Raw genomic sequence first — 55,478 nt, forward strand, 5'->3', positions numbered from 1 at the left:
CTAACGCTGATGATGGTACTTACCCTGCCTGACATTTGGCATTAAAGGGATAAAACAAGGCAGTGTTAGAAATTGGCACTAGTCCTATAGTCCTTACCAAACTTCCCAAAAGTAAAGGTATCCTAAGGACTAGTAGAAATTGCCCCATTTTAAGGGTTTTGCTATATGTTATCATTATAAGGACTAGTGGACAAAAACTGTTAGTTTCTAACCCTGCAAGGAATGGTCGCCTGGAAGTCTGAGTGGGGTATCCATGTCAACTGTTGTGGCATGGGTCTCAGTGGGCTAACACTATCAAACTGGCATAAATCTGGACTGGTACAAGCAGCTACACACTCAACCACTTCACACTTGTCTTTCTAAGATGACACCAAAGATACAGTACAACAAACCAGTGGCATCCTGTACACATATAATATTTATTTTAACATGAAATATCAGAAAAAAATTGGAAATCCTTGAATGCAAATTGAATAACATTGACATCATCTAGTAAGCATCTGTTCAGGCTTTTCTTGTGATATACTGATGATATCCAAGAATCTCATAAGATTTGTTTGTTTGTTGTTAAACGCTAGACTCAGCAATATTTTAAAGCTAGACTCGGCAATATTCCAGCTACATGATAGCGGTCTTCAAATATTTAGTCTGGACCAGACAATCCAATGACTGACATCATGAGCATTGGTCTACGCAATTAGGATACAATGACATGCATCAACTAAGTCAGCAAGTCTGACCACCCATCTTGATAGTCACCTCTTATGACAAGAATTGGTTGTAAAGACCACCCTCATAAAAGTGATTGCAAGTATGTGGAATGTAAGAATTAATCCACCTATATCACAATGACCAGTAAATGATCAAGTCTGGACCAAACAAACCAGTGACTGAAAGCATGAGCACACATCCACACCATACAAACTGTCATGTTTTCAGATCCTTCTTAGTCAACTTGAATGAGTTTGGTTTAAAGCTGCTTTGAACACTAATTCAGTTAAATCAGGGCAAGTCAGATTGATGTGGGAGGAAATCATAGTGAACAGGTATGGTGCTGACAAACATGAGGCAAAGACATAAGACAGGCAAACCAGGATTTGAACCCATGATCACAGGTTTTTGGCACACTGCGGATATCTACAGCGCAAAACTGTTCTAAGCAAATAACCTGACTACAAATGTCATGGATCTCAGTATTTCCATGGAATTCTGCAGACCTGACTTACCAACAGGCCTCAGTATTTCCATGGAATTCTGCAGACCTGACTTACTAACAGGTCTCAGTATTTCCACGAATCCTGCAGACCTCACATACAAACAGGTCTCAGTATTTCCATGGACTTCTCCAGAGACCACACATGAAAACAGGCCACAATGCTTCTACAGAATTCTGCAGACCTCACATACAAACAGGTCTCAGTATTTCCATAAATCCTGCAGACCTCACATACAAACAGGTCTCAGTATTTCTATGAATCCTGCAGACCTCACATACAAACAGGTCTCAGTATTTCTATGAATCCTGCAGACCTCACATACAAACAGGTCTCAGTATTTCTATGAATCCTGCAGACCTCACATACAAACAGGTCTCAGTATTTCTATGCAATTCTGCAAACCTCACATACAAATATAAACAGGCCTAAAAAATGTCCATGGAATTCTAAAGACATGACATACGAAGATGCCTTGATAGTTCTTATCTGTTTGTTGATGTTTTATTTGTCAGACCTTGAATTGTGTAACACTACTTCCTGATACTTGAAATGTTTTAATTGGGACTCCAGTCATTCCTGTTGATGATGACTCACACTCTTCAACATGTCTGGCATGACGTTTCCATATACTGGGTACAGCAGAAGACTCCAAATATTCCTTTGGTCATCTGAAGACTTGTAGTTTATGTAACAAAACTGGATTCTTGCAGGCGAACATTCAAGAGCCGGCATCTAATCGGATGAGAAGTCGACAAGATGCATAGTTACAGCCCCAGGATTATCGACTGCCCGTGCTCATCACATGAAGACATGCACACGACCGCCTGAGTTACCCCCGGCAACAATGTTCCTGGACGGGTGGATGGCGTTCAGGGAACACACGGAACAAAGATAGTCGGGGTTGGTGAGAACCTGCACCTCTACACCATCATCGTTGAACAACTGAATCTGCAATAATAAATTGTATCCATTGCATACTTTTCTACCAAAACATATTATAATGATTTCATAAAGTAATGAGATTAAGAACGAAAAAACATTTTAGTATTAGGAAACAGGTGATAAAAGAAGAAGTGAAAGTTGTTTTATCCATCAACATTTCAGCTAATGGCAGACTATGAACATAAATGGATGTGTAGCAGACAAACCAGTGGTTGATATAATGAGCACTCTCAAGTTCAAAGAATCATACTGATGCAAATACTTCTGGATGAAGACCACGCCTCACACGGTAAATTAAGTGTAGAGTGCCACCTAGCCTGCAATCACTACTGGGTAAATCAAGTGTAGAGTGCCACCTAGCCTGCAATCACTACAAGGTAAATCAAGTGTAGAGTGCCACCTAGCCTGGAATCACTACAGGGTAAATCAAGTTTAGAGTGCCACCAAGTCTGCAATCACTACTGTGTTATTCAAGTGTAGAGTGCCACCTAGCCTGCAATCTCTACAGGGTAAATCAAGTGTAGAGTGCCACCTAGCTCGCAATCACTACAGGGTAAATCAAGTGTAGAGTGCCACCTAGCCCGCAATCACTACAGGGTAAATCAAGTGTAGAGTGCCACCTTGCCCGCAATCACTACAGGGTAAATCAAGTGTAGAGTGCCACCTAGCCTGCAATCACTACAGGGTAAATCAGGTATAGAGTTCCACCAGTCGTACCTGGTTTGGTTTCTTCCTGCTGGCCACAACAAACAGATCTTCTCGAGCCGGGTGCCAGGTCGCGCGGAAATTGGTCAGGCCTTTTCCCAAGTGCTGTTCATATCTGTCAACAACAGCTGGACATTAATGCATTCACTGTTTACCTTACGACATGTGACCTTGCTGTCATGTGACCTTGATGACAAGTCACCTAACTTACATCACTGCTTGTCACACATTGTTGAAAAACAATCTTTTGAGGTTTCTGAAGCGAAAGTGGGGAGACAAGTCTGCAAGATAGTAATGCAGGATAAGTACACAAATGTAAAAAATATTTAGATTTTCCTAAATGTTTTACATATCCTGCATTACTCCTTAATGTATCTGTATCGGAAGGTTTGGGGGTGGGTAAACCCTTAGATGTCCAAAACCTCAATAACTCACACTCAAGAAGAGTTCATTATTTGTGTTGAGTTGGCTACCTGCTGGGCTACTACCAGAGGGCCAAAAATGTGCACACCTCCGAAGTCTTCGAGAGCCACATCATGAAGACAATGACTAACAAAAACTGTCGGACCTCCAAACACAAAGTCTTTTTACACCAAAATCACCCACATATTAACACACAAAATAGTGAAGGTAATAAGAAAAGAATACATCACCCATCGCAGACATAATTTAGAGTAGGTAATAGACAAAGCTAAAGGTAAAAAAAAGATATTGAAGAGCTCAGGTGAGAGATGTCCTTGCTGTTATTCCACAGGCAGTGATGTGAGGAAGGTGACTTGTCATCAATGTCACATGACAGCAGCGATGGTCCATGCAAAAAGCAGGAGTTGAAAATGGAAACACCTTTTTTCACCCAAGACCATCGCTAAGCGCTATAAGCAGTGAATGCATTAAGGAGTAATAAAAAAATTCAATGCTATAACAAAAAATAATATTAATGCAATGATTGAAAGAAATGGTATCTGAAATAGTTTTACCAGATGTTTTGACAAGGTATCTCCGGTGTTATGTGCTCACAGTAATGATTTTGCATTTGAAAATAATCAAAAGTGTGCACAAGAAAATAATGTATAACATTTTACGAAGCATATGCTTTTATTCACATAACATATGGAACCATCTTAATTTCAGCCAAATTTTCACAATGTTGTTGACATAATTTCATGAAGTGTATGTTTGTTTGATGTTTAATGCCACTCTCCTCAGATTTGGTATCAAGATTTGATTTGTTTTCGGTTACAGCTACCAAAACAGATATTTTTCTATTTCAATCTCGTTAAAATCAGATCTCTTAGTTCTCGCTACCACTAAACAAAGATCTGAGGACATCCCATTGTGGGTCATGTCAGAACGACCTTTAATCCAACAAATCAGAGCATCGCTTACCAGATCATGAAAGCGACAGTCGGATTGGGTTTTCTGATCATGCAACCTCGAAATATTTAACAGTGGGTATTCCGAACGACAGTTACGGGTTTAATGATTATATCCATACAATCTAGGAAATCTATAAGCAATTCCAGAATGTTCTTTTGATCAGTTTTAAATTTTTTAATCAAGAATACGTCAAAATATGTTTCGAAGTGTAGTCGCTAGATTGAAACTACTAAGCTCAAGAAAGCTAGCTTCTGATTGACTAATGTCACTTTCTTGTCTGTCATTTCATTGGTCGGTCAAAGTTCGCGGAAGGTCATTCTGACGTGACCCGTAATAGGATGTCCTCAGATCTTTGCTTCGCGGTAGCGAAAACTACGATCTGATTTTAATGAGCCTAATTTTTTTAATAAAAGATCACCTTGCAGCAATGTCATTTTTGTGGCAGGCAATTCCTTTCTTTTTTCAACAGTCTGAAGCATAATAATTTTTGTGAAGAAATTTGGGGACATTTTTTTTTATATAAAATCCCTACCGATCCATTTAATCGCCTTCTATGACAAGCAAAGGTTACTTGGGTCCTATTCTAACTGGAAATCACTTTAATCACTACACTTCACTATCAGCTTTTATCACTGTATTACCTTATATTGCATTAGGTTCCTGACAACCTCGGGTAACCAATTCATCTTCCAAATCCAGGTTTTGAAGCAGTCCTCTTCCAAACCCGGGTTTCGAAATGGGTCACTCCTAAACCTGCTATGAGGTTTTACATTTCATTTGTAATACCTACTTTTTACAGTTAACATTTTATAAAGTTGCCTCTTGATGTGAACACAGTTGTGATTGATGATTGGTTAAAAGTCAAAAGAAAATTCCATGACATGAATCGAACCTTCAACCTCACATGTTGAGTTAAGTTTTGCATCTTCCCGAGGCAAGAGAGTTAACTGACTTTAGAAGTCCAGTTTACACCATTGCCGAACTAGGCTGGAATTCCTGGGCTCAATCGTAGCGCCACCAGTGGCTATTACGAGTTATGTCCCTTCTATGCCTCTCCTATGGGCCAATCAGATTCCACCTCTCATATCACATGCATTTGCTTCCACCAAATGGTGGCGCCCAGTCAAGATGATCTGATCGATAATCAAGATCTATATTTTGTCTTACATCGCGAAGTGCATCAAATCATGTGAGCATCTTGATTAAAAACATGAAAAGATTTTGAAAATATCTGTTGACAACGAGTTGGCGGTGAACATGCTTTGCAAATCCTGCCATCGACCGAAATCTGCATGACAGTTTACAAACCAGATTTCAATTTCGGAGCACGATTTTGATTGGACTATGCATAGACTCATTAGTCCAGCCAAAATGTAACTCCATAATACCAGCCTAGTTCAGCAAGGGTGGAAACTGGACTTTTATAGTCAGTTAACTCTCTTAACTCGGGAAGATGTAAGTTTTGTAACCCAGTTTTCCCATTGAGCTACCGGGGCAGGTGGTGAGAAGTTGTTCAGATTATCATGTCATGACTCCAACTTGTCCATGCTGCACATGTTTTTTTCTCTTGCACACTTTTGAGCGAATTCCTTTTATAACGTGATGCAGTGTGTTGTTTCACTGTACAGTATGTCAATGTGTTCTTATTTTTTTTAGGGGTATTTCTTGCATTTAGATAAAACACATCTCCTCAGTTTGGGTTTAATATGTAAAAATCTTGAGCTCAGAAAAAACCCTCAGGCTTTTCCCTCGGTTGCGATTTTACATTTTCCACCAAAACCTCAGAGACGTGTTTTATCCTACACATCACAAGCAAGATTGTCGTGATCAGTAGATGGATCTGATCACCATAATAAGAAGCAGTATTATAAATCAAGGGTATTTTGGCTACAGTTCTTAGCCCAAACATTTTTCTTGTCATCAATTTTCTGTTAGCCATGTTAGCAGAGCTGAAGATTTTACTTATCCCAGGAATCAGACTTATGGCCCTAGGCGAACATATTGTTCAATTTTTAACTTAAATCTCAAACACAAATGCTTATTAGTGACAACATGACACGCCATGAATTATACTTACACTACACGTTTCTTTAATGGTAGGCGACCAGTCATCTCAGAACTGTCCAATATTCTGAAAATAGAGATTTTTAAAAAGTACTGTAAATCTGGAAACATTATGCAAAAACTGCACGTGATACACAATCACAATAGTTCCATGATGCATTAGTTTTTGCAAATTCTTCATATATATTGTATGTTGAAACTTTGAGTGTAGGAGAAACCATGTCTTCGAGGGATTACTAGAGATTGTAAACCCCCGAGGGGGCCTGTTTCTCCAACTTATAAACCGACTCATCGCATAGACAACGTTTTTAATTAAATAACTGTAACAAAAACTCTCAAATGTATAACCTGTATCGGAGATGAAATATCGCCTGCAGTCGTGAACTCGGTTCAATGAAACTGGTGACTTCAGCACTAGGTTTCACAACGGTGTGAAATCTGCACGTGCTTCTCACAATGGCGAGAAAACTTACAATGATTGTAAGCCCTCCTGCGAGGTGTTACCACAATTTCAAAAACTCCATATCAAGTTACAGAAACAGCCAGTAGGTTTATAAGATTTAAAAAAAAACTTACTAGACAGGTTGGATAGAGGGGTTAGAAGACTACTGGCCATGGGATAGCCGACAGGCAGCTATTTCAAATGCTGATTGAAAGTACTACTTTTTGATACTTATACTATCTCACACTGCATTTCTCTGTTCCTCGATTTAACACCAAAGCCCGGTGATATGAATACAACAGAACAATACAACAGAACAATACAACAGTACAATACAACAGTACAATACAACCATGTGCCCTTGATATTTTAATCCCTTATTTTCTACTTTGACTACAGCAACTTCCGTTAATACTAGTGGAATGTCTTATTAGAAAGATGCATCAATTTAAATACACATTATGCCAAGCAATAAACAAGACGTGTTTGTGTAAGACTAAATAATTACCATCTCCTTGCTGGTGTATATGAAAATTTAGTCCTTGTGATATTTCATAGATTGGCATATTCGTATGAATTGATGGAAAAAAAATAACGTTTTCGTATTCATGTTGCAAATGCGTAATGAAACATTTGAGACCATTGGCAGTCATGTGCAATGGTCTTTGGGAGTGTCCGAATCAACCCAGGCTCCACCTACTTGAGAATGTTATTCGCGGATGTTGAGAGAATGTATTTCCCTGTGATAGGAGAGAAGTAAGCACTGTTGACGCGCTTGCTGTATTGTCTCTCAGCAATAGCTCTCTTCTTTGGCATCTTCCGCAAGTCCCACAGACGTACTGTCCTGAAGTGAAACAGAGTGAGATGCCAGTAGCATAAACTAGGGCTGAAACGATATCCCGGGACACTGATGCATCGCGATTCACTCAAAACGATACGGTGCACAATTTGTAAGGTGTTGTATCTCGATTTTTCAATATACATTTTTTTAAATAAACTTTTATTACAGATACGTTTTCAATGTTGGTTGGTTGGTTGTTTAACGCCACTCTAAGCAATATTCCAGCTAAATGACGGCGGTCTGTAAATAATTGAGTCTGGATCAGACAATCCAGTGATTAATATCATGAGCATCGATCCACGCAATTGGGATCAATGACATGCATCAACCAAGTCAGCGAGCCTGACCACACAATCCCATTAGTCATAGTCACCTATTACAGCAAGCATGGGTTGCTGAAGACCTATTCTACCCCGGAATCATCACGGAGCACGTTTTCAAAGTGTTTTAAATGAATTTCATATTCGAACCGAGTCGAAAAACGTAAGGACAATATGATTTTCGCTACACCCATGTACGTCTTCGAAAATATAGCGGGTATGCTAGCTTTGTATATATCAGAAATAGTTCAAGCTTTCTAATTGGCTGAGCGGTCTCTAACTCAAGCATATTGGAAGATGCAGACGCTCGTCCTTTGCTATAGAAACCAACGGGGACTTACCGTGAAAATGGCAAGTTACTTGTACTTATCTAGTCCATGTGGGACTGTTACTTTCACGTGTCGACTGATGCCTAGGCCAGCAAGACTTACATGTCAACTGATGCCTAGACCAGTGGGACTTACGTGTCAACTGATGCTTAGACCAGCTAGATTAACGTGTCATCTGACACCTAGACCAGCAAGACTTACATGTCAACTGACGCCAAGACCAGCAAGACTTATGTGTCAACTGATGCCTAGACCAGCAAGACTTACGTGTCAACTGACACCTAGACCAGCAAGACTTACGTGTCAACTGAAGCCAAGACCAGCTAGATTTACGTCCCAATTGAAGCCTGGACCAGCAAGTCTTATGTGACAACTGATGCATAGACCAGCAAGATTTACGTGTCAATTGATGCCTAGACCAACAAGACGTACATGTCAACTGATGCCTTGACTTGCAAGACTTTCGCGTCAACTGATACCTAGACCAGCAAGACTTACGTGTCAAATGATGCACAGACCAGCAATACTTACGTGTCAATTGATGCCTAGACCAGCAAGACTTACATGTCAGTTGATGCCTAGACTAGCAAGACTTACGTGTCAATTGATGCCTAGACCAGCAAGACCTACATGCTGATTGATGCCTAGACCAGAAAGACTTACATGTTGACTGATGCCTAGACCAGCAAGATTTACGTGTCAACTGATGCCTAGACCAACAAGACTTACGAGTCAACTAATGCCTAGACCAGCAAGACTTACATGTCAGTTGATGCCTAGACTTGCAAGACTTACGCGTCAACTGATACCTAGACCAGCAAAACTTACGTGTCAACTGATGCCTAGACCAGTAAGACTTACGTGCCAATTGATGCCTAGACCAGCAAGACTTACGAGTCAACTAATGCCTAGACCAGCAAGACTTACGTGTCAGTTGATGCCTAGACCAGTAAGACTTACGTGCCAATTGATGCCTAAACCAGCAAGACTTACGAGTCAACTAATGCCTAGACCAGCAAGACTTACATGTCAGTTGATGCCTAGACTTGCAAGACTTACGCGTCAACTGATACCTAGACCAGCAAAACTTACGTGTCAACTGATACCTAGACCAGTAAGACTTACGTGCCAATTGATGCCTAGACCAGCAAGACTTACGAGTCAACTAATGCCTAGACCAGCAAGACTTACATGTCAGTTGATGCCTAGACCAGCAAGACTTACGCGTCAACTGATGCCTAGACCAGCAAGACTTATGCGTCATCTGATGCCTTGACCAGCAAGACTTACATGTCAAATGATGCCTAGACTTGCAAGACTTACAAGTCAACTGATGCCTAGACCAGCAAGACTTACGCATCAAATGATGCATAGACCAGCAAGACTTACGCGTCAACTGATGCCTAGACCAGCAAGACTTACACATCAACTGATGCCAAAACCAGCAAGACTTACGTGCCAACTGATGCATAGACCAGCAAGACTTACGTGTCAAATGATGCCTAGACCAGCAAGACTTACGCGTCATCTGATGCCTTGACCAGCAAGACTTACATGTCAAATGATGCCTAGACCAGCAAGACTTACGCATCAAATGATGCATAGACCAGCAAGACTTAAATGTCAGTTGATTCCTGGACCAGCAAGACTTATGCGTCAACTGAAGCCTAGACCACCAAGACTTACGCGTCAACTGATGCCTAGACCCGCAAGACTTACACGTCAACTGATGCCTAAACCAGCAAGACTTACGTGCCAACTGATGCATGGACCAGCAAGACTTCCGTGTCAACTGATGCCCAGGCCAGCAAGACTTACGCGTCAAATGATGCCTAAACCAGCAAGACTTACATGTCAACTGATGCCTAGACCAGCAAGACTTACGCATCAAATGATGCACAGACCAGCAATACTTACGCGTCAAATGATGCCTATACCAGCAAGACTTAGATGTCAACTGATGCCTAGACCAGCAAGACTTACGCATCAAATGATGCATAGACCAGCAAGACTTACATGTCAGTTGATGCCTAGACCAGCAAGACTTACGCATCAAATGATGCCTAGACCAGCAAGACTTACATGTCAGTTGATGCCTAGAACAGCAAGACTTACGTGTCAATTGATGCCTAGACTAGCAAGACTTACGCATCAAATGATGCCTAGACCAGCAAGACTTACGCATCAAATGATGCATAGACCAGCAAGACTTACATGTCAGTTGATGCCTAGACCAGCAAGACTTACGCATCAAATGATGCCTAGACCAGCAAGACTTACATGTCAGTTGATGCCTAGAACAGCAAGACTTACGTGTCAATTGATGCCTAGACTAGCAAGACTTACGCATCAAATGATGCCTAGACCAGCAAGACTTACGCGTCAACTGATGCCTAGACCAGCAAGACTTACGCGTCAACTGATGCCTAGACCAGCAAGACTTACGTGTCAATTGATGCCTAGACTAGCAAGACTTACGCATCAAATGATGCCTAGACCAGCAAGACTTACGCGTCAAATGATGCCTAGACCAGCAAGATTTACATGTCAACTGATGCCTAGACCAGCAAGACTTATGCGTCAAATGATGCCTAGACCAGCAAGACTTAGATGTCAACTGATGCATAGACCAGGAAGACTTACGCATCAAATGATGCATTGACCAGCAAGACTTACGCGTCAACTGATGCCTAGACCAGCAAGACTTACGCGTCAACTGATGCCTAGACCAGCAAGACTTACGTGTCAATTGATGCCTAGACCAGCAAGACTTACGTGTCAATTGATGCCTAGACTAGCAAGACTTAGGCATCAAATGATGCCTAGACCAGCAATACTTACGCGTCAAATGATGCCTAGACCAGCAAGATTTACATGTCAACTGATGCCTAGACCAGCAAGACTTATGCGTCAAATGATGCCTAGACCAGCAAGACTTAGATGTCAACTGATGCATAGACCAGCAAGACTTACGCATCAAATGATGCATTGACCAGCAAGACTTACGCATCAAATGATGCCTAGACCAGCAAGACTTACGCGTCAAATGATGCCTAGACCAGCAAGATTTACATGTCAACTGATGCCTAGACCAGCAAGACTTATGCGTCAAATGATGCCTAGACCAGCAAGACTTAAATGTCAACTGATGCATAGACCAGCAAGACTTACGCAACAAATGATGCATTGACCAGCAAGACTTACGCGTCAAATGATGCCTAGACCAGCAAGACTTACGTGTCAAATGCCGTAACAAAGTAGTGTTTCTGCACTGGATGAATGCTCACAGTCCGCAGGGACTTCTCGTGACATGGGTACAGGTGCTCCGCACTTGTCCTGCACACACACAGATATTTCCAGTATAAATTAATAAATGACAGGAACTCCAAACCTAACAAATTTCAAGCTATATGACAGGGATCTGTATAAAGTAATCAAGTCTGAAACAGACAATCCAGTGATTGACATTATGAGCACAGACGAATGCAATCCACTGGGGTACAATATCACGCAATAATTTAAACACAGATTTTGACAATCTGATAACCCTGAATGACCGCCTCTATGGTCTAGTGGTAGAGCATTCACCCAAAGAGCAGAAGGTCGGGGGTTCAATCCCTGGCTGTGTCATAGCAAAAGACATAAAAACGATGGTACTTGTTGTTACCCTGCCTGGCGCACCTCACATCTAACCCTGACTTGTTGTTACCCTGCCTGGCGCACCTCACCTCACCTCACATCTAACCCTGACCTGTTGTTACCCTGCCTGGTGCACCTCACCTCACCGCACATCTAACCCTGACTTGTTGTTACCCTGCCTGGCACACCTCACCTCACCTCACATCTAACCCTGACTTGTTGTTACCCTGCCTGGCGCACCTCACCTCACCTCACCTCACCTCACATCTAACCCTGACTTGTTGTTACCCTGCCTTGTGCACCTCACCTCACCTCACATCTAACCCTGAACTCCTACGGCCTGACTACCTACTGACGTGTCCTGACATCCACCACGGCCACGCAGCCATCACTTTGGGACACGAGCATTACATGCTCAGAGTTGAAGTCAAAGTTCATCAGACATGTGTCTCCTTTGTCTGGACAAGCGTACACCTACAACAGGAACAGTACAAGAGTACAACAAAGAATGTGAGTGAGCACGAAAGGACGTTGACAATAAAGAAAGCCAGATGGCGGCGCAAATTTGTTAAACTTTGTATTTTTTAACCGAATGGCCGCCCATACATGACACTGTACTTTTTGTTTTCCAGCCTTTGGTTATTCTTCAATGACCACCTTTACTTTAATGACAAAGTTTGTCCACACACACACTCACCATGCACATACAAGTTTTTTACCAATTAAATTCTAACTACGTACCTCATCAAAGACCCCCTTCTCAAAGTCCCCACACCTGAGACTGCCGTCGTAGCTGCAGGAGTAGGTCTTGAGGGGGGCCCAGGGGGGGAGGTGGAGGCAGTTGACAGGGCGGGCATGGGGGCAGTATGCCACGACACCATCATGCTTATCTGAACTCATCTGGAAGAAAACAGTCATCGAGTCATCTGGAAGAAAACAGTCGTGGAGTCATCTGGAAGGAAACAGAGTCATGGAGTCATCTGGAAGGAAACAGTCATGGAGTCATCTGGAAGAAAACAATCATGGAGTCATCTGGAAGGAAACAGAGTCATGGAGTCATCTGGAAGGAAACAGTCATGGAGTCATCTGGAAGAAAACAATCATGGAGTCATCTGGAAGGAAACAGGGTCATGGAGTCATCTGGAAGAAAACAATCATGACTCATGGAGTCATCTTGAAGGAACCAGAATCATGGAGTCATCTGGAAGGAAACAGTCATGGAGTCATCTGGAAGGAAACAGGGTCATGGAGTCATCTGGAAGGAAATAGAATCATGGAGTCATCTGGAAGGAAACAGAATCATGGAGTCATCTGGAAGGAAACAGAGTCATGGAGTCATCTGGAAGGAAACAGAGTCATGGAGTCATCTGGAAGAAAACAGAGTCATGGAGTCATCTGGAAGGAAATGTCATGGAGTCATCTGGAAGGAAACAGAGTCATGGAGTCATCTGGAAGAAAACAGAGTCATGGAGTCATCTGGAAGGAAATGTCATGGAGTCATCTGGAAGGAAACAAAGATGGGGTCATCTGGAAGAAAACAGAGTCATGGAGTCATCTGGAAGGAAATGTCATGGAGTCATCTGGAAGGAAACAAAGATGGGGTCATCTGGAAGGAAACAAAGTCATGGAGTCATCTGGAAAGAAACAGTCATAGAGTCATAGTGAAGGAAACAAAGTGTTGAGCCTCTTGACACAAATTAGTGACGACGCTGAAATGCCGTCCACCGACTGTTCTGGCCTGCATGAACTTGTTCAGCTATTTTTCCTTTGTCAAAAGGTGTAGGATGGTGAAACATTTCCTGGACCATCCAGCCTCTCCCAATGATGATCAAAACAGGTTTGGTTTCCATGGCAAACATATGCAAAAAACTACTTTTCACCATTGCTCCCAATATTTTTTTTAACAAACTCAAAAGTCGTTGCAATACTCACCACGTCCCAGAAGCCAACCCTCCCCCCGTTGCTACCTGCTGCAACCAGCACCTTATTCTCGGTTGGGTGTATCGCAATCGAGTAGAGAAGGTCCTTCACAACCTTTGCAACTCTGTCCTTAGTCAGACGAATCTTGGAGAAATCTTTCAGGAAACTAAAACGATAAATATGAGTATGTTTTATAAAACATTTGGTATCAGACATCCTACAGCCCTTGTCACCCCCTCTCTTATACCAGTGAATGTAAATGAAAAATAATCTCAATAGGTCAATGACTACAATGTTGTTGTTTTTGTTTGTTTGTTGCTTAAAGTCGCACTCAGCAATATTCCGGCTATATAACTGTGGTCTCTAAATAACTGAGTCTGGACCAGACAATCCAGTTATTGTTATCATGAGCATCGATCCATACAATTGGGATCTATGACATGCATCAACCATGTCTGCAAGCCGACATGATACATATCTCGATACTATGGGTGAGATTCAATTCATATCCTAATACAGCACTGTTGATATTCTTTCTTTTAGCAGGTGAATCACAACCCTGAATCATGAGTTTTCAAATTTCAGAGACCAAGATGGGATATTGTAGGGCAGGAGCATACAGGTTAGAGGGCACTGTGAATGTTATGCTGTTTATAGCCAAATGGGAAATACCAGAGAATCTGCATAAGGTGGCTGTTGAACAGTTTCTGTTCGTATTTATGTGTTTTAACTGTTGTGTAATATAACTTGTAATGTATCATATGCGATACAGGGTTTGTAGTGTGTCAGAGTGCGTCTCTTAAAGTGTGATCAACCAATCAGAGTGCGTCTCTTAAAGTGTGATCAACACTCTTTCAAAGCAATATTTAGTACTTGTTACGATTTTTTTAATGCAAATTGGCTAAAGGTCTGCTGAAGATTTGCTAAATTTTAATGTGGTCCGAAGATAACTGTAGCTGATTTTTTTGTCACCCAACAAGTCCGGAAAGTCGGGCATTGAATTTCCACAAACTAGTTTTGCCAAGGAATCCCCAGGTGGTTTCTTAGTAAACTTATTGTCCTTACATTAACACAGCATGAATTTATGAATTTGGTGGAAAATGTCCAACAAGGCTTCGAACAGTTTTGTTGCAGTTGACCAACAAACATACCAAATGTTTAAAATCAGTGAGTGAGTGAGTTGGCTTTAACGTCACTCTTAACAGTATTCCAGTTATATCATGGCGTGTCAGCTTTATGTGGGAGGAAAGCCCGAAGTGATGTAGGTTTAAAATGAAAGTGCCCTTGATCCAGTATGTTTCCTACTGTAGTGCTTCAATCAAGAGTTCAAATAAACCTTCCATGTTTAACATTAGCCTCAAAACATGGACCCCTTGACTTTTTTCTAAAATTTAAACAGTGTTTAAGGGACCGATCATTTTCAGCTACATGTGCAAAACCAGATATTTTTATTTATTGAAATCATGAGCCAAAGTATTTTTTAAAAAACACCATGCAGCATTTGCAACAACACATTTCTTGTGGCAGACAATCTAATTTTTTTCTAACAGCCTGAAGCATAATTACTGTTTATCAGGCAATTTCTTGCCTTCATATTAAATGGTCGGTCCATAATGAATAAATACTGTTATAATGTGGTAATAATACATATTATTACAGTTTAGCTCGGACCGCATCCTCAACCGTGCACTTCCTACTGCACACCAGCCTGCATGTGCAACACACTATGTGTCAAATTTAACACGAGTTTGCCACTAACGTGGCTATATCCCCCACCCCTGTTGCAGAATTTATGACATAATTAAATCTAAACAAACTCTAATCTTTTTTAACCGAGGTGGAACTTGTCATGGATATTGTCAAAAAAAAAAGAGTTTGGAACCTAAGTCCATCTTGTTGGCATGGAAACGTAAAAAATAAAAATTTCTAAAATTTCTAAACAGCAAAAGGCACAGGTCAGCATGTACCTGACAGACCTGCAAAGTTTGATGAAAAAATATTGAACGGTTTATGAGTTATGCTCGGAAACGAACCCTACCCTCAGAGAACCTAAGTCCATCTTGTTGCCATGGAAACGTAAAAAAAAAAAAGATTCTAAAATTTCGAGATAGCAAAAGGCACCTGACAGACCTGCAAAGTTTCATGAAAAAATATTAAACGGTTTCTGAGTTATTCTCCGGAAACAAACGTGACGGATGGACGGACGGAGCCCGTTTCTATATCCCCCGCCAGCTTTGTAGGGTGGGGGATAATAAATTGACAATGTACCCTTAACACCTGTTTGGTCGTATTGTGTTATAGGATTTAATTCTCAAACATACCCTTTCAGATCTCTAGAGAGAGGCTTAATGGCCGTGGTCTTGCTGCAAGATGTCATTACAGATGCAGAGAAGTCCTTGTGAGCTTCCTCCTCCAGTTGTTCATACAGGCTCTCCACCATCCCTAGGGGCCCAGGAGGGGGGCGGGGCTGGACATGGGGGAGAATCTCAAGTAAACAGCAGGACTGAGTCATTAACAAAACAAACAAAAGAAATGTGCAATATTTCCATCCATATGAGTGAGGTGCTGCTAACAGTCATTCAAGTAGTGTGGTCTGCTGTCAGTGAGTGAGGTGAGTGAGTGAGTGAGTGACTGAGTGAGGAGAGAGTGAGTGAGTGAGTGAGTGAGTGAGTGAGTGAGTTTATCTCGGAAGTGTCCAAGTAAGAACCTGTCCTGTCATTAAATCAGGAAGGGAAATCTATCAATATTCTAACAGTTGGTGAGGACTACCTCATTAACGCATGCCATTGATCTAAGAAAGTAGGTTTCATTCAACAGATTCAAAGATGTAAGATTTCAGGAAAAACAGGATATTTTGTCAATGTAATATGTAATATGGACTATTTTCATTTCTCAAGAGCTAAACAGCCAATCAGAATTCATAGCCAAGCCAAAGGAGTTTCAAACAACTAGTGTGTGCTAGTATCTCCTTGTTTTTGAGTTATGTCATCTGGATCCTGCTAATCCAGACACACTACTTTCTGTACAATTATGTATTGGAGAAAACACGCTTACAAGGGAAAGTGTTTTTCCATACTTATAAACTGTAAAAAGAAACTTAAACCAACATTTATCAACATTTTTATGTTTCGAACATACTTTCCATGAACCTTGGGAAACGCGCGTAAAATATCTGCTGCTGGCGTACGGATCTTGAAAAGGACATTCTAAAAAGCAGTGTGGCTTATCAACACCTCTGTAGCCTCGTGGTACACTCACTGGGCTACAGATATGAAGGTTGCAAGTTCGATCCTCGGGAACATAAAGAAAACATTTGTCATTTGATTTTACATTTCATTACATGTTACAATCTGAATGGAAGTTACATTAATGAAATACCCAGGACATTATATAAAATCCCTGGGATATTATAGCAAATATGACTTGAATATCCTATAAAATCCCAGGGATATTATATAAAATCCCAGGGGCATTACAACGTCCCTGTTTATGAGATTTAACCCGACTGGAAAGTAAAACCTCACAATAGGTTTTAATGCCTATAGAAAGAAGTCTCTTACTTAACAGCGATCCCAACGAATAGGTTTATAAGTATGGTACATAATCATCCCAAGGATAAACCCAAAGCATAGTAATAGTATCTGTTGGGGGCGATTATGGATAAATATGAAAATATTAACGGTCAGTGTCTATGGTGTCACCATTGTCTATCCGCGATCGAGTTAGAATTAACAATCAGGGACCTGGACAATTTAAGAGGAAAATGTCATTATTATTATTGTATATACCGTATTCTACGTAATAAGCGCCCTGGGCGCTCTCAAAATTAGAATAAAGGGGCTCTTATTAGAATATTATTTTGGTGGAAAAAACAGAGTTGAAAGATAAATTTCGTGGTTTATGCTGACAGTCTTAACTGTTTATATACGACAGATATATTTTTCCAGAATTGAATTCCCCATAATTAACGGTGCATATAACACACGAGTGCATATTATGCGTGAATAAATAAGTCTTGTGTACATTGATCAATCAGAAGGGGTGCTAATTGGGATTGTTCACTAGCCAATATATAACCAAATATCGCCGTGGGCGTGTATTACGTCAAATACGGTAATTGTCTAAGATTCGGAAATCCATGTCTAAAAGGGGTGTAGCTGAGATCTTTCACAAGTGAAGACAACTTTGGAGATATCAATTGGGAAGGTATTGGGGACATCAATTCCCATACCTGTGCTTGAAGACTCTGCATCCTGGGGTCTAATCCAGAATTAAAAACAGTTGGATTTGGCCAAAATACGTCCTGTTCACATATTGTTGTAGTATGGGATATCGGACTGCATTTCGTTATCCTGTTACGCAATGGCCCGCCAGACTCGAAACAAATATGTGATGTCTTAAAGACTAGACTAGCTTACCTTCGATTAATACAACTTTTATTCCCAATATAGGATATTTACCTTACAAAAAATGCCTCATTACCTGGAATGGTACTGGTTTAGCAAGGTTTTACTGTGTAGAGTGATTTCTTGTATGTAATTATTAGCAATGTCAGAGAGCAGTGTTTCATAGTTAACCGCTGACCATCTCCGTAGTTAGTGGTAGAGCATCTGCCTAGAGAGTGTAAGGTCGGTGGTTAGATAAGTAAGGTAGGTCCTGAGGTCCTGAAGGACTTAATCACTAATGGGACTTGACGCCCAGGTGTATCTAAATCTACCACATATGGACTAAAAGAGCTCCCTGACTTTCACTCATAATTCTGAACACTGTGAATTGAATGTGGCAAGTCTTACACCACTTTTACAATCTTTTCCAATATTTGAACAACCTCACAGTTTACCTATTTTGGGAATAGAACCTGGGTTTTCAGAGTGATGGGCCAACGCTTGTACTCCTAGGCTACCCTAACCTGACACTGCACTGACAATCTTACATGTACCTTTGGCGGTTTTGGCGGCAGTTTTGGCGGCGTATAGCAGAGTTCCGGTGCCGCCACTTTCTGTATACGCAGACTCTGCCTCTGTGGTGGGGCTCCCTGAACTCTCAGCTTCCTGCAACAATTAGCTGTCAGGTACATCCCCGGTACATACATCCCCAGGTACATACATCCCCCGGTACATACATCCCCTGGTACATACATCCTCCGGTACATGCATCCCCCGGTACATGCATCCCCCGGTTCATACATCCCCTGATGCATCCCCCGGTACATACATCCCTGGTACATACATCCCCAGATACATGCATCCCCAGGTACATGCATCCCCCGGTACATGCATCCCCCGGTACATGCACCCCCCGGTACATGCATCCCCCGTTACATGCATCCCCCGGTACATACATCCCCAGGTACATGCATCCCCCGGTACATGCACCCCCCGGTACATGCACCAGCCGGTACATATATCCCCAGGTACATACATCCCCCAGTACATGCATTCCCCGGTACATGCATCCCCCGGTACATACATCCCTGGTACATACATCCCCGGTACATACATCCCCCGGTACATGCATCCCCCAGTACATGCATCCCCCGGTACATACATCCCCCGGTACATACATCCCTCGGTACATGCACCCCCCGGTACATACATCCCAGGTACATACATCCCCCGGTACATACATCCCCAGGTACATACATCCCCCGGTACATACATCCCAGGTACATACATCCCAGGTACATGCATCCCCCGGTACATACATCCCAGGTACATACATGCCAGGTACATACATCCCAGGTACATGCATCCCCCGGTACATGCACCCCCCGGTACATACATCCCAGGTACATACATCCCCCGGTACATACATCCCAGGTACATACGTCCCAGGTACATGCATCCCCCGGTACATACATCCCAGGTACATACATCCCCGGTACATACATCCCCCGGTACATGCATCCCCCAGTACATGCATCCCCCGGTACATACATCCCCCGGTACATACATCCCTCGGTACATGCACCCCCCGGTACATACATCCCAGGTACATACATCCCCCGGTACATACATCCCCCGGTACATACATCCCCAGGTACATACATCCCCCGGTACATACATCCCCCGGTACATACATCCCCCGGTACATACACCCCCCCGGTACATACATCCCAGGTACATACATCCCAGGATCATACATCCCCCGGTACATACATCCCAGGTACATCCCCAGATACAACCACGGCTACACCGGTACATCCCCAGGTACATCCCCAGGTTCATCCCAAGGTACATCCCCAGGTAGATCCCAGGTACATTCCAAGGTACATCCCAGGTACATCCCAGATACATCCCCAGGTACATCACAAGGTACATCCCAGGTACATCCCAGGTACATCCCCAGGTACATCCCCGGTACATCCCAAGGTACATTCCAGGTACATCCCAGGTACATCCCAGGTACAAGAACATTTCAGGTACACCCCCAGGTACATCCCCAGGTACGTCCCCAGGAACGTCCCCAGGAACATCCCCAGGTACATCCCAGGTACACCCCCAGGTACATCCCAAGGTACATCCCCAGGTACATCCCCAGGTACATCCCAAGGTACATCCCCAGGTACATCCCAAGGTACACCCCCAGGTACATCCTAGGTACATCCCCAGGTACATCCCCAGGTATATCCCCAGGTACGTCCCCAAGTACGTCCCCAAGTACATCCCCAGGTATATCCCAAGGTACATCCCCAGGTACATCCCCAGGTACATCCCCAGGTATGTCCCTAAGTACATTCCAGGTACACCCCCGGGTACATACCCAGGTACACCCCCCAGGTACACCCCCAGGTACATCCCAAGTACATCCCAGGTACACCCCCAGGTACATCCACAGATACACCCCCGGGAACGTCCCCAGGTACATCCCAGGTACACCCCCAGGTACATCCCCAGGTACATCCACAGATACACCCCCAGGTACATCCCAGATACACCCCCGGGTACATCCCCAGGTACACCCCCCAGGTACACCCCCAGCTTCATCCCAAGTACATCCCAGGTACACCCCCAGGTACATCCCCAGATACATCCCCGGGTACATCCCCAGGTACACCCCCCAGGTACACCCCCAGGTACATCCCAAGTACATCCCAGGTACACCCCCAGGTACATCCACAGATACACACCCGGGAACGTCCCCAGGTACATCCCAGGTACACCCCCAGGTACATCCCCAGGTACATCCACAGATACACCCCCAGGTACATCCCAGATACACACCCGGGAACGTCCCCAGGTACATCCCAGGTACACCCCCAGGTACATCCCCAGGTACATCCACAGATACACCCCCAGGTACATCCCAGATACACCCCCGGGTACATCCCCAGGTACACCCCCCCGGTACACCCCCAGGTCCATCCCAAGTACATCCCAGGTACACCCCCCAGGTACACCCCCAGGTCCATCCCAAGTACATCCCAGGTACACCCCCAGGTACATCCCCAGATACATCCCCGGGTACATCCCCAGGTACACCCCCCAGGTACACCCCCAGGTACATCCCAAGTACATCCCAGGTACACCCCCAGGTACATCCCCAGGTACATCCACAGATACACCCCCAGGTACATCCCAGATACACCCCCGGGTACATCCCCAGGTACACCCCCCAGGTACACCCCCAGCTTCATCCCAAGTACATCCCAGGTACACCCCCAGGTACATCCCCAGATACATCCCCGGGTACATCCCCAGGTACACCCCCCAGGTACACCCCCAGGTACATCCCAAGTACATCCCAGGTACACCCCCAGGTACATCCACAGATACACACCCGGGAACGTCCCCAGGTACATCCCAGGTACACCCCCAGGTACATCCCCAGGTACATCCACAGATACACCCCCAGGTACATCCCAGATACACCCCCGGGTACATCCCCAGGTACACCCCCCCGGTACACCCCCAGGTCCATCCCAAGTACATCCCATGTACACCCCCAGGTACATCCCCAGATACATCCCCGGGTACATCCCCAGGTACACCCCCCAGGTACACCCCCAGGTACATCCCAAGTACATCCCAGGTACACCCCCAGGTACATCCACAGATACACCCCCGGGAACGTCCCCAGGTACATATCAGGTACACCCCCAGGTACATCCCCAGGTACATCCACAGATACACCCCCAGGTACATCCAAGATACACCCCCGGGTACATACCCAGGTACACCCCCAGGTACATCCCAAGTACATCCCAGGTACACCCTCAGCTACATCCACAGATACATCCACAGATACACCCCCAGGTACATCCCCAGGTACGTCCCCAGGTACATCCCCAGGTACATCCCAAGGTACACCCCCAGGTACATCCCAAGGTACATCCCCAGGTATATCCCCAGGTTCATCCCCAGGTACATCCCCAGGTACATCCCATGATGACACACAATCACCTTGGTCACACAAAGTAACCATCCGATCTCACTTGTATAATCCTTTCAGCTTCTTTGGTGTCGTTTTCAGCTTTTTTGGTGTCGCTACCAGTTCACGAAACTGCTGTTTGGCCTGACAAAAAAAATACAATCCAGACATGTGATTTAACCGTATTCAGCATTCTTGATGGTCATGATAGTGTGGTGATTCTACTGCCTCTGATGATACAGTACACCACCATGCATACTAAGTGGACTTCAACAAGCCTTTACAAAAACAATTATAATAGAGATTATAAAATAGGTCAAGGCCACCACCTCCTGTATTCAACATAACCCACCCCCTGTATTCAATATAACCCACCTCCTGTATTCAACATAATCCACCTCCTGTATTCAACATAACCTACCTCCTGTATTCAACATTACCCACCTCCTGTATTCAATATAACCCACCATCTGTATTCAACATAATCCACCTCCTGTATTCAACATAACCTACCTCCTGTATTCAACATTACCCACCTCCTGTATTCAATATAACCCACCTCCTGTGTTCAACATAACCCACCTCCTGTATTCAACATAACCCACCTCCTGTATTCAACATTACCCACCTCTTGTATTCAACATAACCCACCTCCTGTATTCAACATAACCTACCACCTGTATTCAACATAACCCACCTTCTGTATTCAACATAACCCACCTCCTGTATTCAATATAGCCCACCTCCTGTATTCAACATAACCCACCTCCTGTATTCAACATAACCTACCTCCTGTATTCAACATTACCCACCTCCTGTATTCAATATAACCCACCTCCTGTGTTCAACATAACCCACCTCCTGTATTCAACATAACCCACCTCCTGTATTCAACATAACCCACCTCCTGTATTCAATATAGCCAACCTCCTGTATTCAATATAACCCACCTCCTGTATTCCCAGCTGTGTCAAGAAAGCTGCATTGGCTCTGATGTTTTCCTGGCGCATCTTCTCATACGCCATGGCATCTTCTTCCATCTGAAATGACAAGCCGCTAAGGGATGGAACTCATGGCCAATTAATCCTCACACAGCTAAGGGAGGGAACTCATGGTCAGTGTATCCTCACACAGCTAAGGGAGGGAACTCACGGTCAGTGTATCCTCACACAGCTAAGGGAGGCAACTCACAGTCAGTGTATCCTCACACAGCTAAGGTAAGGAACTCACAGTCAGTGTATCCTCACACAGCTAAGGGAGGCAACTCACAGCTAGTGTATCCTCACACATCTAAGGAGGCAACTCACGGCTAGTAAATACTCACACATCTAAGGGAGGGAACTCACTACCAGTGTATCCTCACATAGTTATGGGGGGAACTCAAGGCCAGGTTATCCTCACACATCTAAGGGCGGGAACTCATTACAGTGATCCTCCCTTAGCTAATGGAGTGAACTATCGGCCAATATATAATTCACACATCTAAGGGAGGGAACTCAAGGCTAGTGTATCCTCACACAGCTAAGGGAGGGAACTCATAGCTAGTGTATCCTGACACAGCTGAAGGAGGGAACTCACGCCTAGTATTTCCTCAGACAGCTAATGCAGGGAGCTCATGGCCAGTGTATCCTCACACAGCTAAGGGAGGGAACTCACGGCCAGTGTATCCTAACAGTTGAGGGAGGGAACTCACGGCCAGTATATCCTCGCACATCTAAGGGAGGGAACTCATGGCTAGTGTATCCTCACGCGGCTAAGGGAGGGATCTTATGACCAGTGTATCCTCACACACCTGAGGGAGGGAACTCACAGCCAGTGTATCCTCATGCCGCTAAGGGAGGGAACTCACTACCAGTGTATCCTCACACAGCTAAGGGAGGGAACACACGTCCAGTGTATCCTCACACAACTAAGGGAGGGAACTCACGGCCAGTGTATCCTCACACAGCGGAAGGAGAGATCACACAATGTGCTGCACTTCATCATCCATCAATTTGTGAGAATTTGTGGCTTAAAACATTTCCACTGCTGCAATATCAGTTTACTCACTTCAGCATCCGTGTCAGACTCTGTAGATTCAGACTTTTTCCGCTTCAGTTTGATAGATTTCAAGGCTGATGGCATCTTCTGAGGCGACGACTGCCTGGTAGGTGACATGTTGAAAGTGACGGATCGCTTCCTTCCACGAGTGACTCTTATCGTTACACCTGCTTCATCTTTCCACAAGTTAGGCTCCAGCTGAACATTTCAAAATACAATAAGAACATTCCACAAAATCAAAGACTAAAAACTTGACATTAACAACACTTCCATTCACCATGAAGTGCTAGAGTACCCATAACATCATGTGACTCACTATTGTTTTAGGGGCGGTCAGGTAGCCTAGTGTTAAAGCGTTCGCTCGTCACACCAAAGACCCGTGTCCAATTCCCGATATGGGTACAATGTGTGAAGCCCATTTCTGGTGTTGCCTACCGTAATATTGCTGGAATATTGCTAAAATATCCTCACACAACTAAGGGAGGGAAGTCACGGTCAGTGTATCCTCACATAGCTAAGTGAGGGAACTCACGGCCAGTGTATCCTCACACAGCTAAGGGAGGGAACTCACGGCCAGTGTGTCCTCCAACAGCTAAGGGAGGGAACTCACGGCCAGTGTATCCTCACACAGCTGAGGGAGGGAACTCACGGCCAGTGTATCCTCACACAGCTAAGGGAGGGAACTCACGGCCAGTGTATCCTCACACAGCTGAGGGAGAGATCACACAATGTGCTGCACTTCGTCATCCATCAACTTGTGAGAATTTGTGGCTTTACACATTTCCACTGCTGCAATATCAGTTTACTTACTTCAACATCTGTGTCAGACTCTGTAGATTCAGTCTTTATCGACATGGTAGGTGACATGTTGAAAGTGACGGATCGCTTCCTTCCACGAGTGACTCTTATCTTTACACCTGCTTCATCTTTCCACAAGTTAGGCTCCAGCTGAACATTTCAAAATACAATAAGAAAATTCCACAAAATCAAAGACTAAAAACCTGACATTAACAACACTTCAATTCACCATGAAGCACTAGAGTACCCATAACATCATGTGACTCACTATTGTTTTAGGGGCAGTCAGGTAGCCTAGTGTTAAAGCATTCGCTCATCACACCAAAGACCCAGGTTCAATTCCCAATATGGGTACAATGTGTGAAGCCCATTTCTGGTGTTCCCTACCGTAATATTGCTGGAATATTGCTAAAAGCAGCATAAAACCATACACTCACTCACTCATCCACTCGTTTCACGCCACATACAGCAACATTGCAACATTATCCCAACTGTCTGTAAATATTGGATTCTGCAGTCTTGCCAGTCCACAGGTAAACCAGTCAGCAAGATACCACATTGTTACCTCCCAATCCTTCATCGAGTCAACCTTTATTACAAACATATCTCAGAGTTTTCCATAATCATTGCATCCTATACACAATCTTCCCGAGGCAAGAGAGTAAACTGACTTTAAAAGTCCAGTTTCCACCCTTGCCGAACTAGGCTGGAATTCCTGGGCTCAATCATAGCGCCACCAGTGGCTATTACGCGTTATGTCACTTCTAAACCTCTCCTATGGACCAATCCGATTCCAACTTGCATTTGATTCAAACAAAATGGAGGCGCCCAGACAAGACGATCAGATCGATAATCAAGATCTATGTAGTGATAAAACGGGTCTTACATCGCAAAGTGCATCAAATCACGTGAGCACCTTGATTAAAATCATGAAAAGATTTGGAAAATATCTGTTGACAACGAGTTGGCGGTGCACATTCTTTGCAAATCCTGCAATCAACCGAAATCAGCACGACAGTCTACGAACCGGATTTCAAATTCGTTGCGCGATTTTGATTGGACTATGCATAGACTCGTTAGTCCAGCCAAAATGTAACTCCATAATACCAGCCTAGTTCGACAAGGGTGGAAACTGGACTCTTAAAGTCAGTTAACTCCTTTGCCTCGGGAAGATGCCTATACACAAAAACTGATAAAGTATGCAAATAATTTTCACTGCAAGCCCCATTGGATGTCAAAGCTTGTTTGAATCACTACAACCAATTCAATATTATCCATCACAGGATGCCAACTCATTCCCTTCACTGAGCATGTACAGGCTTATGTAACTGTGATGCTGGAAAAACAAACAAACAAAACACACAAGGTGGAAATCAGTTAAATTGATAAACCTTGGACATGATTGTTTACCTCTTTGAGCAGCCTCTTGGATCTGAATCCTCGTCCTCCAAACGGATCTTCGTTCTCCTTTGTATCCACTTTCTAAAGTAGCAAAACATCAATTCCTAATATACTCTTCAAAAGAAGAAACGCAAAACGGATATTTTCGGCCATAAAAGCAAAAGTAGCGGACATAGAGGTGCAAAATGAAGAGGTTTAATGTGTTATAGTGTCAGTGACAAATTTCCCAGACCAAAATGATCACAACAAGGACTGCATGCAAACCATTAGTCGGAAAACGTACAATTTGGATTTACATTTGAGTGTAATGCAGGGATAGTCAGAAATCAATGATTGTGTTTCTTTTGTTTAGTTACTACGCAAATTATAATAAATTGTGCTGTCTCAGCGAGTAAAGGTTCGGAATCCAGTGAACTCACACAAGGTGAACCCGTGAAGATCCGGGTTAGAATAGGTCTTCTGCAACCCATGCTTGTCGTAAGAGGCGACTAACGGGATCAGGTGGTCAGGCTTGCTGACTTGGTTGATGCTTGTCATCGTATCTCAATTGCGTGGATCGTTGCCCATGATATCAAACACTTGATTGTCTGGTCCATACTCGATTATCTACAGACCACCATTATACAGCTGGGATATTGCTGAGTGTGGCGTTAAACAACAAATAAACAAACAAAACACACAAGGTGAAAGTCAATTAAATTAAATAACCCACGGACATGATTGCTTACCTCTTTGAGCAGCCTCTTGGATCTGGATAATCTTCGTCCTCCAGCGGGATCCACGTTCTCCTTTGAATCCACTTTCTAAAGCAGCAAAACATAATACATGTATTCCAAGCAGTTCTAAACATTATTCCAAGCAGTTCTAAAAATAATATTCCAAGCAGTTCTAAACATATTCCAAGCAGTTCTAAACATCATATTCCAAGCAGATCTAAACATTATTCCAAGCAGTTCTAAACATCATATTCCAAGCAGTTCTAAACATAATATTTCAAGCAGTTCTAAACATAATATTCCAAGCAGTTCTAAACATAATATTCCAAGCAGTTCTGAACATTATATTCCTAGCAGTTCTAAAGATGATATTCCAAGCAGTTCTAAACATTATATTCCAAGCAGTTCTAAACATTATATTCCAAGCAGTTCTAAACAGAACACTCCAAGCAGTTCTAAACAGAACATTCCAAGCAGTTCTAAACAGAACATTCCAAGCAGTTCTAAACATTATATTCCAAGCAGTTCTAAACATTATATTCCAAGCAGTTCCAGACATTAATATTCCAAGCAGTTGTAAACATAATATACCAAGCAGTTGTAAACATAATATACCAAGCAGATCTAAACATTATTCCAAGCAGTTCTAAACAACATATTCCAAGCAGTTCTAAACATAATATTTCAAGCAGTTCTAAACATAATATTCCAAGCAGTTCTAAACATAATATTCCAAGCAGTTCTGAACATTATATTCCTAGCAGTTCTAAAGATGATATTCCAAGCAGTTCTAAACATTATATTCCAAGCAGTTCTAAACATTATATTCCAAGCAGTTCTAAACAGAACATTCCAAGCAGTTCTAAACAGAACATTCCAAGCAGTTCTAAACAGAACATTCCAAGCAGTTCTAAACAGAACATTCCAAGCAGTTCTAAACATTATATTCCAAGCAGTTCTAAACATTATATTCCAAGCAGTTCCAGACATTAATATTCCAAGCAGTTGTAAACATAATATACCAAGCAGTTGTAAACATAATATACCAAGCAGTTGTAAACATAATATACCAAGCAGTTCTAGACATTATATTCCAAGCAGTTCTAAACATAATATACCAAGGAGTTCTAGACATTAATATTCCAAGCAGTTCTTAACATTATTATTTCAAGCAAAATCAAGTAAGCATTTGTTTGCTTGCTGCTTAATTTTGCAACTCATATAATTTGTTTATTTGTTTCTTTTTTACCACCACACTCAGCAATATTCCAGCAATATGACAACAGACTGTAAATAATAAAATCTTGACTAGATTATCCAGTGATGCTGATGGAGTTGTTCTCGTCCGAGGTACTACAGACATGAACCTGTGGTACAATTATATAATCTAAATCATGAAATTATTGGTCACCAAATAATGGGATTGTCAAAAGCAGGAGATTCCAATATCACACATTCCGATGAGATTGTACAGGCTGCAGGTGTTGTTACATGACGTAGTGCAATCCTTTGATGGTAAACAAGAGTGATATGTATTCACCACGACTCCTTCTGCTTTAGCACGCATGTTCACTATGTAGGTGAGCAGTGTTTTGTTTGCAATTATATATATATAAGTCATTAGATTATTTGACAGGTTACCAAGACAGTGTTCTCGCTGGCGTTTGAAACAGCCAGTCCACCAGGACTGGCAACTTTAAAATTTACCATTCCCACCTAATCTTTGTCAGTCCCAACTTTCAACAAATAAATAAATGAATGAAAAAATTGCCTGGTTTTTCTTCTTTTAACATCATGTTCAATGCAATGACGTCATCTCTGAAGTAACTTAGTCAGATCCACATGTCATTCACACAAAGTTCAGTCACAATTTTCTCTTTTGTTTTTGAGTATTTCGAGACCAAGTCACTACAAGTATATATTTAGGAGATAAACATACTGTGTTTTCAATGTAGAGCTAGGTTACCTGTAGATTTAACCCCGCTAAATTGAATTTGGAACCGAACGCGCAGCGTGAGGTTTCAAATGTTAAATTTAGCGCGGTTAAATCTACAGGTAACCTAGCTCTACATTGAAAACACAGTATGTTTATCTCCATTCTACCATGACTAAATAAAACGCGAACTCTTTGATGTTAGCAAATATACAGAGTGAAGCGGCACGGGTTAAGTTCAGTGTTTTGAGTGGGTTATCGATCTGAATTACAGAATCGCCGAACAAAATATGGTGATGTATATACTCAAGCAGTTTGTTTACACCGAAATACTTCACTCGAACATATGACAAGGCATTGAAAGCATATATAACCACAGCAACTTGGTAAGCTAACATGAGGTGGGCATCCCTAAAGAAAACAAAGCAAGCTTTGCAAGGCTTTCGCTCCACATCTCACGTCACTATTATGACGTCATATCGCTCATTGTGAGGCAAAAGATATGACATCACAGTCGTATATAGAAAAGCGCCAAAATTCCAAGCTCTCTGTTGTCTCCAAAATGTAAATACATTCCCTTTGTTGATTTCTGTCGTGTTTTCTGGACGAAATGTATTGCCACACATCCTTTCAATATTGTAGTAACCGCATCTGTGCATTTTGTAACCTGTAATTTTAGATATAATTATTTAAATATGCCTACCGACAATGACTGAAAATAGTACTATTCTATGAATATTAGCTTCCGCGGTGATGCAGCCGTCAAACCAGCTGTTTCAATCAGAGGGGGTTTATTGTGATTTAATAGCCTCTGATTGACCAATCAGAATCGAGTAAATTCCAAATTCATGGTAGAATTAACCTCAAAGCAAAGCAAAATGTTATTTCCTTGCACTAAAAATAGACAAGAGGGATAATATCTAATATTTATAAGGTACTTTATTTGCCGGTCCACAGGGACTGGTAGTCACACGAATTACCGGTCTAAGCCTAATTTTATCGGTAAAAAACTGGTAATTACCGGTAAACGGGAACTCTGCCAAGAAGAAAGTGGCCATCATACTCGGTTACTGACTGTCATAACTGCTTGATCAACTTGTGTAGACAAACTGCAGATCTTAGCAAGGAGGACTGTCTAAATCTAGCGCTCAATAACGTTGTTTATTGCAAGCTTTCTAATATGTCATTGTTTCAGTCCTGACAATATATTCTCATATGTGCAGATAAATATGTGTCCCTTAATCAATGGGAGCAGGGGACATTCACGTTTTTGCGTCATTCTCATGACTTACAGCTTATCAAATTGTACCATAGATATATGTTCATATCTTTTTGTGCCCTGTGAAGATCCATGCTTGCCGTAAGAGGCAACTATGCATGTCGTACAAAGCTACTAACGGGATTAAGTTGTTAAGTTGCTGACTTAGTCCCGTTAATCTGACATGGTTGGTTGCATATAACTATGTCAGATTAACAAGTGTGTTGGATAAAGGAAAATAAGTATAGTATCAACGTTCGTTAAAAACATAGTCTGGAATGGAAGTCGCAAGTTTAAAACAAGATCTGCAAAGCTTAAGACTTGTTTCGCATCAAAACACTGGCTGTGTACTCGCGCACAGATGACGTACGCTGATCACTGTGTCGGATTAACGAGACTTATTAATGAGTGATTTCCGTAATTTGTTTCAAATTAGGTGTGTCTGAGTCAGAGTGCAAGACTGTCGGAGTAACGGGTCTATATAGTACTGATTTAATCGGTTCCAATCATTAATATCAGATAAAGCCAATTGTCGGATTAACGAGTGTCTGGATTAACGAGGCTTGACTGTTCGTGTATTGATGCTCATGACATCAATCAGTGGATTGTCTGGTCAAGAAGTTTTACAGACCATGAGTGAGGGGTTAAACCCACGAGCACAGGTATGGTGCATAATCAGGGGGAACCGGGTTTGAACCCATGATCATAGGTTTCTGTCGTGCCTACAAAAGGCAACTCTGCAAACTTAATTGTGTCGCCTTCATTGTAACTATGGTTCGAGGCCAGAAGACAACATGAGTAACATTGCAGTTGGAAATGATGAATTGGGAAACTCACTATATTTGGAACTAAACAGGAATCATGGCGATCTATTAAAGAAGAAACTTGTGAAAATACCCAGAAAGTAAACTGTATACTTCTTCTTGAGGAATAGTGAAGTAAGCAGCTATTTTGTCCAGTATGTGACTCGATACTAACCCTTTTATGGCTGCATGAACATCGTACAAGTACGAAACTAGTCGAGACCAAGCCCCTGGTACCAAAACAAAGAAGCTGGGTACAAAAGATGTAAACATCTGGGTACCTTTTGACATATCCAGTTGTACCCTTGGTACATATCGACAGTACCCATATCAAGAACGATCCCATCAGCTCCAGGGATTGATATCATGAGCATCGATCACGCAATTTTGATACGATGACATGTAATCAAGCAAGTCTTATGATATCTTAACATGAGTAATGTCAGCTACTTATGAGGTGAGGTGAGGTGAAATTGGGTTTAACATCGCGTCCAAGATTATTGCACTTATATAGTGACATGTGCTACTTATGAAAATGTGGGGCGGTCGGGTAGCCTTGTGGTTAAAGCGTTCGCTCGTCACGCTGAAGACCCGGGATTCGATTCCCGACATGGGTACAATGTGTGAAGCCCATTTCTGGTGTCCCACGCCGTGATATTGCTGGAATATTGCTAAAAGTGGCGTAAAACCATACTCACTCGCTCGCTCACTTATGAGAATGTCAACCATGGTTCTTTTATGTGTGCTTCTTTTCTATGTCAAATAATTATTTAGTTTTTTTCATTTTTAACCATCCGAGAACTGCATTTGTGCCAGGCAAAGTACAAGCTTCAATTTCTTTTGTGCACGGTGCATAGGGCCCATAAAATCTCCTTTACCTACTAGTCTACAATAGGCCTGCATAAGAAATAGCCAGCAAAAATAATGAAAACTGTCAATTGATCTTTCTTTCAAAACGTTTCAAGTAATGATTGTCAATCTACCTGTAGCAGGGCATGGGGTCATCCCACAGATGACATCCTCACCTTGTCGGCTTGCTGACTGGGTTTACCTCTTTGGTCATGTGGACAAGGCGTCCAGCCTCGGATCAGAAGGTCCGTGTTTCGAATCCCATCACGGGACTCAGAAATTTTATGGCCGCTACATGCCCAAATTCATGTGTAGAAAAACTTTAAACCATTCAAGACACGAGTACAGGATCATGTTTAATGCCCTAAATTTATCACCCATAAATAATTCGTGTTTTTCAACTGTGAAATGACAAACAGCTATTTCAAACATGATCCGATGACATTGGTAATGCGCTCTGGAAAGTCACACTGAACCAAATACGTATATAGATCTAGATCTATATGCGTCTTTGATTGAACCAACTAGGAGTGCAACTGTATTTAATGAATATGTTGGAATCTCACTATCTGACATGTTCAAACTGTTCTCATGGTTTCTAGTATTACTTACTGTGCGACTTGAACGTCTTCTGGGTGAGGCTGGCATTTTGCCAATTATGTAAGTCAGAGTACCTATATGTTCCAGAAAAAAATGTCTCCTTTACTTCTCAAAATAACTCCCGCGAAAATGTCATGCAATGTTGACATGTGCGCCCCAACTCTGGATTTGAAAACATTTGAGTAACCCGTCTGTAAACAGAACAAGAACGCAAAGGTCTTGCGTAACATACTTGAAAAAACAGTTTCGGGGAGCATATATTTTGGTTGGTATCACTGCCAGGTGGTATGAATTAGTTAAGAACATTGTATAATCATGAGAATTTACTCTCAAGATTTTAAATAGGGGGCTCTAATTAGAATATTATTTTAATGAAATAACACAGAGTTGATAGATCGTAAATTTCGTGGTTTATGCTGACAGCCTGAAATGTTTATATACGACAGATATATTTTCCAGAATTTAATTACCCATAATTAAGGGTGCATATAACACACGGCTGCGTATTATAGGCGAATAAAAAAAAGTCTTGTGTACATTGATCAATCGGAAGAGGTGACTAACTGGGATTGTTCACTAGCCAATATATATTAGCAAATATTGCAATGGGCGCTTATTAGAGCGGGGCGCTTATTACGTCGAATACGGTAAATGAAATCTATTTCAAGGGACATAATCCCACCTTGCTGTGCCCAGAAAACAGAAATTGAAAAGCCGCACAATCCTCGCAACCCATATACTCAATTCCAAAAGAAACGCCTACCCTAAAAGGAAAAGGTATCTATATTACCTTTTCGTTTTCGGACAGAGGCGGTGGGGTTGCCTTGAGGAAAAGCCTTCTCCGAAAATCCGGTTTCGATTCTCCATATGGATGAATTCCATTCTGGTATCCTCTGCCACGATATTGCCGGAATAGTGCTAAAAGCGGCGTAATACAGTACTCACTCACTGTGAGTGTGTAGACTTCATTATATTATGTGTTTGAACGACTCTGGTATATTTCATCCGCAGATGACTTCAGGTTGGAGGTGGCACTGTTGGCGCAGTCCATTCGTGACCAACTCGTGTTATTCCGGGACAAGCCGAATAGCGGGTTACAGAAAGGCGCTAGTGAGGAACGGGCGTAGACGTCTAAGGCACTGCAGTTCGCTGTGCAGAGTTGCGTCCCTAGGGCACGCCAGAAGCCTATGATTGTGGGTTCGAATCCCGGTTCGCCTCGCTTATGTTTCTAGGCATATCAGCACCATACCCGTGCTCGCGACTTTCACCAAAGTGGTAAACGTCTAAGACCTGCATCTCTTCGGGCTTTTCTCCCACATCAAGCTGACACACCGTGATATAACTGGAATACTGTTCAAAGCGGATTTATTCCCAACTCACTCACACCCCAGGTTAGAATAAGTCCCCTACATTTTTAACCTTAGCTTGTCATAAGTGGATCGGGTGGTCAAGCATGGCGACTTTGCTCCTACTCTCAACCAGCCAGATAAGTACATTGCCCCAAGTCGTCTGCATATTTTATGGAGCCTGGACCCTGCGGCCATTTTGAAACTCCTCCATCCTGGGTGCTGTTGGTGCAGGTGTTTTATGTATGTTGGATGTTTCAGGTCATCTTTCTACAATCTTTCTATGTCTCACTCCCGAAACGGGGCTCGGGTGGCCCAGTCGTCTAAGGCGCCGCGATTCGCGTTGCAGAGTTGCGTCCCTTGGGCACGCCAGAAACCTATGATTGTGGGTTCGAATCCCGGTTCGCACCGATTATGTTTCTAGGTTTGTCAGCACCATACCCGTGCTCGTGGGTTTCACCGAAGTGGTAAACGTCTGAGACCTGCATCACTTCGGGCTTTCCTCCCACATTATGCTGACACGCCGTGATATAACTGGAATAATGTTAAAAGCGGCGTTAAAACCCACCTCACTCACTCACTCCCGAAACAATTCTTACAAATACTCCTATAACGTGTCCTGCGCATTGGTGGACCTCGTTGGAGTTCCCGGCTTCTTGGCGGTATTTTCTCCCCAGTCGACAATGATTTTTTTATTTATTCTCGACCGACCGAAACCAAAAATGTAAATAACTGTAGTATAAATCCAATGATAATAGTTAAATTAAAAATACAAGTACAAAATCATACACAATTAAAGTAACCATTAAACTTTAAAAATTATACTTGAGCTTAACTACACGACAATTTAGTCGCGTGGACTTTTACAGTCAGTTAACTCCCTTGTCTCGGGATGATGCAACTTTCCTTAGCTAACGTTGAATATTTCCGGCTTTACATAGAGGTGGCAGCGATACAATACCACGGTAAGTATCATCTTCCTGAGGCAAGGGAGTAAACTGACTTTAAAAGTCTAATTTCCACTTTTACATTCAGTTAACTCCCTTGCCTCGGAAAGATGGGCAGGTATACCAACAAAGGCTTCAACCATGCACTGGACTAAGGGACTCGCCGGCTGCATTAAGGAAGACGTTCATCTAAAGAAAAGAAAACAATCAGTTTGTATTCAAGTTTTATTAAATAACAGAGTCATGGGAGAATTATGGAAGTGGGTTATTTAGGCAAAGATCTTGCATGTATTTGATGTGATGGCGTATACACGTCTTTTCTCTGGAAACTTGTCACTCGTTGATCATATTCAGTACTCATCGCCTTCTTCCTCTCCCTCGCCCTCAACAGAGTCGACTCCAACCTCTTCGTAGTCCTTCTCCAGAGCAGCCAAGTCCTCACGGGCCTCTGAGAACTCTCCCTCCTCCATACCCTCACCCACGTACCAGTGGACGAAGGCACGCTTGGCGTACATCAGATCGAACTTGTGGTCAAGACGAGCCCAGGCCTCGGCGATGGCTGTGGTGTTGCTCAACATGCAGACAGCTCTCTGGACCTTGGCCAGGTCACCACCGGGGACAACAGTGGGTGGTTGGTAGTTGATGCCGACCTTGAACCCAGTGGGACACCAGTCGACGAACTGGATGGTCCTCTTGGTCTTGATGGTCGCAATGGCAGCGTTGACATCTTTTGGGACGACGTCACCACGGTACAGCATGCAACATGCCATGTACTTGCCGTGACGGGGGTCACACTTGACCATCTGGTTGGCGGGTTCGAAAGTGGCGTTGGTAATTTCGGACACCGAGAGCTGTTCGTGGTAGGCCTTCTCAGCGGAGATGACTGGGGCATAGGTAGCCAGGGGGAAGTGGATACGTGGGTAAGGAACCAGGTTGGTCTGGAACTCAGTTAAATCCACGTTCAGGGCACCATCGAACCTGAGAGAGGCAGTGATTGAACTTACAATCTGACCAATTAAACGGTTGAGATTGGTGTACGTGGGGCGTTCAATGTCAAGGTTACGTCGACAGATGTCGTAGATGGCCTCGTTGTCGACCATGAAGGCGCAGTCGGAGTGTTCCAGGGTGGTGTGGGTGGTCAGGATGGAGTTGTAGGGCTCCACGACGGCGGTAGACACCTGAGGGGCGGGGTAGACGGAGAACTCCAGCTTGGACTTCTTGCCGTAGTCGACGCTGAGACGTTCCATCAACAGAGAGGTGAAGCCGGAGCCAGTGCCGCCACCGAAACTGTGGAATACCAAGAAACCTTGGAGTCCAGTGCACTGGTCAGCCAGCTTCCTGATCCGGTCAAGGACGAGGTCGACGATCTCTTTGCCGATGGTGTAGTGGCCACGTGCGTAGTTATTGGCGGCGTCCTCCTTGCCGGTAATCAGCTGTTCGGGGTGGAACAGCTGGCGGTAGGTGCCGGTACGGACCTCGTCTGGAAGATATAATCCGTTGCATTAGACATTTTAAAACAGCCATGGGTTCCGTTTCATAAAGAGATCTTCGCGTTACGATTGTCTTAAGTCTGTGGTCTAATCGTCATTTACACTCCAAAGTGTGTGGAGCGGCAAAGCCTGTTTTAATGACCAAGTCATTTTAATGATCAAGGTAACTACTATTTTGACGAATTGTTCTTTGGGTTTTCTGGCGATGTTGTCGTTTTGGTTGTTTTGGTGACAAATTCCGATGAAGAACATGGGTAAACGTATTTTCTTGGTTGATGCATACCCTTTCCCCATAATCTCATTAAAATCATGTCATTTCTCCGTCATGTCGTATGGACAGAGTAACACATATTATTTGATGAGATTTCATCTCCCAAACCGTATCCATTGAACAAAAAAGTTAGGGATCATGTATATTTTGGGGGATATTTTTATGATATTGTCTGCCCAGTCTTCACTACAAAAAAATATGCCCCAAAATATTAATGATCCCGAACTTATTTTGTTCAGTATAACAATGCATTACCCATTTTTAACGTGCATAAAAGTTGTATTCGTGTTTGACTTAAGGTTGTGGGTTAATGGCCAATTATTAAAGCTTTTGTAATCGTTAATTTACCAACTACGGTGGGTTCCAGATCAACGAAGACAGCCCGGGGGACGTGTTTCCCCGCCCCGGTCTCGCTGAAGAAGGTGTTGAAGGAGTCGTCCCCACCCCCGATGGTCTTGTCTGAGGGCATCTGACCGTCAGGCTGAATCCCGTGCTCCAGACAGTACAACTCCCAGCATGCATTGCCGATCTGGACTCCGGCCTGGCCGACGTGGATGGAGATACATTCCCTCTGTAATGTCAAGCAATAATACATTGGTGCAATGTGTATACAGTGGGTGAAGGAATACGTTCATAAAAGGTCTCGAAAGGTGATCATTTGAGAATTTCTTTCAGCCCAATCTCATTAAATTTAGATCTTAGTTATCGCTACCGCGAAAAAAGATCTGAGGACATCCAATTACGGGTCACGTCAGACCGACCTTGCGCGAACTTTGACCGGTCTAGATAGATGGTCTAGATTGTATGGATTCAGTCGTCAAGCCCGTAACTATCATTCGGAATACCCCGTGTTTAAGTTTTCGAGGTTGCAAGATTAGAAATCACATTCCGACTGTCACTTTCATGATCTGGTAAGCGACGCTCTGATTGGTCGGGTGAAAGGTCGTTCTGACGTGACCCCTAATGGGATGTCCTGAGATCTTTGTTTTACGGTAGCGAGAACTAATATCTGATTTTAATGAAATTGTTTTCGGCCCTTCCCGCTATTAGGGGTAATTTAGTGAGTAAGTGAGTGAGTAAGTTGGTTTTACACCGCTTTTCGCAATACTTCAACTAAATCAAGGCGGGGGACACCAGAAATGGGATTCACACATTGTGCCCATAAGGGGAATCGAACCCGGGCGTGACGAGCGAACACTTGACCACTTCGTCGATACGCTACCCTACAGTTGTATATGGCTCTTCATAAAGATACACAAACTGCACGGATGGTATGTTGTATTATAACAATATGTTCTGGTCATAGATATTTTTTACACAGGGGTCAAGATGGCGCAGTGACCTTAGGCGCCGCAATTTGCTGTGGAGAGTTGCGTCTCTTGGGAGTTACTGAAAACTATGATATTTGGTTCGAATCCCGGTTCGCCCCGATTATGTTTCTAGCTTTATCAGCACCATGCCCGTGCTCGTGGGTTTCACCAAAGTCGTAAACGTCTCAGACCTGCATCACGTTGTGCTTTCCCCTCACTTTAAACTAACACGCCGTGATAAAACTGGAATACTGTTAAAAGCAGCGCGAAAACCCAACTCACTCACTGAGCCCCCAAAATGAATCCGCGCTAGTCATTAACCAACGACCCTAAGGGATCATTCGATAAGCCGACAGTAGCGCCAATGTTTGTCAACATATTTTCATGTACATGAGTGGCGGTGGGGTAGCCTAGTGGTTAAAGCGTTCGCTCGTCACGTCGATGACCGGGGTTTGATTCCCTACATGAGTACAATTTGAAACCAATTTCTGGTGTCCCCCTGATATTGCTGGAATCCTGCTGAAAACGGCGCAAAACTATATTCTCTCCAGCATAAGAATAACTCCAACAGACGGCCACGGAACAGAAAACATGTCAAGTTCTTTTGTCATACGCCACTTTGAGGAAGTCGATTGGAAACCCAGGCCTATTAAGTTCCCCACCATGGACATGACATCACAGTTCCCTAACAAAAGGTCACCCCAAACTCAAATTGTGCAAATCTGTGACAAATATTAGCCTGCACTGATCCTCAATCGTCCCTGACCACTGTGAGTGAGCGTGTATTGTATCAACACGTTAAGAAAACGGACAGACAATTTCCCCCGACAAACAAGTAAACATGACGAGCAAAGACCCTAAACCTGATATAAAAACAGGATTGCAGATTACGGTGTTGTCACGAGCTGCGGCAAAGAGATGCATGTGTCAACACATCGAGGTTCTAGATTCCAGATCTTTAGGAGGCCTTAAAGGCGGTATCGTGTTATTAAAGATTCACGTTTTAAAGTAAGACGAGTTCTATGGATGAACAACTTCTTTATTACAATTAGTGCAACGTTTCGGTGTAGATCCTAACACCTTTATCAAGCAAATGATGACAAAAGTGTTAGGATCTACACCGAAACGTCGCACTAATTGTAATAAAGAAGTTGTCCATCCATAGAACTCGTCTTACTTCATCACACCAACTTCTAAATTCCACTGAAAGAAGTGATTCACGTTTTAGTTGATAATTTGGGTTTAAATTTCAGTCGTCAAAGCATTTCAAAGATGTCAAGAAAATACAGAAAACTACGGTTATAACGAACTCAAAGGGACTACTAATTTTAGTTCGTTATAACCGTAATTCGTTATAAGCATATATACAGCATAACTACAGCAAATAGTCGGGACTAAAAAGCTAGTTCGTTATATCCGTCAGTTGGTTATAAGCGTGTTCATTATAACCGTAGTTTACTGTAGATAGTTTATTTTCTTTGGTTATGCCAAGTTTAAGAAGGTTTAAGATTAGTGTTACCAAGGAAACAAATTCGAGACAACCGAGTCAGAACTTAGGACAACTAAGGAGACAGGAGCAGAGTATTTAAACTGAATTCAGCAACAGAATCGCAACAGTATTGAGGGTTTTAGGTACTGTGCCCATCATTGGATTCGCTCCAAGACCAGTGTCCAATAAGAAAGAATGCTCAAATAATTGTTCCAATAAGCAGACGACATTCCGTTTCTAACAGACCCGTGAAGATCCGTGATAGAATAGGTCTTCAGCAACCCACGCTTGTTGTAAAAGGCGACTATGCTTGTCGTAAGAGGCGACTAACGAGATCAGGTGGTCAGGCTCGTTGACTTGGTTGATGCATGTCATCGATCCCATTGGCGTGGATCGATGCTCATGATTTCTGATCCAGACTCGATTATTTACAAACCGCCGTCTTAAGCTGGAATACTGCTGAGTGCGGCGTTTAACAACAAACAACATCAAACCGAGCCTGGTTCTCTAGGTAGGCTGCGCTTGCGCTAAACTAGCACAAGCGCAGCATACACATGTAACTAGGTTGTTTCTTACCGTACATTGTTTCAAGTTATTGGACAATTACTATAAGCACCCGTGGGGACTCTGGGTAAGAAAATAGACCCCTTGCAACATATGCCTGTTTTAAGAGGCGACTGAATGGTTTGGGTGGTCAGACTCGGTGACCTGGCTGATTGCATGTGGTCGTATCCCAGTCGCTAATCAATGCTCATGACTTCAATAACTGGATTGTCTGGTCCAGACTCAATTATTTATAGATGGTCGTCAAACAGTTGAAGTATTGCTGATTGTAGCGTTAAACAAACATTTCTATCAGTATACCATGTACATAACTTAAGGCGACTATGCTTGTCGTAAAAGGCGACTATGCTTGTCGTAAAAGGCGACTATGCTTGTCGTAAAAGGCGACTAACGGGATCGGGTGGTCAGGCTCGCTGACTTGGTTGATGCATGTCATCGATCCCATTGGCGTGGATCGATGTTCATGATGTCAATCACTGGATTGTTTGGTCCAGATTCGATTATTTACAGACAGCCGTCATATAGCTGAAATATTGCTGAGTGCGGCGTTAAACAACAAACCAACCAACCAACATGACAGTACGGCCGCGGTCTTGGCGTAATGTCGTGACAAATACAGTCCTTGAACATTTCAAAGATCTCAATTGCACAAAACACACGGGCTGTACCACAAAAGCACATTCAAGAAATGTTACCCCCCAGCAAATCAGCCCGGCCCTCGTTTCCTGGGCCTTCAAGCAAACCAACAATGAGGCTTTCTTCCACGCGGAATAACACATTGTCTGGTGTAGTAATCTCACGAAACGGCGGAAATTGTATACAATTGATTTGATGATATCAGTTCCATAAATATCACTGAATATCAAATTTGCAAAAACTGCAAGCTCTACTACTTTGCTTTATTCGTGGATAAGATCGGTGCTGTAGCTACCGTACATTGTTTCTAATAACAAATCTGACAATCTGTAACCAGTGTGATTATATTGGCATCGGAGACTTTTGTAATATCAGTTGACATGTGTGTCCCTCTAAAAGAGATTTGAACAAGATAACCATTAATATTTTTTTTATGAAAGTCAAACTTGAAATAAGAAAATAAATTATGTAAATCAGTATCATAGTATAAAATCTTGGTCAATCAAACAACTTATTAATAATAATGCTTGACAAGGTTAATACACGTATATCATACAGTGGATACATCACAAATATCTATATATCTAAACTAATTCCTGAGCTTCCCTCTATATTTTACCGTCAAATATCAAAAGCAAACATAAGATGGTAAATCGATGTTTATCTGATACGCGGATGGTAATGTTTCAGTGTTGAAATTTGTTTTTCGTCTTTTTTCTAGCCAATAGTTACACATCAATAACACCCTTAGCTTGTGAGCACGCATGGTCACGCATCGTATGTAAAATCCCAGTCTAATTTGTATACTTGTACAGCTGTATCAGTGACATGACTCGAGAGTTCTTAATTTGGTTGCCAAGACAAATTAAGTGGATGCCTAGAGTGGGGTGGGTGTAGGGGTTGAAGGTTGGCACCCGTTGGAAATTCTGAATTCTCTTTCACAATTCCGCTAATAATGGTTGACTGACTTTTATCCAAGCTCAAGATACGCCAACTGATATTAAAATCTGCAAATAATGGTACATGTATCAGATCGAAGCATAGTGCCCACATAGATTTTGTTTATTTGTTTGTTTATTTGTTGTTTAACTTCGCACTCAGCAGTATTCCAGCTATATGACGGTCGTCTGTAGATAATCAAGTCTGGATCAGACAATCTAGTGATTGACATCATGATAACCGATCTACAAGAATGGCATTCGATGACATGCATCAATAAAGTCAGCGACCCTGACCACCCGATCCCGTTAGACACCTCTTATACGACAAGCATTGGTTGCTAAAGACCAATTCTAACCCAGATCTTCACGGGTAGCTCAGGAAGAAGAATCTTCTCTTTCCGAAATAATTATGAAATGACTATTTAATTAAAAGAATTCAAAGAAAGCTCGTTAAAGAAGCCCTGTCACTCACCATGTTGCTGGTTTGAGTTTGTAAAGGCCTCAAGAGAAACCACGATCCACGACTCACAACGACTTGAAGTGTCAGATGAGTTGATGTAAGAAATCGCGGCGGACCTAGCCTTATATAACGGTACATTGACCTCAGAGGTCACGCGTTTTCATTGGTCGGTGATTTACTCTTGGAGAGGACTGTTTGTTCGTTTCCCGAGTGATGGGTTTTCGCATTCCCGCTTTGTTGTGTTATAGCTAGGGTGGACAAACAAAATCCACGCCGACTCGTTGATATCAACATCACACTTCAGGGAAAAGTTCGTTATGAGGACATAGCACAAACATCATTGCGTGTTTGTGTCGCTTTTTAGCAAAAGTGGTATTTTGTCTGTACAAAGATTACCGGACCAAAGATGTTATCAAAATGTGCTTCGTTTTCAAACAGATTTCCTTTGATATTTTCACCGTGATTTGATCCAGTGTTGCGTAAAGTGTATGTATGTACATTTAGATTTAAGCTGTTAAGAAACCCAAGCGTATGTGTACTTGAGACAATCACTCATAAAAAAATCATGAAAAAAATACTTCCATTACTAATCATAACTTCCAGTAACAAATGGAACAAGTGTTTCTACACAAAAAATATTTTGATTTGCTTCTTTGACACTATGAAGTACTAAGTAACTAGATACAGCAAATGTCAGGAATTATTATTTTGAGAACATTTATAAACGGTGCCGTTTTTCATGTAATCAGTCTGCTTAATGTTGTAACTTAGATTTAAAGAAGGACTTCCGCGAGTTTGAATTGGTCCCCAGCAACCTATATGCTTGTCTTAAGAAGCTCCATACGGGATCCGGCGGTTAGGCTCGGAGATTTGGTTGACTACGTGTCATTGTATCCGATCTGCGTGGATCGATACAATTGATGTCAATACTTGACAGAGTGGCGACATAACTAGGATATTGACCTATGGACTGATATTATGCTATACACGCTGTCATGGAGTTCCTGTGAGGCCACTATGCTTGTCGTAAGAGGCGACTAACGGGATCGGGTGGTCAGGCTCGCTGACTTGGTTGGTGCATGTCATCGATCACAATTGCTTGGATCGATGCTCATAATGGCAGTCTAGACTCGATTACTTACAGACCGCCGTCATATGTAGCTGGAATGTTGCTGAGTGCGGCGTGAAACAACTGATAAACAAAACAAACCAAGCATTGTATACAAGCCTAAAGACCACTTTAGGAATTATTTGTACTCAACATGCATTTCATTAATAAATAATCCTTTTAACAATAACATCTTACGAAACAATGAATTCTATTATTCTATTAATAAACTATTAACGAGTGAGTGCGTTTGGTTTGACTGCGCTTTGAAAAGTATTTCAGTTATATCCTCGGCGTGTCAGCTTATGTGGGAGGAAAGCCTGAAGTGATGCAGGTCCCAGACGTTTACCACTTCGGTGAAACCAACGATCACGGGATTGCAAACCTGAATACATGATGAGGTCCAACCGGGATTCGAACCCACGATCCTAGTTTACAATCACGACTAAGGGACGCAACTCTGCACAGCGAAATGCGACGTCTTAGACGACTGGGTCACTCGTGCCACTCTCAATGAGCTATATGCATTCAAAAAGATCGGATATAACGAATATGTACGCTACAGTGCACTTCATTCTTGTCCCAAAGAGTCGCTTAACCAGCTATACCCGTGAAGATCCGTGTTAGAATAGAGGTCTTCAGCAACCCATGCCTGTCGTAAAAGGATGCTATGCTTCTCGTTGCAGACGACTAACAGGATCTGGTAGTCAGGCTCGCTGACTTGGTTGATGCATATCATCGTATCCCAATTGCGTAGGTCGATGCTCATGATATCAATCACTGGATTGTCTGGCCCAGACTCGATTATTTACAGACGACCGTCATATATCTGGAATATTGCTGAGCGTTAAACAACAAACAAACAAATCTAACCAGCTGTATTGTAAATGGGAGAAGCAATCAACCTTAGCATTCATGCGAAAAACGAAATTCTGATATTACGAACTCATTTGAGTGCCCAATTTATTCGTAATATCCGGAGTAAATATGTAACAACTCATATGTGATTGACGGACAGGCGGTCAGTGGAGGCTAGACTAACATCTAGTCTCTGAAATGAACATCACGTACAGAAAAAAAACAGTTCAGTTATCTTAATAAAAATATAATAAAAAGGAGCCCAGTGACTCTCTTCATTTTCATGATACTGCAGTGATCTAGACTTGCCAAACATTATAGACTTGAATGGGCTGTATTTGATATATATTTGTATCAGGGTCTGTAAGACAGACTAAGTGGAGGCATGTGTCCAGACTTGTGCAAAGGCACATTTGGCTGAGGGCTATGGCCACTCCTGATCGAGCGATAACACGTTTAAATTACTATCACTGCGCTACTGGGCTTTCTGTATGTTAATTATGCTGGAACCACTCGAGATAAGCCCTGAGGCGTCGTAGGTGAAAACCGTTCGTTGTACACCTCATATATCTTTTGGAATTAAAAAGCTTTTGTGTGTAGTTTTTAAATAAAGTCTTTGGATACGGGCGTTTCAGTTGGAGTGGGGTGAGTTTGGGTATGTTGTTTATGAGTTGGAATAATAATGAGATAATATCTCTGACGTTCCATTGAACTTCTGTTTGACGGTGGATTACTGCATTGAGGTTGGAATCTGACGAAAATATTAATATTTGACATTATTATTCATGTATTATTTTCAATAGAATTTAAAGCGGGGTTGTCCTCCACGATCTGGCTAGGTGTAAAACTAGGTGAGGTGGGGTGAATTGGGGTTAGTTGTCGCGTTCAAGATTATTGCACTTCTATGGGTATGGTTTTACGCTACTTTTAACAATATTCATTCAGTATCACAGAGTGATAACAGAGTGGGCTTCACACATAGTACCCATGTGGGGAATCGAACCCGGGCTTTCGGCATGACGAGCGAACGCTTTAATCACAAGGCTTCCCACTCTCTCCACATATAGCAGCGTGTAGACACGTGTGTGCGGCTGCTTGTACAATCCTGGACTAATGCCGGTTTTATAAGATACCCTGCCGCAGTTTAACATGTATACCCCACTCAGAAAGGACCCGTGAAGATCCGGGATAGAATAGATCTTCAGCAACCCATGCTTGCCTAAATGGCGACTATGCTTGTCGTAAAAGGCGACTAACGGGATCAGGTGGTCAGGCTCGCTGACTTGGTTGATGCATGTCATGGATCCCAATTGCGTGGATCGATGCTCATGATATTAATCACTGGATTGTCTGGTCCAGACTCGATTATTTACAGACAGCCGTCATATAGCTGGAATATTGCTGAGTGCGGCGTTAAACAACAAACCAACCAACCAACCACTCAGGAAGAGCATACCAACTCTGAGCCGACCCGTCCTTGTTTTATCCCCTTAATATCAAGCGCCAGGCAGGGTAACAACAAGTACCATAATTTAGAAGCGTTTGGTATGACGCGGCTGAGGATCGAACAGCCGAGCTTCTGCTCCCGTGCAGACGCTCTACCTCTAGGAAGAAAAGAGAGAAATATTTGCAGGCAACGGTTATATCAGGTTTGAAATGGATGTTAAAAGGCACCACGAATGTGGTAAACCACATCGGCTCATTTCTTTGTGTTTTGGGTAGGGTTAAAACGCTTATGGTTTATGTTTTGGAGGAGGAACCATGCGATACTTACGTTACAGCAACAAGGGTGTAATTTAGTGGTTGTATGTGTTAAAAAATCAGGATAATCGCGGTACGAGTTGTGTCTGAAAGGTTCTGAGCCCAACTATGATGGACAGTGGTCGTGGAGTTAGTTGCAAATTATACTTTAACATAATCGCCTCGGAGGTCCACACACTTCTGCCAACGATGCTGGAGTGCCTGGATCCCACTGGGTAGAAGGACTCCCCTGATACAGTCAAACGTCCTCCTCAGCAGGAACGACGCCTAGTGGTTAAAGCGTTCGCTCGACACGCCGAAGACCCGGGTTCGAATCCCGACATTGCTACAATGTGTGAAGCCCATTTCTGGTGTCCCCCGCCGTGAAATTGATGGAATATTGCTAAAAGCGGCGTAAAACCATACTCACTCAGTCAATCATGTTTGAGAAGAGGTGGAAATCAGACCAAATCTGGTGAATACGGAGGGCGTTCAGCGAGTTTAAAGCCACGGTCATGCATTGAAGTTTAGCACAACATGTTTGTGCACAGGTTAATTGTCCAAGTGGAACAATGCCCTTTAATGGGTTTTCCGAACGTTTAGCCTTGACATTCCCGAGCATTTTCCTTAGCAGGTTAACGTAATAATGACCATTAATGTTCTGACGTATCGGAAGGTAGTGACCAGTACGATCCTTTGGAATCCCAGAAACCCGAAGCCACCACCTTGCCATCTGATGGAACAGACTCTGTCGTCTTCGGAGGAGACGTTGGATGGTCCCACTGCGTTGCTTGTTCTTTAGTCCCTGGCTGAGAGTCGTGACAAATCGTTCAGTTGACTTAGATGGGTCGGCTTCCAAAAGATGATGAACCTGGGGTGTTTCTTATCACGAGTCGGAAGCCTTGGAGGTGAGGTGAATGAGGTTTAACGTCGCGTCCAAGATTATTGCACTTAATGTGACGTGTGTGTGTGTGTGTGTGTGTGTGTGTGGCTGCTTGTACTAGTCCGGAACAATGCCGATTTTATAGTGCTAGCCCACTGAGATACCATGCCGCAGTTTAACATGAATACCCCACTCAGACACAGTATACTGACACCGAGGCCGGCCAGTACTTGTAACCGGCCAGGGTAACAGCAAGTATTGTTTGTTTGTTGTTTAACGCCGCTTTCAGCAATATTCCAGCTAAATGACGCCGTTTTGTAAATAATCGAGCCTGGACCAGACAATCCAGTGATTGACATCATGAGCATCGATCCACGCAATTTGGATACGATGACACATCAACCAAGTCAGCGAGCCTGACTACCCGATCCCGTTAGTCGCCTCTTACGAGAAGCATAGTCACCTTTTACGGCAAGCATGGGTTGCTGAAGACATATTCTACCCCGGATCTTCACAGGTCGGTAACAACAAGTACCATCTTATAACGTCTTTTGGTATGACGCGGCCGGGGAACGAAAAACGGACCTTCCGCTCTCCGGGCGGATGCTCTACCGCTAGACCACGGAGGTGGTCTCAGAAGCCTTCAAAAAACCAGCGTGCGGAAACCTTTGCCGTGTACATTCCTCAGAATACTCTCTACTCTTTCATGAAAGATGGCTATGTGATACGTGGAGAGTCGTCAATCATCCATAATCATATTTTGTATTGTATCAACATTTACCAATCTCATTAAAATCAGACCTTAGTTTTCGCTACCGCTAAACAAAGATCTGAAGACATCCCATTAGAGGTCACGCCAGAACGACCTTTCATCCGACCAATCAGAGCGTCGCTTACCAGACTATGAAAGTGACAGTCGGAACGGGATGCAATCTCGGAATGTGATGCAACCTCGAAAAAATTCCGAACGATACTTACGGGTTAAACGACTGAATCCATACAATCTAGACCATCTAATAGCCATTCCAGAATGTTCTTTTGTTCAAGTTGCAAATTTGTAATCGAGAGTTTGTCAAAATATGTTTCGAAGCGTAGTTGCCAATTTGAAATTAGTGCCGTAAAGCACGAAAAAGCTGCCTTCTGATTGGTCTTTCCATTGGTCGGTCAAAGTTCGCTCAAGGTCGATCTGACGTGATCCGTAATGGGATGTCCTCAGATCTTTGTTTAGCGGTAGCGAGAACTAGAATCTGATTTAAATGAGATTGCAACATTTTCGTCAGTGGTGTCAGTCTTCTCTCTAAACAATTGCAAAGGACGGTGCATCATCCCCAACAGTTGACACCATGTCTGCAAATACCAAGTCACGTTGATGCCTGCAGATATCTGCTGTCTGGTTGTGTATTTGGTTCAAATACAGCTTGTAAGCGTGAAACGTTTTGTATATATCATGACATACAAACCTACATCATTCGTAGTTAGGCTCGGAACTTTTCAGCCACACCGCTTAGTTTCTTGTATTATTAATATCTTAAGCGTTGTTTGGTTTTAATTGAGAATGTAAAGCAATTTAATTAAAATCAGATCTTAGTTCTCGCTGTCGCTAAACAAAGATCTGAGGACAACCCATTACGGGTCACGTCAGAACGACCTTTCGTCCAACCAATCAGAGCGTCGCTTACCAGATCATGAAAGAGACAGTCGGAATGTGTTTTCTGATCATGCAACCACGAAAGATTTAACACGGGGTATTCCGAACGACAGTTACGGGTTTTATGATTATATCCATACAATCTACGCCATCAAAGAGCCATTCCAGAATGTTCCTTTTCATCAGTTTTAATATTTTCATCGAGAATACGTCAAAATATGTTTCGAAATGTAGTCGCCAGTTTGAAACTAGTGTCGTAAAGCTTCAGAAAGCTGTCCTCTGATTGGCTAATGTCGAAATATTTAGAATCGCTGCCCGAACAAGTTTCCTTTTTTAATATAACGCCGATGCCATAAAAAGGCCCATTAAGCTTAATAATATTGACATTATAGCTTCCAGGCAATACTAAGCCCACCGTGTTTGCAAAGCCCTATTGATAGCCGAATCACGTTGTAAGTTGCACCACCTTACGTCTGCCATCAAGCGTGGGCTCCGAGCTTGTCAAAGTCCGTTTCACATAAAGGTCAAAAGGGTAAAAAAAAATGTGGGGGTTATATTAAATAAAATATTTTATTGAAGGTGTATTAATACGATTTTACGCAACCCGTGAGTGAATTGTATTGTAGTGTAGAGGGATGGGTGGCCCAGACGACTAAGGCGCCGCGATTCGCTGTGCACAGTTGCGTCCCTTTGGTACGCCAGAAACCTATGATTGTGGGTTCGAATCTCGGTTCGCCCCGATTATGATTCTAGGTTTGTCAGCACCATACCCGTGCTCGTGGGTTTCACCGAAGTGGTAAACGTCTGAGACCTGCATCACTTCGGGCTTTCCACCCACATTAAGCTGACACGCCGTGATATAACTGGAATAATGTTAAAAGCGGAGTTAAACCCAACTCACTCACTCACTCACTCACTCACTCACTCATTCAAACATGGTTGTATACTTTCTTTCGCCGCCAGTTTATGTCACTGCAACTATGCAAATTATCGAGGTCATCGTTAGGCAGCCAATAGGGTCGTTGAGTTTTGTACATTATCCACACAACTTTATACAGAGTTCGACTTTTAAGATGTGTTTATTTGTTTGTTGTTATTAAGCTGCACTAAGCAATATTCCAGCTATATGACAGCGTCTGTAAAAACAAAGAAACTGGACCAGACAATCCAGTGGTTATCATGAGCATCGATCCACGCAATTGGGATACGATGAAAAGCACGGGTTGCTGAAGACCTATTCTAACCCGGTTCATCACGGGTCGGCTGTACATGACATCGCTTGTATCGAGTTTCTACTTTTGTAATACTAGCCTTTATTGTATGCATAACCGAGCCATTTTGTATCTTCCCGAGGCAAGGGTGTTAACGGACTATGAAAGTCCAGCGGAAACCGGACTTTTATAGTCAGTTAACTCACTTGCCTCGGGAAGATGCCCATTTTGAGGCACACAATAATGATAATAGAATGTTCGATGCAAAACTTTTCTGTTACATATAACAAGGATCTTCATAACACAGGATATCCAGATATACTTGTCCACAAGCGTTGCTTTGAGTGAGCGAGCCGGAAGAATTTGGGCGTCTTATCATAAATACACGAGATCACCCCGATGTTATATAATGCGAAGTATATTAACAAAATAATAGTGAGCAAATGTATGTCATTATCTCAAAGAAAATTTCATTTTAACAAAACAAAATCTTCATATTTTATAAAGACGCCATCACAGTCATCTCTGTACATTATTTGCTCTTGAGAAACTATCATTTACAACGCGACCGCTGAGTGATTGCGTGGTACGGTCATGTCCGGTTTCATCGTAACGAGGAAGTACATGTGGTTTATCCCAAATTTATTAAAAGTCAATTTAATAACTGACTTTAAATGCGTATTTTCACACCCTGTCGCCGCCCAGGGACACGGTTGCAACAGAGACCCTCTCAGCAAAAGGTATCTATGTATATTTTTATTAATAGTATAGTAAGGGGATGACAGGTATTATTGATCATGCGAGATATATATATATATATATATATATATATATATATATATATATATATATATATATATATATATATATATATATATATATATATATATAAAGAGGTTTACGTGGGAGTGGGAAGAGGTATGTATATATCTTTATTAATAGCAGTAAGGAGATGACGTATTATTGATCATGCAAGAAGAGAGAGAGATAAAAAGAAGTTTACGTGGGAGTGGGAAGAGGTATCTATATATCTTTATTAATAGCAGTAAGGAGATGACGTATTATTGATCATGCGAGAGAATGAGAGATAAAAAGAGGTTTACGTGGGAGTGGGAAGAGGTATCTATATATCTTTATTAATAGCAGTAAGGAGATGACGTATTATTGATCATGCGAGAGAGAGAGATGAAAAGAAGTTTACGTGGGAGTGGGAAGAGGTATCTATATATCTTTATTAATAGCAGTAAGGAGATGACGTATTATTGATCATGCGAAAGAGAGAGATAAAAAGAGGTATACGTGGGAGTGGGAAGAGGTATCTATATATCTTTATTAATAGCAGTAAGGAGATGACGTATTATTGATCATGCGAGAGAGAGAGATAAAAAGAGGTTTACGTGGGAGTGGGAAGAGGTATCTATCTATATCTTTATTAATAGCAGTAAGGAGATGACGTATTATTGATCATGCGAGAGAGAGAGATAAAAAGAGGTATACGTGGGAGTGGGAAGAGGTATCTATATATCTTTATTAATAGCAGTAAGGAGATGACGTATTATTGATCATGCGAGAGAGAGAGATAAAAAGAAGTTTACGTGGGAGTGGGAAGAGGTATCTATATATCTTTATTAATAGCAGTAAGGAGATGACGTATTATTGATCATGCGAGAGAGAGAGATAAAAAGAGGTATACGTGGGAGTGGGAAGAGGTATCTATATATCTTTATTAATAGCAGTAAGGAGATGACGTATTATTGATCATGCGAGAGAGAGAGATAAAAAGAGGTATACGTGGGAGTGGGAAGAGGTATCTATCTATATCTTTATTAATAGCAGTAAGGAGATGACGTATTATTGATCATGCGAGAGAGAGAGAGATAAAAAGAGGTATACGTGGGAGTGGGAAGAGGTATCTATATATCTTTATTAATAGCAGTAAGGAGATGACGTATTATTGATCATGCGAAAGAGAGAGAGAGATAAAAAGAGGTATACGTGGCAGTGGGAAGAGGTATCTATCTATATCTTTATTAATAGCAGTAAGGAGATGACGTATTATTGATCATGCGAGAGAGAGAGAGATAAAAAGAGGTATACGTGGGAGTGGGAAGAGGTATCTATATATCTTTATTAATAGCAGTAAGGGGATGACGTATTATTGATCATGCGAGAGAGAGAGAGAGAGAGAGAGAGAGAGATTGGTACAAAAAAGGTTTACGTGGGAGTAGGAAGAGCCCTGTATGATCTCCATGTGGGGACACTGGTACTTCAGCTGTGAGAGTGAGTGAGTGAGTTTGGTTTTAAGCCGCTTTTAGCAATATTCCAGCAATATCACGGCGGGGGACACCAGAATGGGCTTCACACATTGTACCCATGTCGGTATTCGAACCCGGGTCTTCGGCGTGACGAGCGAACGCTTTAACCACTAGGCTACCTGACCGCTCCTTCAGCTGCGAGAGATATAACAATATCGAGTCTGTTCATTACAGTTTGATTCATTGCGTTTGTATGTTTCTGTTTGCGTTATATAATTTGACTGTATGCTTTTAAAATCCGGGGGAGGGTGCATAGTCTAAAACGCTGTAACTATAATTTGAAACATTACGCATACTTAAAACGACTACAATTTCAAATATTCTCAAAAAATATTTCAGAAAACGTACCAATTCAATTCAAACTGCATTTCAAAACCTTAAACATTACATTAACCGATTTGCATTAAAAAAAATAGAAGAGTGAAATTAGATAAAATCAGAAAGGACATTTCAAACAAAAAAATCCAACATGTAATATCATAATCATTTTAGAAAAATATACGACATGTATATATCAACACATATATCCCCTGGATATATTATGAAGCACTAAATGAAAAAACATCCGTGTTCCAAGCGTCCTATTGCTTAATTTATCTCAAACGCACGTGAGATACGGCCTGTACGCAATGCGTCCTTGTTGCTACAACATCCATTCTTCAAGTGACTATAATATTGCCGTCCTCATATTCTATTGTTATGCCTGTGCGAGCTGCTTTTATAGAAAGCGCCTGGTTTTTACGTTGTCATTGACAGTCAACAGGAAGCAATTTGGAGAAAACTGTATTTCTTGCGTTTCTTATTTACAAAATATTATTAGATATTAATTTGGTGAAATATCCTCGACTGTGGTGTGATTTGAGAGCTCAATGAGGCATTATTCACGAGAATAACGAATAATCATGACAAGCGACGTTTATTGAAAATCGATAATAGAAGAAGTCAGCGGTACGGCTCTGTGAATATCGTGATTTTTAAAACTTTTCTGTACTTTTCTTTTGAATCCTTTTCAAATATTTTTTTAATGCATGTGTCATTGTGTCATACACCGTACTATGAGTTTTTGTTACTCAGCGAGGGATGTGACTGAATGTTGGGCAAATAATTATAGTAGAAATATTTTACTATGGTTACCTAAAATGAATGGATAGACACACAGATCGATAAGACAGTATCTCAGACAATCCGCTTGAGTCTATTGTCTATGGCTTTCGTATGAGCCCCTTGTGTTTGTTTGTTTGTTTAACACTGTTTGTTTGTTTGTTTGTTTAACAGAGTCTGTAAACAATCAGGCTCGCTGACTTTGTTGATGCATGTCATCGTTTCCCAATTGCATGGATCGATGCTCATGATACGAGGGCTGGTCAAAAAGTTCTCAGCTTGACTAACTTTCAACTTTGGGCCATAACAAAGTGAACTAGTCAATGTAGTACATTGTTCGAGTCGTTCATTGCAAGTGTATTTGGTCTGTTGAGGCCGTTTGTATATTAGTGACAGCCAGTTGAACGTGATAGGGGTCCAAATGAACACAGAAATGGAAAAAAAACTATGCTGATTTAAATTCATCGCCTGAGAGATTCTATCAAAGAAAAGAGCGAGGAATGGTGACTGCTGGAGTTCTACTACGTCATGACAATGCCTCTTCTTACGCCTCTCGGCTTGCAAAGATTGCCGTGCGATTTAAATTAAAAACACTTTCACAATCATGGTTTTGTTTGTTAGGCTAAGAACTTTTTTACCAGCCCTCATATGTCACTGGATTGTCTGGTCCAGATTCGAATATTTTATAGCTGGAATATTGCTGAGTGTGTTGTTAAACAACAAACAAACAAACTGGCAACCCGATCACGTTAGGCGCCTCGTACAGCAAGCATGCATGGGGATATCCCTTGTGAAATGTGCACTCATACGGACATCGGGATCGAATGGTACCCAGTCCTCAATGCAAGCCCTTAGGGCCGAGTTAGAGGCTCATGTTAGTCACCGGCGAGTAAGTGAGTGAGGGAATGAGTGAGTGAGTGAGGTTTTACGCCGCTTTTACACTACATAAGGTATATCACAGCTTGCCAGCTTAATGGGGATGCCGGAATGTTTATTAGTGACAGAACATTTCAATTTATCGGTCACAGCTTCAAAACAATCAAAAATCAATTTTAATTTTAAAATATATATTACAAATATACGTATTAACAGGACTCGGCGACACATAATCTCTCATTTTAGATAGCACTGTGTGTTCTGTTACTGTATTTGGTTTTAAGTTGGTTGTCTCTTTAAGCCACGTGTTTCCATTCTGAACGAAATTCATTGTTGTCCCTTGTAAGAGAAATGCAATATTGCAAAAACGAAGAAATCTCTGCGTGTGAGAGAGTTGTTGTTTTTTATTTCAGTAATAAGACATCAGGGATGTACAGCATAATTCCTTATGCCAAATGTGGTAACAGAGTCCAGATGTGACGAGCGAACGCTCAAGCCTGTGTGCTACCAGTCGCCTCTATGACGCTTCCAAGTAAGCTATACCGTACAATATCTATATATAGTACATGTATAGAGCGTTAGACCTACAGTGGTCCATTGCTCCGGGCCTCGTTTCACAAAGCGGTCCCTGTTCTGCGGATGTCGTACCCCCGGTCGTCTCATTATCTAGGACAATGACTGTTTTTAATCCAAAATGTCCTTAAGATTTAAAAATAAATAAATTTGGTTATGGTAAAGATATCCATTTTAAAAGATGATAAATACAGAAACATATCCGACTGTCAGTGAACATTCGAAACACGCATATGTACTCAACAGTCTACCAACCGAACTATTCATAATCAATAGCAATCGCTTTGGGAAGTTTTGTGAAGACTTAAAAAATACTAAGAAAATATATTTCTTCTGAAATATGTTTTTAAAAGAGAGATGTTAAACTGAACTCTGAAAAGTTACATATAATAATGATAATGATAAAGATAATGATAATAACAATGATGATGATGATGATGATGATGATGATGATGATGATGATGATGATTACAAATCCATCAATTGCAGGAGCTAACCGGTACTTCAGGGGAAATTGCAGCGATGTATAAACAAACCATATGACAGTGTGTCCAATAAGCAATACGTGAGTGAATTGGGTTTTACGCCGCTTTTGACATTATTTGATGATGTTTGTTTTTTAACGCCGCACTCAGCAATATTCCAGGTATATGACGGCAGTCAGTAAATAATGGAGTCTGGACCAGACAATCCAGTGATTGACATTATGAGCATCGATCCATGCAATTGGGATACAATGACATGCATCAACCAAGTCAGCGAGCCTGACCATCCGACCCCGTCAGTCGCCTATTGCAAGCATAGTGGCCTCTTACGACAAGCATGGGTTGCTGGAGACCTATTCTACCCCGGATCTTGACGGGTCATACCGGATAAAGACCGAAATGATGCAGGTGTTTGACGTTCACCACTTTGGTGAAGTGAAACCCACAGGTATGGCTAGGTGCTAACAAACTAGAAACAAAATCAGGAAAAATCTGTGACCCGAACCCAAGACCTTACTAATAGGTTCCTGGCGCGTCAAAGGGAGGCAAATCTGAAAAGCGAAGTGTTTACGACAGGGCCACCCCGGGTAGATATGTCCTCGGTAACATCTGATTATTGTAAGAGCAACTAATGAGGAGAGGATGGCTACAAATGCAACCTT

At 42.3% G+C, this 55,478-nt stretch overlaps 1 protein-coding gene and 1 pseudogene across 1 annotated transcript; both read right to left on the reverse strand.

The window, feature by feature from the left end:
- Positions 1–2,015: 2,015 nt before the first annotated feature.
- On the reverse strand, positions 2,016–32,700 carry LOC139466927 (uncharacterized; annotated as a pseudogene).
- A 2,507-nt stretch (positions 32,701–35,207) lies between these two features.
- Positions 35,208–37,192, reverse strand: LOC139467090 (tubulin alpha-1A chain-like). Its single transcript, XM_071248808.1, has 2 exons — positions 36,967–37,192; positions 35,208–36,337 (listed from the first exon to the last, which is right to left on the reverse strand). Exons 1-2 carry the CDS (start codon positions 37,085–37,087, stop codon positions 35,208–35,210), a joined length of 1,251 nt encoding a protein of 416 aa, XP_071104909.1. The 5' UTR covers positions 37,088–37,192.
- Positions 37,193–55,478: the final 18,286 nt, after the last annotated feature.

This window comes from Haliotis cracherodii, unplaced genomic scaffold (assembly GCF_022045235.1).
Source record: "Haliotis cracherodii isolate W230 unplaced genomic scaffold, xgHalCrac1.p SCAF_19, whole genome shotgun sequence".
Classification (NCBI taxonomy): domain Eukaryota; kingdom Metazoa; phylum Mollusca; class Gastropoda; order Lepetellida; family Haliotidae; genus Haliotis; species Haliotis cracherodii.

Excerpts from the sequence above, each read along its gene's own strand:
- LOC139467090 (XM_071248808.1), bottom strand. The coding sequence starts at position 37,087 with ATGCCCTCAGACAAGACCATCGGGGGTGGGGACGACTCCTTCAACACC. Across the intron at positions 36,338-36,966 it reads TCTGGAACCCACCGTAGTTG|ACGAGGTCCGTACCGGCACC; the intron begins GTAAATTAACGA and ends TATATCTTCCAG.